General features: G+C 38.7%; 4 protein-coding genes and 1 long non-coding RNA gene across 5 annotated transcripts; 2 read left to right on the forward strand and 3 right to left on the reverse strand.

The window, feature by feature from the left end:
* Positions 1 to 1,742: 1,742 nt before the first annotated feature.
* LOC137945544 (protein NRT1/ PTR FAMILY 4.5-like) lies at positions 1,743 to 5,039 on the reverse strand. Its single transcript, XM_068791482.1, has 5 exons — positions 4,958 to 5,039; positions 4,617 to 4,834; positions 2,898 to 3,338; positions 2,668 to 2,789; positions 1,743 to 2,547 (listed from the first exon to the last, which is right to left on the reverse strand). Exons 1-5 carry the CDS (start codon positions 5,037 to 5,039, stop codon positions 1,743 to 1,745), a joined length of 1,668 nt encoding a protein of 555 aa, XP_068647583.1.
* A 16,771-nt stretch (positions 5,040 to 21,810) lies between these two features.
* On the forward strand, positions 21,811 to 22,389 carry LOC137945553 (B3 domain-containing protein At1g32030-like). Its single transcript, XM_068791491.1, has one exon. It carries the CDS (start codon positions 21,811 to 21,813, stop codon positions 22,387 to 22,389), a length of 579 nt encoding a protein of 192 aa, XP_068647592.1.
* Positions 22,390 to 48,257: 25,868 nt separating this feature from the next.
* Positions 48,258 to 48,803, reverse strand: LOC137945562 (B3 domain-containing protein At1g32030-like). The gene has a single exon (XM_068791499.1). It carries the CDS (start codon positions 48,801 to 48,803, stop codon positions 48,258 to 48,260), a length of 546 nt encoding a protein of 181 aa, XP_068647600.1.
* Positions 48,804 to 59,409: 10,606 nt separating this feature from the next.
* On the forward strand, positions 59,410 to 61,768 carry LOC137953253 (uncharacterized). The gene is made up of 3 exons (XR_011112356.1): positions 59,410 to 59,482; positions 61,251 to 61,369; positions 61,616 to 61,768. It is a non-coding gene; the product is annotated as an uncharacterized lncRNA (long non-coding RNA).
* Positions 61,769 to 66,202: 4,434 nt separating this feature from the next.
* On the reverse strand, positions 66,203 to 66,748 carry LOC137945578 (B3 domain-containing protein At1g32030-like). Its single transcript, XM_068791516.1, has one exon. It carries the CDS (start codon positions 66,746 to 66,748, stop codon positions 66,203 to 66,205), a length of 546 nt encoding a protein of 181 aa, XP_068647617.1.
* Positions 66,749 to 72,089: the final 5,341 nt, after the last annotated feature.

The raw sequence follows: 72,089 nt of genomic DNA on the forward strand, positions 1-72,089 counted from the left end.
TCGACGGTGACAAAGGTGGCCACAACAATGGATGGGAGGGGCTATGTGGTGACGAGGGGAGGAAGAATCCCCCCCCTCGCTCGCTCCCACTCCCGACTCTCGAGCCCGTTAACGAGCCAGCTTGTGAGCTTTATAACTGAACCATGGTTCGGTTGAGCTCGACTCGTTAACTCAAACGAGCCTTATCTGAATCTTGAACTCGGTTCGAGATCCAGATAAATCGAATCTAATCGAGCCAGAATTGAGCCGAGCTCGAGCTGCTCGCGAACCGGCTCAGTTCGATGCCACCCTACCCATTACCCTTCTGTTATTTGGCAGTCTTTCTCCTACCATCCTTTATTTGACTCTCACTTACCCTTTGGCCTACCCTTTTTTGGAGTGTTTCTTTGGTTGGTCTTCCTTATATATATGGGGGTTTTTAAGTCCTTTGAAACTTTTAGTTGGTACCTTTGGGTTTTTATCGTTGTCTTATGAATGACAAGCATTACCCACTTTAGTGATAATTATCACTATATTTGTTCGAAATCATTTTAGATTGGTTTTCACTTATGTTTTATCACGCATTTCTAGCCTTTGAGAGTCTGTGCCTGGTATCATACTTATCCTTGGAACACCGTGATGGAGGATATTATTACTACATCTATGTTATTTATTTCAAGCTGGAATCACTGCCATTACCTCCCAGCTTATGTTAGAAGATATGAGGCAATTAGGGTGTCATTGATGTAAATAGTTTATGTTTTTTGTCTCTTCTTCACTCTTACTAGGTTGAAGGGCATAATTATAGTCTTATACTTTTATTAGTTATAATAGAGTTTTAAGGGGGAAGGCTTGAAATAAGTCCATAACCTCATTCTTTCTTCCTTTTCTTCTCCAAAGTGTGTTCTTCTTCTTTCTCTATGATATAATCAATGGAGTATTGAAAATCAACAACAACCTTCAAGAACATGTCATCATCCAACCCTTGATGAATGATGGTGAGTGCTCATTGATCCTTCTTCCTCTTTTCCTCTAAAGCTTCCTTTTCATTTGTTGGTAAAGTCGCTTCATTTTCTGGTTCTTCAAAATCTTTCTCAATGAGCTCCCATAATTCTTGAGAATTAAGGATAACCTTTATTCGAATTGACCAGCTCTCATATATTTGTGGATATTGGAAACAAATATATACTCCTTTTGAATTCATTCTCTCAACCTCACTCTTGATACCACTTTGTTGGAAGCATAGGTTAGTAAGCAACTCAGGGAAAGAGAAAGGAAGAAGAAAAACAAAGGAGAGACAAAAGATAAAAGAAATTATTTGTTACAATTGCTTGCTTATTCAAAGCCTAAATACATGGGTATTTATACTACTCAAAAGACACTAATCAATAGATGCATTTTATCACACCAAAAGACACAAATCAATAGATGCATCTTATTACACCAAAAGACACTACTCAATGGATATATCTTATCACACCAAAAAACACTAATCAATAGATGCATATATTTTCGGCTTTGTTAAACCACCTGTAGTAAATTGGCAATATTTTTTTCTAGAGAATTTCAATTCATTACAGCTTAGAGAAATTCTGAGCATCAACGAAGTGGTAACACATAACTTCACTCATGTGTCACAGATGATGTATCTTATCACTTGTGAAGAACACATTTGAGTTGTTTGTTGATATGCAATGCAAAATGCATTAATGCTTTTTCTTTTTTTTGGCTCTTCACAATATATGGCAATTGTTTGAGAAAATCTAAGCAAGCAGCAAATGAGGGTTGTGACGATATACGTATCTCTTAGCAAAATACAGGTAACTCAAAAAAGCCACCGTTCCAATGAAAGCAAGTAACCAGTAATAGCGGTCAAGGTAATTCTTGTTCAAGTTGTTGCCCACCAACCACCCCGTCTGTCTATTCACTAACTGAACAAGAAGAGAACCCATGAAAGAAGCCAACCCGATCACGCACCAGAAAACGGCTGTACCCAGTGATTTCATCCCCCTTGAAACTTCACTGTTGAAGAACTCTAGCAATCCAACAAACATAAATGCATCCGTCGTGCCCAAAGCCAGAAATTGAATTCCCAGCCACATCACTGACATGGGCACTTTGCTCTCTGTTATCTCAACTATCCCATGCGCTTCTGCTATCTGCTTTCTCTTCCACTCCACAATGCCGGCCAGAAAAGCAGCCACCGAAGTTGCCACAAAACCCACTCCAACGCGTTGCAGGTGTGTGATTCCTGATCTGTAGCCCGTGATGTTTCTCGCGGATGGCACGAAGAACCGATCGTAGGCTATTAATAGGATCATCTGGAGGACCACCGGGATTAACAAGAGGCTCGCCGTCGGAATCTCGACGGGTCCGACCTTGGTGTCCATGGTGCTGCCTTGCTGGACGGTGAATGTGATGAGTTGGGGAATGGACATATAGCCGAACACTGCGCAGACAAAAATGGGAAGCATCCGGAGGACGATCTTCGTTTCCTCCACCTGGCTTAAGCTGCAGGACGACCATCTGCTTTGGTTTCCTTGAGAGAATGAAGCTTTATCGAGCCACCTTGGTTTAAGGTCACCATAGTATTTTTAACAATTAGAGTAACAAATTGAAAGCTCCATGACTTCATTAAGTGTAAGTTTTTAACTAATGACTGAAAAGATTCCTATAGTGGATACTTACTTGAGGCCCTTGGTGTGTGCTAGCATTTCCCCTTCCTCCTCTTTGTTGACAAGCTCCAGCAGCAATTCCTCCCCATTATCAGATAAAACCAGTTTTCTGTTTCGAAATGCAGCCACTAAAACCTAGAAAGTAAATCATCTTATCAGAGCAGTGGCTTTGTGATCAGACATGTATTAAGTTACGGAATATCGAGGAGTTTTTTTGCTATCGATCTAACACTCGCAATTCACCTGCAACATTCGAGTGAGAGGACTACCAATGGGGCGTTGATATCGATAGAAGGAGAACCCAGCTACGAGGGTCATCAATCCCAGCAACATTGCCCCTGCCGAGAGCGCAAAACCGTATTCCCAACCAACGTTGTTCGCGACCCACACTGTGAGGGTGAAGCCCACGAGCGGTCCAGCCAGACAGCAGAAACCGTACCAGTTGAAGAAGCTGGACTTGTGGTGTAATTCACCCAGGTCTTCGTCGTCGAATTGGTCGGCACCGAAGGACTCAAAGTTTGCACGTAAACAGCCCTCGCCAAGGGCTACAGTGTACATGGCTACGTACAGCAGGAGAGCTTTGTAGCCGTCAACGTGTTGGCAGCCTCCGAGTGGTGAAGAAATGTCGCAGCTGGGTGGCTGGAGTGACGGGAGATGGGCCTGTATGGCCAGCAAGCAGAACCCCTGCACACTGTGCCGTTCAGCACTTGTAACGAGCTCTCTGCCTCAGCTATTTGGTTAGGATTAACCATTGCATGGCCAGGGTTTTTCACGAGACCTATATAGGGTGTTATTGGTTGGTTCTTGAACAAACTATAAATTATGGTACCTACTTTATAATTTAAATGTTAGTTTAAAGTCTTAAAGGCTTCAATTTAAGCTGTTTTAATCCTATAATTTTTCCTTGTCCTATACATGGCCCTGTTAGTGCTTTTTCTAGGAAATGTTGGAAAAACATTTCTAATAGAAATATGTTTTTAAGGACTAATAGTGCCTCATGTTTCTGGGAAACACTTTTCTAGCTAGAAATTTTTATGAGGAAAATCATATAATTTTTCAGGTAAAATTTTCCAACCAATTTTGGCTAGAAAACTACATAAATTTTTTTTAATGTATTCGATAATTAATGTTGTACTACCTTCAGCACAAGGCAATTTTAAAGTAATTTTATATTTTAAATTTGATTTTATTAAAAAATTTATCGGTTAAGTATGGTAATGTATGAGTTTTTATTAATTTCCAGTTATTTTCCATGGAAAAAGGTACTAACATGTTCATTTAATTTTCTTTGAAAATTTCTAAAATTTTCCATGTAATATCTATTAAGACACTAATAAGATTTTATCTGAAGGTTTCTTAAAAATGTGTATCCTATAAAAAAATATTTTATGTTTTTTTCTGAGATATAAATCTCTAACTAGGGACACTAACTGAGATAATGACATTATTGTAAGCAAAAAGGAGTATGAAAACTTTCAATTTTTTTCAAAATCAAGTTTGGGTTAATGCAATTTGCAATCAGATGATGCCATGCCATTATGGATCCCAGACCCCCACAAATGGAATTTTTTATAACATCTATATATAATATCAGACGTGACATCCTCCCGCCTACATGTTAATGGACAATAATTGTTTTTCTTAACACAAAAATACAGTAAATAATGCTTAAAAAATAAACTGAATCATTAAATTAACCAGTCGTCCAATTCAAATTATGTCAGCTCTTACGAGGTCGTCCGATAGTTAGTGGAGACTTTGGGGCTCTATTCCGATGACCTCCGTAAGTATTAGCTTCACGTCCCCTTGTTTGTCACAGTTTTATACAAAATGATTTTTTAACCATTTATGAAGTCTTTACCCTTATATTTTCTGAGTCGATTCTAAGGAATCAGTGTTATCCATTGAAGAAGAGGACTTCGGCAATCAAGAGAAAAGAGGGAGAGGGGAGAGGAGACTTACCAGGAATTCGATGGGGCCGAAGATGAGTATAGTTGTGAATCTGTTGATATAAGAATCGGAAAGGCAGCCTCCCAGGAGGGCAGACAGGCAAGTACCACCGATGAACGTGGTGACGGTGGAGGAAGTGGCGGCCAAGTCCATGTGCATGGTCTCCCGAAGGTATCCTACCATGTCCGTAGTGGTCGGCACGAATGCCAGGTTCGACATCACAACTATGACTGCAAACAACGAATAATTTTTGGAGTTTCTTCAATCTCAGTTGCAGATTACAGTGATGACTGTAAGTATTTGAAGGAAGAAATGGAGAAACAGGAGACTCATGAAGGAAGATATTGACTTACCGTAGATAAAGGCTGCAGCTCTTCGCCCGCCATGTTTCCCTTTGTTGATTGGGTTGCCTCTCCAGTCAATGAAGCCTTCCATTGCTCCTCTTCTTCTCTTCCTCTAGCCTGTAAAGAGATTTAGATTTCTGTTGAGCCTTACATGCGTTTTATACTGCGCTTTCTCCAACTCCAAAAGGTCGCCTCTTCCATCGGGGAGCTTTCAGTTCAGAGTCGAAGCCTTGAATTTATGGAGTGGGAGTTTGCTTTCATAGTTGTTTTTGTTTTTTTATTCATATCGGTACGATGCATTAAGATTGATTAATGAACTCCTATTAATTGTCCATTGGACATGATTATGAGCATAATTAATACTATCAAAGAGATGCTATTCTGATTGCCGATGACCAATACGAATAGACAATGAGTGGATGACCATCTGTCGTATCTCCGCGAATATAGAAGGATTTCATCCTCCTCGAATGTGGTAAGTGTTCAGACCCATAAAGAAGGAATTTGAATTCGATGTTTCTACTTTGTACCAAGTCGGCCAGATTGGATCTTCATTCTGACTGGAATTACAACTCCGGTGAACCAGCGGATTGAACCACGTACCGATTGCCAAGTATTGATTTCCTTATTTAAATGTTAAATTATTCGCAGTGGGCAGTCCATGATCAACAGTTCCTGTATTTTATTTTATTAATAAATAGTTTGTGGCATTCCAGAAGGAAGTTTTCTTCAGCAGGATCTCTTCCATTCGTCGAACGCCAATGAATGTGGATTGTTCACGCATCAAGAAAGCAACCGCTTACAAGAAACAATGAGAAATCTACGAAGCGATTCAGATATTTCAGACTCAAAACTAATATTAAAACGGTTCATGACAAACACCGAAAATCAAATAGTGATCCTGTGACTCCTGGATAGCCTTCGCCGGAAGATGTATCAGGGAAAAGGAGCATATGAGAAATCTTAGCCGGCCCCCGCCTGTTCTTCAGCTTGGGGTTGATGTTCCTTTCCGAGATCTTCTTCTGAATTTGCCGGAGATTATCCCCACTCCGACGAGGCTCTCTGGCCCAAGTACACCTCGTCGGACATGTGAGTGAATATGATCTCAATTAACGCCACTCCCAGCTTGGCGGTTGGCCTCTCCGGAAACATCACCCGTAAGTACTTGTCTGGGGCGCGCACGTTCGGGAGTTCCCTCGACGGGGATGACTTGCTGGCACGTTGAGGAACGGTTGGAAGGGAAGCCCGCGTGTGCGTACTGGTCGAAGTTCACTGAGGCGTGCAAGGCTGAGGCTATCCGTGTAAGGGTCGTCAATGCGTTTATCAGATTGGAGATTGAATTCAATTGGTACCACCACGTCTCGCCGGACTTGTCGCCGTGGCCGATGAACCAAATCTCCGTCCTCCATGACTAAATTTCCGTGTCGGTCACAACGGCGGCGTCGTTGAGGTAGTACAGGGAGCAGTTGTCAGAGACCCAGGTCTGTATGGCATTTCATATCTCTAAACCATCGGCGGCGTAAGGTAATCCGTGAAGAGCAAACCGGACGCCGGAAGGTTTGCCGGTTTGCGAGGGTCTTCGACGGATATTCGCCTATTAATTGGGTACGGGAAGGTAATGGTGGAACTACAGAATGGAGAGGCGAAGAGTGGTACCTCTTGAGTAGATCAGAAGGAAGACCCTGCTCGTCGAATTTCCTATTGCGCTCCTCAGCAATCTTAGACCTGTGATCTCGGTTATACAGCACCAATCATTTGGGAAGTATTTCGTATCTCTGCTACCTTCCGAAGATAGATATCTTCTCTGCTGCAGGCGTCGGTTTCCCAAGAAGAGATACGGTTTATGGATAAGAGGACACTGTATTCCCGATTAATCTATGTTACAACGAAGACACAAATCCGAGCATAATAAAACGAGAATATCAACTACGAAGTATATATCAAATAGAGAAATCAAATATGAGCATAAAATCAAGGAAATCAACACAACATCACAAGAGGAAACGATCTTAGATGGTTCAACGACAACCTACATCCACGGGAGGAGACAAAAATCCACTAAAATCGGAAGGGGGTGAAGCTTTGCGGCTTGGAGTATACAAAATCGAGCTCTGATCTTCCCTCGACGAAACCCCTCTTTCTTCCCGATGAAAACCCCAAATTCTCGTTGTCTCAACCTCAAAACCCCAAATCAAAGAGCCCCCGATTTAATCTCTTAATCGGGTCCCGACGCGGATCCGAACCGGGTCGGGTCAGGTAATCGGATTCAAGACACCCGATTTACAAATCTCCACCTTGGCTTGAATTCGATTACTCCTCTCTGAAAAACTGAACCTATCTATTACCATCTCTACCTTGCCTCTTAGGGCATCTGAATTGAGCAGCATCACTACCCGTGACAGCTTCACGGTAGTTAGAGAGCTCTGGAAACTAAACGGTCTCTACCACAGGCAATGCACAAGCGACCATGTCGGCATAGCCGTACTTATCACCCTCAAACTCCACCTGCTCACTGATATACCCTAATCGAATATTCCACAGACGAGTCGTGTCAATATCAATCTGAAGATGAGGAAACTGTTGCAGTACCTATGACTGTATTGCCCTGAAGCACATAAAGGTTTCCAACCTTTTCCCTTTCATCACAATCAGTGTACCTATATAGACCTCTAAAAAACTCCACCTTCAGCTATATATATGCAACCAAGGGAAACAAGAGAACTTAGAGAAAACAAAATTTGGTACATGTCGAACTTCTTCAAAATCCTCACTATACCGCCATACATCTTGATCTGAACTGTTCTAATCCCAGACAGTTTTACAGGGCAAAAAATCCCCATCAAAATTGTACCACCATCTACCGACTGATATGTCGTAGAAAAGATCCTTGATAGGACACATGTGGTATGAGCGGCCCGAATCAAGTATCCACTCAACCTGTGAGTGTGCAGCACTCAACTGTGAGAACATATTCTGAACCATCAGAATGATCTTCAACAACGCCAACAACCTCTTCCTTTTCTTCTCTTTCCTCCTTCTCTTGGAATTTTGGACAGTCTCTAGCAAAATGACCCGGTTGATGACAATAATAGGACTTGCCCCATTTCCCTTTGACTTCAGCCTAGAACGGCTACTGCCTCCAGAATCACTTTCCTTCGTTCGCCCTCGAACAAACAAACCATCTTTTTACTCCTCGCTCCCACTGGTAGACATCTTCTTCCTCAATTCGTTAGAGTATAAAGATGCCTTAACATCCTCCATAGAGACGGTATCGTGCCCATGGAGTATAGTCGTAACTAAGTGCTCATAGGATGGGGGTAAAGAGCACAAAACAATCAGTGTTTAATCCTCATCTTCAATGGTAACATCTATATTTCTCAAATCCATAACAATCTTATTGAACTCATTAAGATGGTCTTTGAGAGATGTACCTTCTTTCATCCGAAGAGTGTAAAGGCGTTGCTTCAAATACAGCCTGTTCGTGAGAGATTTAGTCATATAAATGCTCTCCAACTTCAGCCACAAACTAGCTGTGGTCATCTCATCTGCAATTTCCCACAAAACCTCATATGTCAAACACAACTGAATGGAACTAAGAGCTTTGATGTTAAGATCCTCCTTGTCTTCTTCTGACATCGTAGCTGGAAACTTATCATTTCCATTAAATGCTCTGTGGAATCCTTATTGTACTAACAAGCCACGCATTTTCATGCGCGACAAACTGAAACTCATTTGCCCATCAAATTTCTCTATTGTATACTTCGCAACCATAATTACCAAAATACCCTCGATCACAAAAAAATACTTAGATGCTTAAATATTCTCTCTGGACCTCTCTGATAAACAAGGTCTCTCTCTTTTTTTTCACTTCCAGAATCCAACACCGAACAGTGCCCCCCAAAAAAAAAATTCTTCCCTTTCGGCACTACCAGAAAACCACCAAACGGAAGCTCGGGACAGAGAACTCTCTTCCCGTCAGCGGAAACAGAAAGAGACACCTGAAAATCCAAGTCGACGCTAGAAAACCCTGCTCTTATACAATTTTTTTACAACGAAGACACAAATCTGAGCATAATAAAACAAAAATATCAACTACAAAGTATATAATCGAAGTGAGAAATCAAATATGAGCATAAAATCAAGGAAATCAACACAACAGCACAAGAGGCAAACGATCTTACGTGGTTCGGCGACAACCTACATCCATGGGAGGAGACAAGAATCCACTAAAATCAAAAGGGGGTGAAGCTTTGCGGCTTCGAGCATACGAAATCGAGCTCTGATCTTCCCTCGACGAAACACCTCTTTCTTCCCGACGAAAACCCGAAATTCTCGTTGTCTCAACCTCAAAACCCCAAATCAGAGAGCTCCCGATTTAATCTCTTAATCGGGTCCCAACTCGGATCTGAACCGGGTCGGGTCGGGTAATCTGATTCAAGACACCCGATTAACAATCTCCATGATCCAACGTGCTCGTTGTTTTATTTCTGGAAAGTTTCTGCTCGAAGTTGGTTTGCGTCTTATTGTATCTTCTGAAGTTGTTGGTATCAAGCTTCACGGGATCTCTGTTTGATCCCAACCTGGTAATCAAAATCAGCCTATTTTCAGTGTAGTAATTCTATTATTTTTGGAAGTTCTTCTCTAGCAACCAGAGGTACATTCTGTCTATCCTCTCGGAAAACACTTTCTGGTTCTATCTCATCGCCGATGGGTTGCAGTTTTGGGGGGAGGAAGATGCCAGCCATATTAATTATTCCATCATATCTTCGCTGCTACTGTCCGCTGGTTTAGAGTTGAGGAAAATTTTAATCCGCTGGTTCTGCACGAGTCTCGGACCGGACCCACCAAAGTCAACCCAGCAAACCCATCTCGTTGTTTTCAAGCAACACCAGCATGACCGAGTCAACTCGACTGGGTCAACTCAGATCTAGGTCACGTGACTCGGCCCACTTGTTTTCTGCATCGGTTATATGGGTCCGGGTTCCAAGTTTTATACATATTTCTTCCGCGATTCGGCTATATTGGTCTTCTATTTGACTCGATTCCGTGTCTTCGGCCGAATTATTATTTTAAACATTAGCAGATTATTCCTTGGTTCAACATATTATTTGGGGCACAAACTCGTAGAGGATTATTTTATGGTTTTTTTGGAGATTTTCATTATTTGGTACGTGTTAATGGGCCCAGACCCATTTCAGCTACTGTTATTGTGTATTTTTGGATGAAACATTATTATTGAAGGACTTCTCAATTGCTGATTTTTTTTCAACATGGGCTATTTTGATGATTAAGAAAGCCTAGGTGTCCCCAAAATATTATCTTCTGGGTAATTACCCGTAACCCCCCTTAATTGGTATTTATTACTCTTACCATTTGAGAGTAAGTGTCTTGTGGAGGGACATGGTGGTGGAGGAGTTTGATTACACTTTTGAGCACGGTGTAAAGACCCACTACCGACAAAAGATAGAAGTGTGCCCTACATCTAGCATGAGTTATGACTACAGTATGGAGCAATTTCTTATGGCTTAGAGTGATTTTACTCTCACATATCTTAAGCCAGTTGGGCCTCATGGAAGAGACTACCAGTTAGGGATGACTTCAAACCGAGCCGGCTGGCGAGCGGCTCGAGCTCGGCTCGATTCGGTATACCCGAATCTCGAGCTAAGTTCGAGATCCGGGATCGACTCGTTTAAATTACCGAGTCGAGCTCGATCGAATCAAGGTTTGGCTCGAAAGCTCGCGAGTCGGCTCATTAATTTAATGAGCGGCGCAGATTCGAGGGAGTCGGGATCGGGGAGCGGGACCGGAGCCCCGAGCGGAGCGGGAGCGAGAGTGAGGGGGAAAAAATATTCCTCCTCTCGACACCGCCAAGCCCCTCCGGCCGCTGCAATGGCAGCCTCCTAGCCGGCCGCTTTTTGCCTTTCCGTCGCCGCCAATTTTGTGGCCGCCGCTCGATTTCTTCCCCCTCTTCTGGCTTCGCCTTTGTTTCTGTCGCCGCAGCTTCCGTCATCGCCGACGAAATTTTCCCTCGGCGTCGTTCCTCGTCTCGGCGGAAAACCGAACCCAACAGATTACCTAGGTTACCTAAGTTAAGGGGAGAAATAATTCCCCCTCCCAGCACGCAAAGATGATTTCGCACGTGCGAGATCATAAAGTGAAAAAAAGAAACTTTTTCTTAAACTCTCCTTCCTCATGGCTCTTGAAGAAATTAAAAGTACATTTTAGTAGAAATAAGTTTCTAGGGACTATTAGTGTCTCATGTTTTTTGTAAATATTTTTTTAACTGAAAATTATAATTAAAAAATCGTATAATTTTCTAAGTAAGATTTTCTTGCCAAGATGGGCTAGAAAATCGTATAGAAAATTTTTAAATAAGTATTTGATAGTTGATGATGTACTACTTTAAGCATGAGGCAATTTTCATAGAAATTTTGTGTTTGACATTTTATTTGATTAAAAATTTATCGATAAGTATAGTAATATATTAGATTGATTATTAATTTTCATTTATTTCCCTATAAGAGGCAATAAGAGGTCCATTTAACTTTCCTAAGAAAATTTTAAAATATTTCTTGTAATTTTCTAATAAGTCACTAATAGTAATAGGATTTTATTTAAAGGTTTTTTTGGAAATAGAACATTTCTAGTTTTTCCTAGAATATAAATTTTCAACTAGGGGCACTAAGGAAGCCATAGTAAATTTATGGCCAGATTCAAAAATTACAAAATAAGCTAGACAACATTTGGAGTAAAAAAATTAATATTGGTGCGTTCTAATCCATTATTGAAATTCAATCCTGAACCTCCCCCATCATTCTTTTTTAAAATGTATGCATAATTTTATATATAATTTAATTGACATATATTTTATATAGAGTATTAAATATAGGTTAAGCTCAAACTCAGCTAGAGCTCGGGTTCGAACTCGGTTAAAATTATTAGGCTTGAGTTCGATTGCAATTTTAGGTTGGAGAGGCAAGGGTAGGCCGAGCTCGAGTTCAAAATATTTAAATCACGCTCGGCTTGAACAAGGTTCGAACTCAGCTGGATTCGATGCTACCCTTATGCCCAATTTTAAGTAGAGCTCATTCCCAATTTTATGTAAAATGTAAGCATAATTTTATATACAATTTATTTGACATGTATTTTTTGAAAAGTTTTAAATGAATGTTGAAGCTCGAGCTCGGCTCGAACTCTGTTAAATTATTAGGCTCGAGCTCGATAACAATTTTAGGCTCGAGCCTAGTCTCGGCTCGAGCTCGAGTTCGAAATATTGAAATCAAGTTCGGCTCGAACATAGGTAAGTTCAGGCTCGGCTCGGCTCGATGCCACCCCTACTACCAGTGTGAGGGGGAGTGTTGAAAGATATAGAAGACTGCCATTTTATACGAGAATATCTTATACAGATTTTGCAGTAAGCGGGGAGTTCATAATGTTCTCTCACCCCCAGCTTGAGGGGGATTGTTGGAAGATGGGCCCATGCCCACACGACCAAAGAAGACCCACATATGTAACTGTGTTGGAAGATGGACCCAAACCCATAAGACCAAGGAAGGTCCACACATTCAAGAGATGTAGAAGATGGTCTCAAGGCCCATAGATCAAGGAGAAGGCCCATACAGTGATGCAAGGCCATTGATTTCACTCTTGTAAAGGGGTAGCCCTAGTGTTCTCTTTATAATTTGGGGGGGGGGGGGGGGGGGGGGGGGGGGGGGGGGGGTGGGGGGCTGTTGGGGTGTTATCATTAATCATCCGAGAAGATCATCAGTTGCAGTCGAGAGGGTTAGAGAAAAACCACTTGTAAGTGTGTGCAATTTTTCTTCTAAACTATTTCATCTTCATAGTGGATTACTACAACGGAGGAAAACAAGACGTATTTTCATCTTTAGGCAAACCTGTATAAATCTTCTTGTTATTTTCATTGCTTGCTTTTTTTTTCTGTGATTATTATTATTGCTCTCGTTTCTTTGGAATTAGGGTGTCTAATTCCTAACATCACCTTCTTCTATTTTTTTTTTTTTTTGTAGTTTTCTCTTGGCTTTCATGGGTGTCTTTGTATATTCCTTTTCTCGCTAAATTAAATTCTTGCTCTTTTTCAAAAAGTTGATATGGTGTTTGTAAAAAGTCCTTTATTAGTATTTTTCCAGCTTAACTTATGTTTTGAGTCATGTTCTAAATGAAAAAAAAATTACTTCTTGCTACGTCAAGCTTTCTTAAGACTTGGAAAAGAAAACAATATGTAGTAGAGGTAAGGCACCAAGCCTGTGAAACAAAGGCCTAGATAGATGAACCCGAATTATGTTGAGTTTGTATGTATAGAAGGGGACAAAGAGATTGAACAAAAGCTTATTAAATAAGAAATAAAACGAGGCGAGGGTATTTTGGTTTGTTGTTGCATTGATGGCCTCAATTTCTCTCTAATTTTTTGGAATTTGCAACTAATGATATTACATTGTTTATGTAAAAAGTAAAGAGAGAGGAGATGAGGTGAAGAGAGAACAAGAGACGAGAAAAGAGAGTGGAGAGAATGGCTCAAAACTAATCTACATGGGATGGTGTGCACCTCCCCAAACTTATTTATTAAGTGAAAAAGTAAAAATTATAACTATACCCCTCACTTAAGTGAAACCCTAATCTTCTTATATCTTATTTACATGAAATTTGGAATATAAGCATAATTCAACATGAGGAACAAGATTACATCAAGATATAAAAGTGAAGGTCATGTGAAACAACTAAATTGCCTTTGTAGTTGTTTTTCAATTATTTAATTTTTGGTGTAAACCTTGAGCAAAACTAGAGATAAAGCCAGATGTCTGAGCTTTATCTACAAGTGATTGAAACTTGTGGTTATGCCTTAGATTGGGACCATTTTTCAGGTATTTTGAGGAATGTTGTTGTACATCATTTGACTATGGCCCTATTTCTTGTTGTATTTTTCTATATTGATTTTCAGGACTCCAAGGATTTAGTTCATGGAAAAAAGGAGAGACGACATATTGGGAGAAAATAGGAAGAAGAAAGAGATTATGAACCTGTGTCTTAACTCTCCATTGAAGCTCAACTTATAGATGAATAAGATTACAATATTATAATAACACCCCTAAAACTAAACTAATTACATCAATGCCATCTTTATGAGATGACTCTTTATTTACCATCATGCCATGACTGTGTGGGCTTGTGGACCTTCTTCTTGGTCTATGGGCCTTGAGCCCATCTTCTACCTCTCTTGGATATGTGGGTCTTCCTTGGTATGTGGGCTTGAGCCCATCTTCCAACATTCCCCCTCAAGTTAGGGATAAAAGAACATCATGAACACCCCAACTTGCTGCAAATGGTATATAGGATTTTCCCGTATAAAATGGCAGTCCACCATATCTTCCAACAATCCCCCTCAAGCTGGAGGTCTCTTTTTTCCAAGAGACCCAGCTGGCATAATATAAGGGAGAGTAAAATCACTCCTAGCCGTAAGACATCGCTCCATACTCCAGACAAATAGTCATAGTAAAAAATATTTTCCACTCAATTTTATAGGAAGAAAAGTGGCCTTACTGTGGGGCATAGAATCTACCCACTTTCTCAGGGTAGCTAAAAAAACACCTCTTGGGTGAACAATAGACTTGACTCACGTTGGATGTTGGGAACACTCCTATCCTATGTAGGTAGTGGGTCTATAGGCATTGCTCAAAAGTGTAGTAATAAACTCCTCCATCATAGTGTCCCTCCATAGGGCACTGACTCTTAAATGGGAGGAGTAAAACTGCCAAATAAGGGGGTAAAAGGTAATCACCGAAAGATAATATTTTGGGGTCACCGTGGGCTTCTTCTTCATCAGAATAACCAATGGTGACAATAATCATCAACTGAGAAGTCCTTCAATAATAATGTCTCAATTAGAGAGACACAATAGCAACAATAATCAAGTAATAGACCAATATAGCTTAGTCGCGAAAGAAATAGGTTTAGCACTTGGGACCCGGACACGTATAACTGAAGCAAAAAAGAAGTGGACCGAGTCCTGTTAACCCAAACCGAGTTTGTCCAAGTTGACTCGGTCATGTTGGTGCAGCTTGACCCACCCGAGTTTACTCATAGAACGCTTAGTCCGAGTCGCTCGGCTCACTTGGTCATTGGTACGGGTCTCTTAGTAGATTAAATCAACTTACCTAACTTGCCATTTTAGTCTAGAAATAGTCATCGTCTTCTATGCTTGCTTTCAAATAGTGCGGGACAACAGGCAAAGAGACAACATCCGAAATAGAGATCTCAGAGAAGTAGTGGCGAAGAAACAGCAAAGGGAACTTTTTGAAATAGATCAATCCAGCAGTTGTCTTCGTCCTCTTGAAGCCGCAACCAACAGTGATAAAGACGAGCCAGAGGATTTTCCGAAATAAGAAACAACACCAGGAATCAAGTAGAAAACCGGAGAGAAAATCCCGAAGAAGCAGAAACAAAAAAAATCTTCTGAATATGGCAATTAGACATCAAAATCATCATAAACTCAAAATTATTTTCTAGATTGACAAGCCAGCGAAGATACTTGGATTGACATCAAGATAATGTTCGAAAAAAATGTCTTATGTTGAAGAGAAGATATGAAAGCCTCTTACATAACTCTCACAAAAAGCAGCCTCATAGAGCTAGAATTAATATGGTGGAGTCTTACAAGAGTCTCACAAAAGGTGGTTTCACAGGAGAGTCTTAGTTTAAAGGTGTTTTAGTTATGTTAGTCTTCTATTTATGTTGAGTTGTTTAATTATGTTAGGACTTATCTTTAAGTGTTAGAGTTTGGGTGTAAATGGGACAAGGGTAGTTTAATTGTAATTGGACTCTAATACTTTCCTCTATTATAAATAGGGGTTTATGTACTCTGATTACATCCAGTCAATAAAGTTTGTCTCTTTTCCAGAAACTCAACATCTTTGTTACTTGTTCCAAAGCCATCAGAAATCTACCTCTCATGGCGAAGTTGTAGTGGCAAACATTTCGCAATCTATACCTTTCCATTTTTCTAAAACAAATTCTCCTTTGGAATGCTTCCTCGACTTTCGTTGTTAGGAATTAGACGCTCTAGTTCCAAACCAGCGAGAGAAGTAATAATAATCACGGAAGAAAGGAAAGGCAAGCACGAAAAACAAAACAAGATTTATACAGGTTCACCTCAAGGTGAGGTTACGTCTTGTCTTCCGCCACTGCAGTAATCCACTATAGAGATGAAATAATTTACAAAATAAATTGCATACACTTACAAGTGTTTTTCTCTTACCTCTCTTGGTCGAAACTAATTATGCTGCTCGGATAATCGAACCTGAATAGCGGCGCCCCAAATATAAAGAGGAAACTTGGGCAACCGCGATACAAGAGTAAAATTCCGCATACCAACTCAGTGTACGGCGTTAATTAGGTTCCACAACTTAACAATCTCTTACTTGGAGACTAATCCATCATCAATATCTCCTCTAAAAAACTTCTCAATCCTCAGAGAGAAGTCCAACTGAAGTTGCAAACAACTTCAGTTTCTCAATCTTAACAGTCTTTGTCAACATATCAGCCGGATTCGAATTTCCTTGAATCTTCTCAAGTTCTAAGACTCTATCCTCTAGAGCCGATCTGATGAAGTGAAATGCCCCAATATGTGCTTGTTCTGGCATGATAATCAGGATTCTTTGCTAAATGAATAGCACTCTGATTGTCACAATACAACACATTCTTCCCATGCTTGGGACCTAATTCTTCCCAGAAAGACTACAACCATACCATCTCTTTGTTGGCTTCGGTCACGGTGACATATTCTGCCTCAGTAGTGGAAAGATCAATTATCTTATGCAACTTAGAGACCCAACTAATTTTTGTACTACCCAATGTGTATACATATCCAGTGGTACTCTTCCTGTCATCAATGCTTCCAGCCATGTCATCTACATAACCTTGTAATCCCAAGTCTGACTTTCTGAAACATAAAGTTGAGTTTGTTGTGCCTCTCAAATACCTGAGAATCCACTTCACTGCTTCCCAATGTTATTTATCTGGATTACTCATATATCTACTCACAACTCCCATTGCATGAGTTATATCTGGTTTAGTGCACGCCATGGCATACATGAGACTGCATATAGCAGAAGCATAAGGCACATTGGCCATGTAGGCTCTCTCCTCCTCTGTAGAAGGTCACAGCTCCTTAGATAGCCTAAAGTGACTAGCCAAAGGAGTACTCATTGGTTTTGCATCATTCATGTTGAATTTGCTCAGCACCTTCTTCACATATTATTCTTGTGATAGTTTCAAGACATCAACATCCCTAGTAATCCTCATCCAAATGATTTGTTTTGCAGCCCCAAATCCTTCATTGCAAACTTCTTAGACAACTCCCTTTTCAACAAGCTCTATTTCATGTTTGCAAACACCTATTATCAGAATGTTATCAACATATAGCAGTAGAATAATGTAGGAGTCATCAAGCTTCTTCACATAACAGCAATGATCCGCCTGGCACCTTAAGAAACCATTACTACTTATAAAGGTGTCAAAATTCTTATATCATTGTCTTGGAGCCTGTTTAAGACCAAACAAGCTCTTTTCAAGTTTGCACACCATTTTCTCCTTTCCCTGTGCTTTGAAACCCTATGACTGCATCATGTAAATTTCTTCCTCCAAATCATTATGAAGAAAGGTTGTCTTTACATCCAACTGCTCTAAATGCAAGTCTTCATTTGCCACGAGTCCAAGCACCGTTCTAATAGTAGACAATTTCACTACTGGAGAGAAAATCTCAGTGTAGTCAATGCCTTCTTTTTGTTGAAAGCCCTTTACCACCAGTCTTGCCTTGTACCGCTTGTTGCCATCATGTTCGTCTTTTTTTCAGTAGACCCATTTATTCTGCAAAACCTTCTTCCCTTTAGGTAAATCTCCTGAGTTCAGTCACATGAATGTTCAGATTTACTTCGAGGGGTATATTTTCCTGGTTTTCCTGAGCAATACTCTCCATTTAAATAACTGGAAATCTCTCAACTGAATCACTTCAAACTTCTTGGCTTCATCACTTGTGCTCTAAGACTCTTTTCTCAACTTTTCTTTATATAGGACACCTTCATTGAAGGTCACGTCCTTGCTCCTAATAACCTGACGACTTTGGTCATCCTAGAAGCAATAACCGAACTCGGTACCACAATAGCTAATAAAGAAATATATCTTAGATTTAGCATCAAGTTTACTTCTAATAGCATAATCAATATGAATATAAGAATCACAACCAAAAATTTTCAAGAAATAAAGGTTTTACCCCTTTGCCACTCCAGATCTCTTTTAGTATTTTGTAATCCAATGGTGTTGAGGGGCCTCTGTTGATCAAATAGGCAACGTTGCTAATATCCTCATACCAGAACATCTTTGGGAATCCCACATGTAATCTCATGCTCCTAGTATGCTCGTTCAAAGTTCTATTCATCCTCTCAGCCACACCATTCTGTTGGGGTTTTCAAGAATGGTCTTCTTCATCTTGATTCCATTATTAGCATAGTGTCGCTTGAAATCATCACCTATGTATTATCTCCCATTATCAGACTACAAACACTTTACCTTCAAATCTATCTCATTCTCAACCATTGCTCTCCATCTCTTGAATGTATCAAAGACATTAGATTTCTTTTTCAAGAAATAAACTCATACCTTTCTGCTTGCATCATCAATAAATGTCACATAGTAATTTGAACCACCAAGGGAGGTAATAGCTTAAAGCCCCCACACATCAATGTGAACCAACTCCAATGCTATTGTCTTTTGCCCCTCTCCAACCTTAGAAAATCTAACCCTTTTCTGCTTGATGAAAATACAACCTTCACACAAATTGTTGTTTATAGTTTTCAACCCTGGTAGCTTCCCTTTGGACTGAACTGCTTTCATTCCCTTCTCGCTCATGTGACCGAGCCTATAATGCAACAAGACAGAATTAGTAACAGCATCAACTACTGGAAGTGATGTAAAGAGTTCCAGTTTTAACTCCTCGTGCAACAGTTATAGCTCCCTTTGTGACTTTCCAAGTTGCACCATTAAAATTCACATTATCACCTTCATCAACAAGTTGCCCTATTGAGATCAGATTACGCATCAGTTTTGGTACGTGCCTTACCTTGTGAATATTCCACACTATCCCGTTTGACATCCTCAAACTGACATTACCAATACCAACAATATCCAAAGGTTCTCCATCAGCAAAATACACCTTCCCATGATCTCCAGCAACATAATTACCATGATATTGTTAAGCACCTAGCCAATAGTACCCAAAAGACCGGCCTGGTAGGTAGCGGAAAGCCAAAGATCATAACATCACACACCCCTTGGAGAAAGAGCTTGCCCTCAAGCTCTTACGATCCGACGCTCAACAAGCTCCTCTGTTATGAGCCGACGTCCACGACGGCCCACTCTAGTGATGACCCACTCTATAAACACCTCTAGGTCGCCCCCTCCAGGATTTGAACTCGCAACGTAAGTTGTGGCTCTGATACCAAATGTTAAACACCTAGCCAATATTACCCAAAAGGCCGGCCTGGTAGATAGCGGAAAGCCAATCACTAAACCCAGGATCATAACAGATCTCACATTCTGTTGTGGTGTGAAAAGAAACTCCTGGTTCTAACACCCAAGAGTCAATAGGGCTATAAACCAACCAGAGTAAAACATTTTTTACCTCTTCAATCACCACATTTGCAACATCATTTTTCTTTTCTTCCTTCTTCAGTGCTCTGCAATTCTTCTTTATGTGACTAAACTTACCACAATTCCAGCATTCCACATTCCTTTTGAATTTGGACTTACTTCTAGCATTCCTTGACTTCCCTTTACAATTGCCCTTGTTGGAATTCCTCTCGAAGTTCTTGCCCCTAGTATCGATATTTAGGCAAAATTAAATATCGACGATTATCTAGAGTCCTTGTTACGAACTTCTTCGGCAAGAATGGTATCCCGAACATCATTAAAGATCAACTTCCTATCGCCTACAAAGTTACTGACTGCAATCCTCATAGGCTCCCAACAGTTTGGTAGAGATGCCAAAAGAATTAAAGCACGAACCTCATCATCAAATTTAATTTGAACAAAGGTCGATTGGTTGGCAATCGTGCTAAACTTATTCAAATGTGATGCCACTGATGTTTTTTTGTCATATTTAAATTGAAGAGTTTTTTCATGAGATGTATCTTCTTATTTGCGGAATACTTCTCATACATGTCGGACAAAATTGTCATCATCCCCTCTATGGTTTTCTCTGATGCCACGTTGTGAGTGGTGTTCTTCGATAATGTTAACCGGACTACTCCTAACACCTGTCTATTGACGAGATTCCACTCATCATTTTTCATACCTTTTGGTTTCATATCCAGAAGTGGTGCGTGTAGCCTTTTACTGTACAAATAATCTTCCATCTGCAACCTCTAGAATGCAAAATCCATACCATCGAACTTATTGATTCTAAGTGTCGATCCTTCTCTATCAGTCATTGCTGTCAATCACAAACCAAAGCTCTGATACTACTTTTTTAGAATTAGACGCCCTAATTCCAAACCAACAAAAACAATAATAATAATCGCGGAAGAAAGGAAAATAAGCACAAAAAACACATCAAAATTTATACAGGTTCGACTCAAGGTGAGACTACGTTCTGTCTTCCACCGCTGCAGTAATCCATTATAAAAATGAAATAGTTTACAAGAGAAATTACACACACTTACAAGTATTTTTTTCTCTAACCTCTCTTGTCTGCAACTAATGATGCTCCTCGGATAATTGAACTAATAGCAACGCCTAAAATATAAAGAGTAAACTAGGGCACAGAAAAAAAAGATAGTTAGAGGGAAACAACTTGAACAGGAGCCACCTTGATCGCTTTTATTGGTTGCTCTCTGTGTTTGGGTTGGTGGGATTCTTGAATTATCTCTACTGGGCGAAGAGATATGTTTATAGGCAAAATCTTCTTGAAGCCAGGGATTGAAACTTGAAATTGCTCCTGCTGAAGCTTACATTATTGTACAAAGATTCTGCCAAGATTACATTTTGATCTCTTCCATCCATAGCTCTCACTCTTCGAGCACTTTTTTCGTTTCACCGGAGTCTCGCTCATAATTCATAATCTAACAAAATCTAAACACAATGTAAACTTAGAGAAAACAATGGGAAGATTCCTTCAATCACTTGGAACTCGAAATGAGCCTCAATTGCCTCCAATCACCCAAAATTGGCACATAACTAATGAGAGAAAAAATGGAAACTTTTTGACGTGGAGGTTGTCTCATTGCGTCTTTCCAATTGGCATTTTAAAAAATCGGAATAGTAGAAAAAAACACTGTGTCGCACTAGTTGTTTCTGTTTGGTAAACATCACTGTTGTGTAAGAAAAATCTGAGGAAGGATAGTCAGAGACATTATTAGCAAACCTAGAAAAAATATTGGCTAAAAACAAATAGTAGAGAGAAACTAATAAACCAAGAGAAATTCACAGCCACGAATCTTTTCTCAAAACGGAACTCCCATTGTTTTTTCTCTCTGCCGGATAATTATATTATTTCTATGATTTTTTGTGCGGTGTTATGGTAGATGATCTCCTTACTTCTTCTTTTCTGCGTTTTTGTTTTCTATTCTGACGATGTTTTGTTTTTTCAACAGTTCTCTACTCTTGCTGCATCAGCATATCGATTAGTGGCCAATAAACATCAACATCCCAGTGTAAGTCTAGTTCTCCAGACCCGTCAGGAGATCGACTTCGGCGATAATTTATTCGTTCCTCTCAGCAGTAATTTGTCGCGTTGCAAGATCAAAAGCTATAAATAACTTCCCCTTTCTCTCCGGTTTCCTTCATCGGAGACTGAGATGGCAGAGAGTGGGACAGGAAAGCGAGAGCTCGTTACAGACGAAGAAGCCGACTTACTGGCGTTTCTTGAGAAGAAGAGGCTGAAGCTAGAAGAGGAAGAGCGGCAGCCGAAGAGGAGAGCCGCACCGGAGTTGCTGCAATCACTTGCTATGCTGTACAGCGATTTCACTGAGCCCGTATGGCTCGGCCAAAAGAGGCTGACCAGGATAGACATTCACCCCCATTATCAGAGGTTTTTAATCCTTCGTTCCGTTGTGCAAAAGCTGAAGCCTCTCCTGACGTGTTGGGAGAGAGGTGAGATCGAACCCGACGATGGTCCGGGCATTTACGTCCCCGTGATGGATCCCTTAGGGTGGCGTAGGGAGCTGAAGTTGAAGCGGTGGCCGAGTCTGGCGCAGTGGGCTCTCATTCAAGGCTGGCAGGTGCTCGTTGATGTCAACGAGCTACGGGAAGGAGACCATATTCTCATCTGGGAGTACCGCCATGGCCCCAACAACCAGCTCGGCCTCATACTTCAACGAATCCCTCTGTTGCTTTTCAACAAGAAGGACGACATGCATCAAGATTCAAGTCGATAGTGCGTGCGTAATTTTCTTTCTGAGTCGCTGTAATTTCGTCAGGTCTGTTGTAAGTTCTGAGTCACTGAAAATTCATTATGTTGGTTGTAGGGGAAAAAAAGACAGCGATGTATCAATCCCAATAGGAAAGTATTTGATAATAAAGTAAGGTTTAATGTATGTCAAACATGTAGCAGATTCATAGCTTACATTTTCTTCAATAATCTTTTGGATTACCTTCTCTCAAAAGTGTTCAAACTCAAACAAAATAGTGAAAGAAGTCAGTCATGTCGTCTTCATTACTATTTTCTTCAATATTCTTATTCATAGAGTGCTAATCGTATTCAATCCATTGCTTCAACTTGCCTATTTTTGTCTGTGTTCATTTCAGAGTTGTTGTTGGACTTTGTTAGTGCACATGATCTTTCTGGGGACAAAAATATTTCTTGAAAAGATAAGATTCAAGTGGTGAAGTTTTCTTGGACGCCCCCAATGCCTTGTAAGAGCTCAACACCTCGATCCTCCCGTTCCTGCTCCAAGAACTTTTTTTACCAGAGTGGTTCTAGCCTTCAAGAAGAAAGAAGAGAAAGACTTTTTTTACCTGGACTTGTTACATATGTAGTTGTTTCGGTTGTCTCTTTTCTTCTTATTTTTTTTTGTTTTCTCCTTACTCTCTTTCATTTTACCGTTCGTTTCTGAGTACCCAGAAAGCGATCAAGGATTTAACCCAACCTCTTCTTTCTTCCTTTCTTTCTCTTTTTTCCTGAAACCATGCAAACGTTTAGTTTCTTTCCCTTCTTCTCCTCCTTGTTTCTTCTATGTTTTAATTTTGTTAGTTCTTCATTTTTATTTTTATTTTCTTTTTCTCCTTCTTTAAGATGGTAAACGCTGTTTTTAGGCGAAACAGACCAAGTTCAATCTCTCGCACCTTCCGTATTCTACAAAGGTTATAACTCTTCAGGCAAAATGCAGTTCTAGAGGTGGAATTGGTTGAGCATGAGGTGTTGAATGTTGAGTTCTTCCTGGCCGCACGAAAGGAGGCAATAATACTATCGGACTCCATATCTCGCTCTTCTTCTAGAAGGCTAGAACCACTATCGTAAAAAAATATTCTTGGAGCAGGAATGGGAGGATTGAGGTGTTGAGTGTAAGACAACGATATCTAAAATCCAAATCTAGAATTTACATCATGCTAGAATATCAAGATTAACGCTTTCGGAATAAATACCTGGATCCATTATGAACGATTGCCTATTATTGCAGAATTACTACGACAATCGATAGGAATGGATGAATGGCGTTCTGATCTTCCTCAACTAAATCTCCTATATTCGTTTTGGGATTGTCGTCTCTCTTCCGGATGGGGAGAAGGGAAACCGTGTTTCGATTTAGTCTCTCGGGGACCATAACCATAATGTCTATTTATATTACTTAATCAGGATTACCATAATTCCCTAATTAAAGGCAATATTGGTATCTACTCAATTGGCCCATATTCCAATTTTAGTAGTCTATGGATTTACCAAAATTAGACCACTTAATTTCTGCCCATTCCATTAAATAGTAAATATAATTTAATATGTTGACCAAATTAGAATAGGAAATGTGTGCTTCCTAACAATCTCCCACTTGGGTTACATATCATTCCTGAAACAATTATATCACAAATTCTTTAGGTGCGCATCTGTATACTATTAATAATGGAACCATCTTATATATTAATAATGGAACCACCACGACTTTCATCACAATACAGTCGTGACTAAACCACGATGATCACTATACTAATACACTCAATGACATAGATCAAATATGGATGATTAGCATGGAAATTACATGCAATGTGATATCAGCCTTGCCTATTTCCAACTGGTCCTTCTTTAGCCTTTAGTGAAATCTTTCCAAAGTCTTTAATGCAATGCGAACAATACACATAGAAAAACACAAGCAAGTTTAGAAATAAAATCATAAGCAACCAATATAAAATTTTAATAACTCAATGTCCAAAACAAACATATAGTACAAAAATGACTCCCACTAAACCAAGGTATCCTCAGAAATAACGGCCATATGAGCAGTGTGCTCATGAAAGACTTTAAGTGTTAAGCCCTAGGTTAATGGGTCTGCTAACATAGAACTGGTCCCTATATGTTCTATAGAAATTTGTCTATCTTGAACTCTCTCCTTAACAATTAGAAACATGATTTCGATAAACTTCGATTCGTCGAGCTCCTGTTGTTGTTGGAATAAAGTACTGTCGAGTTATTGTCACAATAAATTTTTAATGGTCTGTCAATGTCATCTACCACTCGTAGCCCAGTGACAAATTTACTCAACCATATCCCATGGTTGGACGCCTCATAACAACCAATGAACTCTGCAACCATGGTTGAAGAAGCTATGAGAGTCTGCATAGCAGACTTCCATGAGATAGCACCTTCACTCAACATAAAGATGTAACCTCATGTGGAGCGTTTGCTATCTTGGCATCTAGTAAAGTCGGAGTCAGATAACCCAATGATCTATAAATTGTCTGATCTCTGATAAGTAAGCATGTAGTCATTTGTTCTCCTCAAATAACGCATCAAGCTTTTGGCTGCCTTCCAATGTTGCATACTTGGATCACTCAAATATTTGCCCAATACTCCTACTATAAATGCTATGTCAGGATGACTACAAACTTGAATGTACATTAGACTCCCTACTACTGATGTATAGGGAATTTTTTGCAGCTCTTTTCTTTCATGATCATTATTAGGGCACTGTTTGAGACTAAACGTGTCCCATTTAGCGATGGGTGTGTTTCCAGGTTTACTATCTTTCATGCTAAATCTGCTTAATTATCGATATAACTCTTTTGTGACAACCTAAAGATACCTTGAGAACGATCTCTAAGTATCTGAATACCTAATACAACAGAGGCATCACCAATATTTTTCATCTCGAATTTCTTCGTCATAAATTTCTTGGTTTCGTGCAGTAAGCCTAGATCGCTACTAGCGAACAGAATGTCATCGACATATAATATCAAGAAGATGTATTTATTCCCACTGAACTTATGATATACACAGTCATCAACAACATTCACCTCAAAACCATACGAGGTGATGACTTGATGGAACTTGTGATACCATTGACGGGAAGCCTGTTTGAGACCATAGATGGATTTTTTGAATTTACAGACCATAGACTTTGGATCTCTATATACAAAGTTTTTTGGTTGTACCATATAAATCGTCTCATCAATGTCTCCATTGAGAAATGCAGTTTTGACATCCATCTAATATAGATCTAGATCTAAATGAGTCACTAGTGCCATTATTGTTCTAAAATAGTTTTTCAAAGATACCAGAAAGAAAGTTTCTTTATAGTATGCCTTCCTTTTGAGTAAAACCTTTAGCGAGTAGACGAGTCTTATATCTCTTGACATTGCCCTTTTGGATCCCTCTTAGTTTTAAATATCCATTTACAACCAATGGACTTTGCACCTTTAGGCAACTCGATGAGATCGCAAAAGTCATTGTCTTTCATAGACTTCATCTCATCCTTCATGGCATCAATCCACTATTGAGTGTTAGAACTGCGCAAGGCTTGACAAAAGTTGATCGGGTCATCTTCTGTCAATCTGATGCCATCCTCATATTCTTGGAAAAAGATGATATAATCATCTGGAATTACATTTCTCTTCTCCCTAGTGGATCTCCTTAATGACACTTCTTGAGGTTGTTGAGTTTGTTCTAAAGGTGGTGCTTGAGGGATCGTAAAACTTATAGCCCCAAGAGCGTTCAACGTAACTAACGAAATAATAGTTAACCATCCTTGAGTCCAGTTTTCTTTCATGTGGCCTATAAGGTCGTGCCTTAGCTGGACAACCCCAATTGTGTAAGTGCCCAATGCTAGGCTTCTTACCTGTCCAAAGCTCATAGGGGGTTTTGGCAACTGCTTTGCTTGGTACCCTGTTAAGGACTGTGGTCTTTAAAGCTTCTCCCCAAAGTGACTCTGGCAAGGAGGAATGATTGATCATACTCCTTACCATATCCTTAAGAGTTCGGTTTCGTCGCTTTGCAACACCGTTCATGCCAAGTTTGCCCGACATGGTGTATTGTTCAAGAATTTCATCCGACACAAGCCTCTGAATTCTATGTTTAGAGATGTGTCCTAAACGTTTTATGCCATAATGTGGCGGAACTCTAACTTAATTTTCTCTTCATCCACACAAACTTGTTTGCGGTATTTCTCTGTAGGAACTAACAAGACCAAGCATATACAAATTATCAATTAAGGGACAGAAACCAACAAAATTTGAATTTTGCTAGAGACTAACTTTATTATTTCTAAAAGAACAAGAAAAACCTGATTTGTTCAAAACAGAAATAGAAATTAAATCCCTCCTAAAAGACGGTGCAACAAATGTCTCAATAAATCAAAATACAACCCAGTGTTTAATTGTAATATGTTAGTCCCTATAGCCTCTACCACAACTTTATTGTCGTCACCCACAAACATGAACTTTTCAACATCACTTGGTGGTTGGCTCCACAGGAAACCCTACAAATACATACTTATGTGAGTGGTAGCACCAGAATCCACCTACCAAGTATTTTTAGGTACATAAGCTAAATTAATTTCAGAACAAACTAAAGTTAGAGGCTTACTGTTCCCTGTTTTCTTAGTGTGTAAGTCTAGTTTTGATTAGTTTCTTAGTTGGGATGCAGTTCTAATATGAGAAGGTTAGTTCTATTTCGAGTTTTTGTTTCTACTTGTGTTTTGAGTTCTATTGAGGATGATACTTTGTTGTTGTGGAAACTAGGATGATGCCGGAAATTTCAAAACGACAAGATGATACTCGCAACCGTCTATCAAATCTCTTTATTTTGCGTATCTCGTTTTTTTAAACGGAGAAAGAGATAAAGTTGGGGCAGACGGTGCACACGTTCTCACGAATGAAAAGCTACCGAAAACTTCTTATCACTTTCTCCCACTCCATCTCTATTTTAAACGAAGTTTTTATAAGTTGGAACTTATGAAAAATGTATTTGATGTTTTATAATTTGATATTTAATATTTAATATTTAATATATTTTAATGTTTTTTATGATTGTTATAAAATCCATACTTAACTTAATCGATTCTAATAAAATAAAAACCGAGGAATAGTCAAAACATGATTAATCTAATCAAATTTAGATCAATTACCAATTGACTTATATAAGTTAAAGTAGTAATTACATTACATTCTAACCTTGCTTGTGTCTTAGCAAGGGAGAATGTGTCTCCCTTGAAAGACGCGTATAGGGTTGAGGTAAAGTATAAATTAATATATTTTTTCTCTTGTGTCGAGTTATATTATTTCTTTTGGAAAGATAACATTAGAGAAAGGTTGTCATGGATTGAGTTTTTGCAAACCTAACCCCAACCGATCCAAATTTTCCTTTCATGAGTTCAGTTTTTTTTTTTAACAAAGACAATTTTTTAAAAGTTAGAAAGTCATATTTCCTCATTATAAATTTTAAATATTAATGTTGTAAATCTCCCTTATTTCAAATTTTCTTACTTGAATATTTTATTTCCAAATTGGTCAAGTTGTGTTAAAAAATAATTATCTTACAAGACGATTTTTGTTATATATTATTATATCCTATCTAAAACTTTCGTTATTAGTTTTTTTTTTTGTAAATTTTCTCAATCATGCATATTCGTAGATGAATTATTTTTTGTCTTCCTCTTGAATCAAACCTGGTTACTTTTTCTCCATTTAAAAACGCCTCATTTTAATTGAAGTATGAAAATTTCTATCTTTTTATTTACACCCATTTCCCCCTCCCCTTTTTCATCTTTTTTTCTTGTCAAGTGTATGTCTCAAGAGATTGTGACACATGGTAAAGTCAATAAATAAATAAATAATTTGTATTAGATAAAATTAATTAATTTTTTGCACCAAAAATTATTTTATATTTAGCATATGTGAGACCTCCATCCGATTGTTCATCTCAATGTATAGATGATGGTTAAAGAATGAGGAATAAAACCACACACATGTAATAGTTTGCGGGTCCTCCATCCGGTTTCACTACTGATCCGAGTTGGGTCCGATAAAGACGTCATCGTCCTCATCTTCCTTGAGGAGGAGACGGCGAAAACTGAGATGGGTCTTGCGAGATTGAAGAGAACCCAGTAGAACCAAGAGAAAGAAAAATGGAAATACTCATGAGATACCCAAAGGCCTCTCGTTGGATTTCTTGCGCCTCTCGTAGTCGCCGAGCATGGACCGATGCCCTTTCGCTGAGGTGGGACCTCTATCCAATTTCTCAATTGATCCGAGCTGGGACAAATAAAGTTGTCATCCTCCTCTTCTTCCCACTGGAGAAGCTCCCCTCCACGGTCCAACAAAATTTATGAGCTCGTATGGCAAGATTGGAGAAGAACGTTGCTGCATCGGAAAGCACTCGAGCGATAGAGCTGCTAGTGCCAAGATACACTATCATGAATTAAGGGGGGGTTAGTCAACATGGCTCAGGACATGATATTCATGGCCATTGTTAGTCAACATGACTCAGGACATGATCTTCATGCGCATTACTCAGTTCATGTCCTGAGGTCGTTAGGGAACGCCAAACTTCATGTCATGTACATGATCATCCATGACTCAAGAGATCATGTCCCAAGAGTAAACGGCGAAAAGTGCTTTTTGCCAAATTTTGAGAATCATGTACATGACTCACGCGTGGGGCTCTCTCTGCCGCACACCGTCTCGCTCATTTATGCTCATTTCGTTCCCGCACCCTTCTCTTGTTCCCGCAGCCCCTCTCTCGTCTCCACCGTCCCTCTCCGGTTTCCCTCTCTACGGCCTCTCCCTCTCGACCACCATTGTAGAGTACGGGAAACCGAGAGGCTCTGCAACAAAGATCAAGAGGGAGAGGAGAGGGAGGCAGGCCTTCCTCCCTCGGCGATGACTTCTCTTCTCTCTCGGCATTCCTCTCCTCCCCCCTCCCCCGTCGGCCATCCTCCCTCTCGACCTCCGTCGCAGAGCATGGGAGGTCGAGCATCTGTTGTAGAGCTTCTCGACCTCCCTCTCTTCTCTCTCTTGATGTACCGTCGGAGCGCCGCCTCTGTCAGCGTTGCTCGCCACCGTCGCCGTCGTCGTTGCCCGCTGGCTCGCCGCTGAGGAAGACGACGATGGTTTATTTTTTCCTAAGTTAGGAAAAATTAAACTATCGTCATGAAAATCATTAATTTATAAATTTTATTTATAAAAATAATTATTTTTTATTTAATATAATTATTTTATAATTACTATATTAAAATGGTGATTTAATAGTCATAATTAAAATATTGTTAAAATAAATATTTGATAAATTATTTTGGCATGATTATCCGATTGCTATAATTAATTAAACCAATGGTTTTAAATTTTGTGATAATATATTATTAATTAGTAATACATAAAATATATTATGTAAAAAGATATATTGTGTTAAAGTTATGATTAGATCAATTTTTTTCTCTTAAATCATTTATTTTTAGGTTAAAGTATATCATATGTTATTAATAAATTAATAACTCAACGTATTAATGTCGTTTTTATTATTTATAACGTTATTTATTTATTATTTTTAATTAATCATGTGCGTATTTCATTGGCTCATGTAATTACCATATTAATGCATAATAAAATATCTAATTCAATTAATAAATATATTAATATATTTAATTATACATTAAATAACTTATTCATGTAGTAATAATGGTTGTTTTACTTAATTTGGGGTTTAAAGATTATGTTGTAATTTAGTGTCCCGTAAGGGTTAGGGATTCTCTTGTTTTTTATGTTTTTCTCATGTTGGGGCACTAACACTGGAAACTGTTTTCCAGTGCACATCAAGTCGTCAACACTAACACCAAGTGCGAAGTTGATCTTCATGTACATGACTGACATGATCTTGAAATTCAAATATCTATTTGGGGGATTAACCCCCCCTAAGAAAGCCAACATGAACTTGAAATTCAAAGATCTATTTGGGGGACTAACCCCCCCTAAGAAAATATCTATTTACATTTATAATCACATGACGGGAAAAACTAATTGTTACTATTGTTTTAATTTATTATAGTAGATGTTTGTCGGAGGGGTTCATGTCTGTTGTGTGGGAGGATATGAGGATGGGTTAACGCCGCAAGTGCCAACAAAAAGAGCAGATCTATCGGACGTGAACAGAGACATGAAGGAGAGCTTCTTTCCCATCTACAATAAAAAAACAATAATAAAAAAAAAAAACAGAAGAAACAATGGAGAAAAGCCGAAAAGAAACAGAAACTGAAAAATACAGAAACGGAAGAAAAGAGAAGAAAGGGATTAAGTGAAGAGGGTAAATTTTATCGGACGCCTCCAATGCCTTGTAAGAGCTCAATGTTAGGAAACCCACGTTTCCTATTCTAATTTGGGTTACATATTCAATTATATTTACTATTTAATGGAATGGAGTAAAGATTGAAGACGACCTCCAATATGCACAGGAAAGAAATTTTTTTTAAAAAACTTAGGTTCGGTTTCATTTAAATAACGAGTCGACTCAGACCGGTTAGGAAGGATCGGGCTAGTTGAGACTAGTCGGACTGATTGACACAATTCAGATAATTAAGGGTGGAATCGGGCGGGTTGCGTTGGCTTGCCTGTTCAAATTCGTTGTGTCAACTCACCTAAGAGAGGATCGACCGGACTCAGTTCTCATAATTAAATTTTTGCGCTAGCAAGGATTCCAACCAGCACTCTCCCTTCAGTTCAGGTGCCAGTGACCATTAGCCCCACTAGCATTCTTGTGTAAATTCTTATTGTCATTTTGCTCAATTGGTCTAGTATTTTCAATCAAATTGATTGAAGCTACATATTGCCAAAGTAACCTCTGTAGTGTAAATTAATTTGACTAAAAATACATAGATGTTTGTGCAGAGTTATTAATGCAAACTGTGCTCGGCCCAAAGTAAGACAGTTTGGCCAAATCAACGACGTGCCTGTGATGATAAATGTGTGACAATTATACAGATTTTTCATGTGAACAATAGTCAGTCCTAAGAAAGGCTTGTTTGACAGAACTGATTGTCAGTATTTGATAATTGCACTAAGAGTACCACTTACAGTTAATTTCTCTGTCCAAAGACTATGAATTAATGTTGTAATAAGTATCTTGAGATGGGTCCCCAAATTTGGATTGTTTGAACATTACTTGTTTTTTTTTTTTATTTGACATGCTAGTTAATGTGAGCATACTTGTTTATTTTGTTCTATATACAATTTTTGTTGCTACTGCTACAAATGTTTCTACCCAAATCAGCAACATCCCAATGTTGAGCGGGTCGAACTTTACGGCCTGGAAAGATACAATGGAAATTGTCCTCAGTTGTATGGATTTGGATCTTGCACTTCAGGCAGAACAACCCACTTCTACTCCGAAAAACCCCATTGAGGTTAAAATTGAGAAGTGGGATCACTCTAACCGAATGTGCTTGATGATCATGAAATGCTCCATTTCGGAGGCGTTTCAGGGCTCTATTATTGAGAACAAGAGCTCTATGAAGTTCCTTGAGGAAATTGAGAAATTTTTTTCCAAGAATGAAAAGTCGAAGGCAAGTAGCTTTTTGGCTAAACTCATTTTGATGAAGTATAAGGACAAAGGGAACATAAGGGAGTACATCATGGAGATGTCTCATCTTGCATCAAAACTCAAGTCAATTAAGTTGGAGTTGTCTGAGGACCTGCTTGTGCACTTGGTTTTGATATCTCTTCCTGCACACTTTGGGCAATTCAAAGTGAGTTATAACACTCAGAAGGACAAATGGTCCCTCAATGAGCTTATATCTCACTGTGTACAAGAGGAAGAGAGGCAGTAGTGGGATAAGACTGAAAGTGCTTACTTGGCCTCGACCTCTTAGGACAAGAAGAAGAAGAGAGGTAAGGATGTTGTAGAAGGATCTTCTCAGATTAAGAAACAGAAGAAGCAGGATGAGGAGTTTTCCTGGTACTTCTGCAAGAAGTCGGGACACATGAAGAAGGAGTGTCCCAAGTATGCTGCCTGGTGTGTAAAGAAGGGTATGCCTCTAACTTTAGTTTGTTCTGAAATTAATTTAGCTTATGTACCTAAATATACTTGGTAGATGGATTCTGGTGCTACCACTCACATAAGTATGTCTTTGTAGGGTTGCCTGTGGAGCTGACCGACAAGTGATGCTGAAAAGTTTTTGCCCAAAGTGTGCAGGAAGTGATATCAAAACCAAGTGCACGAGCAAGTCCTCAGACAACTCCAACTTAATTGACTTGAGTTTTGACACGAGATGAGACATCTCCATGATGTACTCCCTTATGTTCCCTTTGACATTATACTTCATCGAAGCGAGTTGAGCCAAAAGGCTACTTGCCTCCGAATTTTCATTCTTAGCAAAATATTGCTCAATTTCCTCAAGGAACTTCTAGGCGCTCTTGCTCTCAACAATGGAACCCCAAAAAGCCTCAGAAAAGGAGCGTTTCATGTTCATTAAGCACATTCGGTTAGAGCGATCCCACTTCTCAATTTTAACCTCATTGAGGTTTTCCTGAGTAGAAGTGGGTTGTTCCGCCTGAAGTGCAAGATCCAAATCCATACAACTGAGGACAATTTCCACAATATTTTTCCAGGCCTTCAAGTTTGTCCCATTCAGCATTGGGATATTGCTGATTTGGGCAGAAACATTTGTAGCAGTAGCAACAAAAACTATATATAGAACAAAATAAACAAGTAAATTCACATTAACTAGCATGTCAAATAAAGAAAAATAAGACATGTTCCAACAATCCAAATTTTTGGACCCATCTCAAGATACCTATTACAACATTAATTCCTAGTATTTGGACAGAGAAATTAACTATAAGTGGCACTCTCAGTGCAATGATCAAATACTGATAATCACTTCTGTCAAACAATAGCCTTTCTTTGGACCGACTATTGTTCACATGAAAAGTCTTTATAATTATCACACATTTATCATCACAGGCATGTTGTTGATTTGGCCAAACTGTGTCTTCCTTTGGGCCGAGCACAGTTTGCATAAATAACTCCGTACAAACACCTATGTATTTTTAGTCAAATTAATTTACAATATAGAGGTTACTTTGGCAATATGTAGCTTCAATCAATTTGATTGAAAATACTAGACCAACTGAGCAAAATGACAATAGGAATTTTCACAATTGAAAAATCAACTTAAATATGCACATCATACAACTATATGCGCATGCATAAAAAATTCATATGAATGTAAATTGTATAAAAACAGATACTGCATTTTAATATATATGAAATGTTTTATGCAATGATAACACAAGAATGCCAGTGGGCCTAATGGTCACTGGCCCCTGAATTGAGGGAGTACACGGGTTGGAGTCCCCGCTAGCGCAAAAATTTGATTATGAGAACAGAGTCCGCTCAGTCCTCTCTCAGGTGAGTTGACACAGCGAATTTGAACGGGCGAGCCGACTTAGCCTGCCCGATTCGACCCTTAATGTCTGAATCGTGTCAATCCGTCTGACTAGTCTCAACTAGCTTGATCCTTCGCAACCGGTCCGAGTCGACTCATTTTTTAAATGAAACGAAACCTAAGTTTCAAAAAAAAAAAAAAACCATAATGTCTATTTATATTGCTTAATTAGGGTTCTCATAATTTCCTAATTAAGGGCAATATTGGTATCTACTAAATTGGCCCATATTCTAATTTTAGTAGTATATGGGATTACCAAAATTAGACCACTTAATGTTAGCCCATTCTATTAAATAGTAAATATAATTGAATATGTTGCCCAAATTAGAATAGGAAACGTGGGTTTCCTAACATTGAGCTCCTACAAGGCAATAGAGGCATCCAATAAAATTTACCCTCTTCACCTATTCTCTTCTCTTTTCTTCCGTTTTTGTATTTTTCAGTTTCTGTTTCTTTCCTGCTTTTCTCCCATTATTTCTTCTGTTTTGGTATTTTTAATCGTTCTTCATTGCAGATGGGTCGAGCTTGATTTAAATATTGAGCCGAACCGAGCCGAGCTTGATTTAAATATTGTTTCTAAATATTGTTTCTTCTATTCGAGCCGAGCCTCGTCTCGAGCCTAAAATTGTTATCGAGCTCGAGCCTAAAAATTTTAACCGAGCTCGAGCCGAGCTTCGAGCTGAACTCGAGCCTCAACATACATTTAAAAATTTTTAAAAAATATATATCAAATAAATTATATATAAAATTATACATACATTTTACATAAAATTGGACATGACCTCTACAAAAAATTAGGCATAACCTATATATATAATACATGTATAAGATTGAGGCATAACCTCTTCTTAAAATTGAGTATAATCTATGTATATAATACCTGTATAAAATTCGGCATGACCTCTACTTAAAATTGGGCATAATCAATATACATAATACCTGCACAAACACTCCATAAATACTCCATAAACACTCCATAAACACTCCATAAATACTCCATAAACACTCCATAAATACTCCATAAACATTCCATAAACACTCCATACATTCGATAAACACTCCATAAAATAGTCTAAACACTTTATACACTGCATAATATTATAAATAAACTTCATACAATAATCAAACACAACAAAATTAAATGAAATATCACTATCAATTTACAATCACCCAAATAAAAACTATAAATCCATTATAAAATTACAAACTATAATTGTTTCTCTTAATGCTAGAAAATAATATACGTCCCTACATGAGCAAAATCTCCACCTACGACAAAAACAAAAAAATAAAATTAGTTATTGTCAGATAAAAAAAATACTCTTCCATTACTAGTTACTTAATGTCGTTAAAAATATTAAAATTACCATGATGAGAGAAACATGAAAAATCATGTAGCTGGTAGCATTATCTCTACACTCTTCATCTCAGGCTGTAATCATAAAACAAAATTTTAATAAATAAAACTAAAAAATATACTAAAAAATATCATAATAAAGAATTGATCAAATAAATTCACCTTTTGATTTTTCTTTACACCGTGAAGAACCCGAATCCAATCACTGCCACAAATCAAAGCTTGAACTGTACTTGGTGCCAAGGAAGAACGATATGAGTCTATTACTCTACCACCAACACTAAATGTAGACTCTGAAGCTACTGTGGATATGGGAATTACAAGGATGTCTGCTGCCATCTTAGATAATACTCGAAATTTCATATGATTCACTTTCCACCATTCTAAAACATCAAAATCATATTGTGAAGTTTTCTCACAACTATATACACCTTCTTCAAGATAAATTTCCAATTCTGACCTTGGTGAATTAACTACATCCTTTTGTTTCATATAACTCATCAACTTTGACCAACCTAAACTTGATGAAGGCCTACGAGTTGTGGAAACACCCATAGAGCTACTAGTACTTGAAACAATCTCTTCATTTCTAATATCCACATTATATAAGGATACATATTCAACGTAGATCTCATATAAGGTGCATCGAACTAAATTTATATTCATTGTAGCTTCCACCATAGAATATATCACTGGAAAACACATTTCGATCAACTTTAATTTGACCCTTGGATCCAAAACTGAAGCAACAGCCATCAATAAATTGCATTCACCCTAATACTTCTCAAATTTCTCTTTCATTCTACTAACCATTGTCCTAATGAAAACATTTTCATTTGTAGAATGAAAATCCAGAACTTCTTTTACCCTATATACCTCACTAAGGTACAAATTAGAAGTAGGGTAGTCACTCCCAGAAATTATATTAGTAACTGCATTAAAAACTTCTAAAATCTCACACACCATGTCAACCTTTTCCCATTCATCAAAACTTGGCAAACAATCATATGTTGGTTCTCTAACTTTAAATCTAGAGAATGCATCTTTGAATTTTAATGCAGAAGACAACATGTCATAAGTGGAGTTCCAACGAGTTGGATAATCAATAACCAACCTCTTTTCACCAAGTTCTAATTGTTGTACAATTTCAGAAAAAGTGCGAAGTCTAGCCTCAGTCAGATTTATGAATTTGACACTTTCACGCACATTATCAATGATATCTTTAATCTGAACAAGACCATCTTGGACTAATAAGTTCAAAATATGAGCACAACAGCGCACATGAAACAACTTTCCACCACACACCAAATTTTTTTTTCCTTGAAAAATCTTGTTTCAAAACTCTGATACAAACATCATTATATGCAAACATCAACTGAAATACTAAAAACTTTATTTTCAATCTCCCACTCTTTCAAACACTTGTAAATAGCATCTGCTATATCAACGCCACGAGGAGGAGGAGGAACATGCACAAAAGTCAAGACTCGTTTTTGTAGCTTCCAATTACTGTCAATAAAATGCCCAGTAATAACCATGTATTCAATTTTTTGATTTTGAGACTTCCAAAGATCCGTGGTAAGACTAATCTTATTAATCTCTTTTAACAAAATTTTCAATTTCTTTTTCTGTGCCTCATACATCCATACACTCCTTCTTAATAGTCTTCCGAGATATTTTCTCATAATTCATATTTGCCATCTTCATTACAAAATTAAATCCCTCCTCTTCTACTATCATGAATGGATGCTCATGCATAAGAATCCAATGAGCAATGAGTACTCTCATTTTAGCTTGATCATAATTTCCTCCAAAATCCATAAAAGAAAGTCCAGATGGACTCTGATCAACATTAGACCCCGCTCCCACTGGTTGAAAGTTTAAGGTTTTTTGTTTTCTCATTGCCACTTTTCTACTAGTGTAACGTTTCAAATGTCGACTCATATGTGTGGTCACTCCACTACTAATTACACTCAAATTGATTTTACAATGAACACACTGAGCCTTTTTTGTACCATTAAGTGATACTTCTTTGAATTCCAACCACACATGAGACTTTTTTTGTCTTTTTGAAGTATGAGTAGAATCACCTTCATCCTCATTTATGGTAATTTCATCTGGGCCCACTTCTATGACAAAGGGTAGTGACTCTAGTGGAGTTGAGTCACTATTTATAGTCACAGTAGAACTAGTGTTAATTATTGATGTCAATTGAGGACGTGTTGACATTCTTACTTCTACAAAAAAATAAAATTACAAATTAAAAACATAAAGAAAAGAAAGTTATCCGAACAACAAAGATCCTACACATAATTTAAGATACTTGTTTATTCTTAGAGGAAGGTATGTGACATTGTGACAATCTGGAACGACCCTTGTCTTTCAATGCAGCGGGGTCTCTTTGAGCCAATAGCCCTGCACCCAATAGTTTCCAGTCCAATATACCGATCCTTTTTTTATATATAAATTTAAAAACTTCTAAGATAAAGAAATAAGCACACCAACATTCTCTTCTAATATTCTGATGAAATTCAACCTCAATATCAAGAAATTAATGATAAAAATGAAAAAAAAATCAACACTTACAGAACCCGAAAGTGTGTTCGCGGTTCAGGGATATCTCCAAAAGCCTTTCCAAGAATGAAGGAGCACTGCTGAAATGAAGCGAGAGTTAGAAATTTAGTAGGGTTAGGTCGGCGACAAAAAAAAAACATTAAATAAAAATCTTACCTCCCGTCGGACTGTCGCTTTCATCTCGTCAGCGAGGAAGAACTTCGGATGAAGAAATCGAAGAGGAAAGATAAAAATCGATTGTAAAAAAGAGATAATTTACATCTGTCTATATCTAACGTATCAATTCAATGAAATATGAACATTTGACAAGGTTTAGGCATCATATATCATCCAATGAGTAAATTTAAGACATCAAAGGTTCACACACAAGATCTCAATTTCCAAAAGATAGAAAAGGAACTATCAAATCACTTTTGCTAATACATCAAGCCATATAACATTTGAGAACAACAGTAGATATAAGTTCAATGAGAATTAAGAAAGAAGGACAAAAACTAACTTTTTTTATTCTTTTTTATAATAAAGAGAAGTTGGATGCAATTAAGAAAGCTCCTGATTCCATTAACTATAATAGAGTATTATTGAACAGAATATGTTATTAACAATCAAAATCATGAAATAAAATTCCATTGCTAAAATATATCAAGTAACAATTTGAATACCATTGTTGTTTATTGCTGAAATGTATGATAAACGTACAACATTTTATAAGAGGTCAGACACCTAAAAATAAGAAGGCAAAAAAGAAACAAGATCCCACAACATAAAAATATTTGAAAGTCTAGAAAATTAACTTCATTTATGAAGAACAATGGAATTTGAGCAAAAAAATCATTGACAACCAACCAACTATTTTCCAAACATTATAGCACTTGAGCTTAGTAAGTCATTCTGAGATATACAAAAACATAACAAATGACAAGGTGGGGGATTTTTCTCCCCCACCCTTCCTTTCCTTCTTGAATGTTAGCTCAGTATGAAGTTTCCTGGCTCTCAGCCAGCTAGAATGCAATTGATGGCACACTCAAGCAAAAAAAAAAATTAAGAGAATAAAATAGGTCAACCTTATACAATCTGTATAAAATGATCTTCTTACATTCTACCCTTAAATCAAGAACTCACTGTTTCAAAAAATCAAACAGTATCAACACTCAAAATCATGAAATAAAATTCATACCAGTTTTCTTCCAATGATTTCTTCCTGAGTGTACTTTGAACTGTCAAGTTGGAAATATCGAAAAAAAAAAGAAAAAACAGAGCTGAGTTTGCTTACAGAAACAGAGTGTGCCGTTCGGATATCCAAAAAGACTTTCCAATAATGAAGGAGCACTGCTGAGAAACGAAGCGAGAGTTAGAGATTTTTTAGGTTAGCTCGGCAACGAAAAAATAAAAATCTTACCTCCTTCCGTCGGACCGTCGTCTCGTCGGCGAGGAAAAACTTGGATGAAGAAATCGAAGAGGAAGAAGAGAAAGAAATCGTTGAGGAAGAAGAGACAGAAATCGTAGAGGAAGAAATCGAGGAATCGAAGAGGGAGAGGGAGAACGAGGGATTTGAAGACCAAATCCCCCATTTTCCCTGAATACCTGCCGACGGACAGGGATTTCCGCAAGAAATCACACTGAAACGGCATGGAAATGGCAGACGGAGGTATGGGTTTCGCAGATAGATTTCCCGAATCGAAGAGGTCTCCCGATCCCCGAATCACTCGTTATATTAACGAGTCGGCTCGTGAGCCGACGAGCCGAACCGGGCTCTGCTCGAGCTCGACTCGTTAATGTAAACGAGCCCATCCCTGAGTTCGAGCTCGGCTCGAACTCGAAATAAAATGTTTCGAACCGAGCCGAAACCGAGCCGAACTCGAGCTGCTTGAGAGCCGGCTCGGTTCGAAGCCACCCTTAGAAGAAACTCTCCGTCGCGTCTCTGTCACGTCCGATAGCTCTGCTCTGTTTGTTGGCACATGCGGCGTTAACCCATCCTCACATCCTCCCACACAACAGACTTGGACCCCTCCGACAAACATCTACTATAATAAATTAAAACAATAGTAACAATTAGTTTTTCCCGTCATGTGATTATAAATGTAAATAAATGCTTTCTTGATTCATGATAGTGTATCTTGGCATCAAGCAGCTCTATCGCTCGAGTGCTTTCCGACGCAACAATGTTCTTCTCCAATCTCGCCAGACGAGCTCATAAATTTTGTTGGACCACGAAGGGGAGCTTCTCCAGCGGGAAGAAGAGGAGGATGACAACTTTATTGGTCCTGGCTGGGATCAATTGAGAAATCGGATAGAGGTCCTGCCTCAGCGAAAGGGCATCAGTCCATGCTCGGCAACAACGAGAGGCGCAAGAAATCCAACGAGAGGCCTTTGGGTATCTCTTGACTATTTCCAGTTTTTCTTTCTCTTGGTTCTACTGTGTTCTCTTCAATCTCACCAGACCAGCAGAACAGCTCAGTTTTCGCCATCTCCTCCTGAAGGAAGATGAGTACGATGACGTCTTTATCGGACCCAAGTTGCATCAGTAGTGAAACCGGATGGAGGACCCGCAAACTATTACATGTGTGTGGTTTTATTCCTCTTCCTTTTACCATCATCCATACATTGAGATGAGCATAAATTATTTTTTCTTTTTCTATAAGAATACTAAGTTATTATATATAGTAAATATATACTAAGCAAATTAATATTTTGAAGTATATAATATTAAATATTTAAGTATTTACATAAATTTTTAGGTTTTCCTTCGTTGAGAAATTGTGTAGAGACATTGTTATCTTCTATCATTATTAAAATAAAAAATTAAAATAATAAGTGAAGCAAAAAATCTCTTAAATTCATATATACACATGCAACTGCTACCAGCATGACCTTTGATTTTTCTAAGATGAATATCTCTCTCTACAAAGATCAAAGTAAAAAAAAAAAAGTAGAAGAAAAGGACATGCCTATTAATGTGTAAATATAAAGATATAAAACAGTATAGTATAAAAATGGTAAATAACTTTAATGATAACGCATAAAATAAAATTATATAAGCTAAATATAAATTTATTTTTGGTGCAAAAAAATGATTAATTTTATCAAATAAAATTTATTTATTTATTTATTGACTTTACCATGTGTCACAATCTCTTGAGACATACACTTGCTAAAAAAAAAGATGAAAAGGGGGGAGGGACGGGATGGGTGTAAATAAAAATATAGAAATTTTCATACTTCAATTAAAATAAGGCACACAATGCACCTCTTCATACTTCCAAATAAATGAGGCATTTTTAGATGGATAAAAAGTAACGAGGTTTGATTCAAGAGTAAGACAAAAAAAAAAAAATTCATCTACGAACATGCATATTCGAGGAAACTTACAAAAAAAAACTAATAAAGAAAGTTTTAAATAGGATATAATAATATAGACTATCTAATAACAGAATTGTCATATAAGATAATTATTTTTTAACATAACTTGACCAATTTGGAAATAAAATATTCAAGTAAGAAAATTTAAAATAAGGAAGCTTTACAACACTAATATTTAATATTTATAATGAAATATGACTTTCTAACTTTTAAAAATTAGTCTTTCTAAAAAAAATCTAAACTCATGTAAGGAAAAACTTCTATTAAGGAACCTCATATAATGCAAGATCAAATAAAGGAAACTCTTAAGGAATGAAAGATATTCAAGTTAGTGAAAACTTGACAAGAGTTTGAAAAAAAAGGTAGTTGAACTAAGATTAGCAACTCAAAAAAGTGAAGCAAAAAATCTCTTAAATTCATATATACACATGCAACAGCTACCAGTAATACCTTTGATTTTTCTAATATGAATATCTCTCTCTAAAAAGATCAGATTGAGAAACGGTTTATTGAATTAGAAAAGAAACTCACAGGTCTTTCTTTTAACATATAATTTTTTTGTAAATTCTTGGTATTGTAAATTGAAGTTTTCTATTGTTGCTCGAAACCTTTATGTTGTTTGACATTTGTTGCTTTATGTTGTTTGACCTTTGACCTTTGCTCGAAACCTTTATGCTTGACCTTGACCTTTGCTACTTAAATGCTTGACCTTTTTTAATGTGAATATCTCTTTTCTCAACCTGTCTTTATACAGGTCACCTTCATTGAAGATCATGTCCTTGCTCTTGATAACCTTACGACTTTGGTCATCCCAGAAGCGATAACCAAACTCGATACCACCATAACCAATAAAGAAACATATCTTAGATTTAGCATCAAGTTTACTTCTAACAGTAGAATCAATATGAATATAAGAATCACAACCAAAAACTTTCAAGAAATAAAGGTTTGCGTCTTTGCCACTCCAGACCTCTTCTGGTATTTTACAATCCAATGGTGTTGAGGGACCTCTGTTCATCAAATAGGCAATGACGCCAATAGCCTTAGACCAAAACATCTTTGGAAATGTCGCATGTAATCTCATGCTCCCAGCACGCTTGTTCAAAGTTTTGTTCATCCTCTCAGCCATACCATTCTGTTGGGGTTTTCCAATAATGGTTTTCTTCATCTTGATTCCATTATCACTACGGTACCGTTTGAAATCATCATCTATGTATTATCCCCCATTATTTGACTGCAAGCACTTCACCTTCAAATTTGTCTCATTCTCAACCATTGCTCTCCATCTCTTGAAAGTATCAAAGACATCATATTTATTTTTCAGGAAATAAACCCATACCTTCCTGCTTGTATCATAAATAAATATCGCATAGTCGTTTGAACCACCAAGGGAGGTAACAGTTGAAGGCCCCCACACATCAGTGTGAACCAACTCAAATTTTGCTGTTTTTTGCTCTTTTCCAGCCTTAGAAAAGTTAACCCTTTTTTACTTGATGAAAATACAACCTTCACACAAACTGTTGTTCACAGTTTTCAACCCTGGTAGCTTCCCTTTGTACTGAAACACTTTCATTCCCCTTCTCACTCATGTGACCGAACCTATAATACCATAAGTCAGAATCAGTAACAACATCAGTAACTCAAAGTGATGTAAAGAGTTCCAACTTTAACTTCTAGTTCAATAACCATAGCTCCCTTGGTGACTTTCCAAGCACCACCATTAAAAGTCACATTATGATCTTCATCATCAAGTTGCCCTACTGAGATTGGATTACGCATCAGTTTTGGTACATGTCTCACCTTGTGAATTTTCCACACTATCCCATTTGACATCCTCAAACTGACATTACCAATACCGACAATATCCAAAGGTTCTCCATCAGTAAGATACATCTTCCCATGATCTCCATCAATATAATTTTCCATAATTTCACGATGTGTGGTAGTGTGAAAAGAAACTCCTAAATCTAAAACCCAAGAGTCAATAGGGCTATCAACCTACAAGAGTAAAACATCTTGTACCTCTTCAATCACCGCATTTGCAACATCATTTTTCTTTGTTAATGTGTCAATGCCCACCTCTCAGAAGTTGTTGTTAATGTAATGTATTCACTGGCCCCCAATTATGAGGAGCGCCAATGTCGATAGTGAGTAAATTAGTTAGCGGTTCTGGCTTAGACACTGATGAGGTCAAATTGTGACCGCAATGGTTATTTGTGAGAAACTGTAAAATGAAGACGGGGTCCAAGGGGGCTGGCTCCCTTGAATCACCCAAGAGTGAACGGGACTTAATGGACACAGCGAAAAATAGAGGCGCACTCAGTACTGACCGTCACAGCGGACAGAGGCCTCCATCGGCGTTGAAAGAGAAAGGAAGTTTCCTACCTTCATTTCCGTAGCTGTCTCCCAGTTGTCTTCCTCGATTGAGTGCTACAAAACACCTATAAATAGAGGTGTTCTTCAGCAACAATCGTAATCCAGAATCATACATCTTCCTTGTTCGTTTTATTTTTAGTTTCTTCTTCTGTAAGTCCAAAAGCTATTGAAGCTCTTCTAAGAGCGTGTGGTGGGACGAAATCAGTTTGTATTTCAATAAGGATCAGTGTTGACTTTCTTCTTGATTGTTGTTTAGATGTTCCTGGGTTGAGCGTACTCTGTTTTACATTCTTTTCATCTTTCTTCGGTGCTCTACAATTCTTCTTTATGTGACCAAACTTGCCACAATTCCAACGTTCCACATTCCTATCGAATTTGGACTTGCTTCTAGCATTCCTTGACATCCCTCTACCATTGCCCTTGTTGGAATTCCTCTAAAAGTTCATGCCCCTAGTATCAACATTTAGGACAGAATTAAAAGTTGACGATTCTCTGAAGTCTTTTTTACGAACTTCCTCAACGAGAATGGTATCCCGAACATCATTAAATATCAACTTCCCATTGCCTACAAAGTTATTGACCGCAGCCCTCATAGGCTCCCAACAATTTGGCAGAGATGCCAAAAGAATTAAAGCACGAATCTCATCATCAAATTTAATTTGAACAGAGGTCAATTGATTGACAATCGTGTTAAACTCATTCAAATGTGATGCCTAAAAATCAATGCTCTGATGTCATGTTGATTTTCAGAACTCCTTAGATTTAGCTCATGGAGTGGAGAAGAGGAGATACAACATATTGGGAGAAAACAGGAGGAAGAAAGAGGTTATGGACTTATGTCCTAACCCTCCCCTTGAGGCTCAATTTATAGATGAATAAACTTATAATATTATAATAATACCCAAAAACTTAAATTAATTACATCAATGTCATATTTATGAGATGACTCTTTATTTATTATCATGCCATCACTGTGTGGGTCTGTGAGCTTTAAGCCCATCTTCCACCTCTCTTGGATATGTGGGTATTCTTGGTATGTGGGCTTGAGCTCATCTTCCAACACTCTAATATGATGTTTCTTAGTTATGCAACTGCTTGAATCAACCCGCAACTCACCTAGATTGACTTTCTATTTGTGTTGTAGGTTCAGGTTGGGGGTTGGAATTCTGCAACCCAATTGACCTATCGTAGATTCTTTTTTTTTTATTTAAGAAAGACGGATTTTATTAAAAATCTCAAAGACAAAGAAGAACAAACAATAGCCACTAGGAAGGGTTTTTGTTACAATGAGGGATTGGAGGGAAACCCCTTACTTAGCTACAAAATCAATAAGATTGCTGATCTCAAAAAAATGACTCTAATTACAAATAAAATAATTAGAAATGCCCAATATCGAATAAAAAAAAATACCAAGGCCGCTAGGATCAGTTAGCTAAGAGCACCAACCAATAACTGAATATCCTTCGATCTGAATATCTGGACATCAAATGAAGTCTTGAAAATGAGTCCATGACTGAATTGCAACAATGGTAGAGTCCGCTACACTGAGGTAGCCAAAGCAAGAGGATAAGACTGTAGCTATGTGAGATTGAGACACACCTCCAAAGCTAGTAGGACCCAGGTTACCAAGGGTGTAGCCATCAAAGTTGAGCTTAATCAATCTGGCTACATATGGTTATTTGCGAGTTGTTTCTCTGATCCACCGCTGATTTCCCTCTTTCCTTTTCTTTCTTCTATTGTTTTTACCATATTTCAGCATTTTCTAACTATCTCTAGCATTGTACTTGTCTGTTGTTTACCGATCATCAAGAATGGGCGTGTGGAACGAATGACTGGGTTAAGACGATCTCACCAACCGACGGGACCAAGACGAAGGTGGGCAGTGGGCCCAGACGTCCTTCGCCGAAGATTGAGCGACGGAAAATCGTAAGACAGATCATAATCGAGGTCACGGACAAAAACGTTGATTTTGTTTGCGTCATGGTCAGAAATGGAGCGAAGAGATCTGAATTTCTGAACATCTCAATTTTGACTTTCTGCGGGGAAGGAGTTTCTCCGTCTCTTCGAGACGTTGTTGGGGACGGCGCATCAACACCACGTCTGTGGGAGATGATTGTTGGACCAATCTCCTTCTCCAACATACTAGTAGTATTATTTGAAGATCCACCCTAAGAAGATGTGCTTAAGATGCCGATGAAGATCAACCTTTTGATGTTCATCAATTATTTTGGTTTTATGTATTTATAGCAGTGAAAATGGTTTTTCCTGCTTTCTTTGTATATTTTCTCTTCAATGAAATTCTCATTAAAGGAAAAAAACGTAAGCATGTCGTCCTTGAATATCTGTGGTAAGATAAGTGTCCTAGAATTCCATCTCCTATCCTTGAATATATGCAGCCTCAAGATGCTTAACTGTGTCTTGCCTACCATGTCAAAAAGGAGCCGGGAGTGAGGGTCACTCTGACAAATACCCCCTGAGCTCGTATACTCAACATTGAGGACCTGGTCAAGATTCAAAACTCCCACTACGAAAGCAAATTATTTTCTCCATGAGTTAAGGGATAGGCGTGGCAAGATGATTGTCCCTTTTAAAGTCTGATGACCAACCTTGCAGTATGCAGTGTGAAGATGCTGAACAGTGCCTGCTTACCATGTTAAAATGGAGCTCTGAGTGAGAGTCACTCTGACCAATGCCCCATGAGCCCTTGAAATATCCTTGAGCTGCTCCCATAGTACCACAAATGAAGGATAAGAGATGGAATTTTTGGATCCGTCGCCTTTGTTGTCTATTCTCTTTTTTGTTCATGGTGTTGTTTGAAAAGCCATATGGACTCTATCAAATGCTTTTTCGAGATCAAGTTTGATGTTAATCTTAAGCTCAAGTGCATGTTGAAATATGAACTAAATTCATGAGTGGCAGGCTGACTCAACAATCTGCTTTTTGGGTCACTGAAAGAAGCAAATTTCAGAGATGGTGGGCAAGAGCTCTAAAGTGCCGGTTCTTTGGAGTACTATTATGATTATCAGGAAACGACTAACCCCCACACCCTCCCCACCCTTCTGACCTTGAACTTCCCTTGGTTTAGCCATGAAAATAAACTTTAATAGTTTCTAGGGGGTGGACTGGGTAACTGTAGTCAGAGAGTTTTGAGGGAAAAAACTTCTTGATGTTGTTGACAGGGCTAGCACGAGAGATGTGGTGGATTGCTTTCTCACTAGCTCAAGAGAGAGACATTGAGTGTTGGCTGAATAATGATTTGTTCTTGAACAGTCAAATGGACTTGGTCTCCTTGGTTAATCCAATAAAATCTGAACAGAATGGCTTTGCTTTGGAGAGAGATCAATAATCTGATACCATGTAAAAGTATAAGATTGAAGACTATAGAAAGAGGAATTGGGTGGGAGAGAAGGAGAGAGAGATAAGAGAAGAGAGAGTTCTGGAATGACGCTCGATCCCTATCCTCTTTATAATCTCCCACCCAGTTTCCCTTTTTTTTTCTCTTACAAATCACTTAAACTCTTATTTTTTAAAATGTGTTACCATAAAAGGGATAAGCTAAGGTTAAATAATAGTGCATAAAGAGAAAGCTCAGGTTATCTACAACTATTGATTTCATTTCCTGAGAAAACTCTTTCTTTTCTTATGTCATGATGAACTCAAAATCTGATGCACTCACAATTTCCTTCTGGTAATTATCCCATTTATGATACTGCTTGTATTTAGGTGGCTGTGTTGGTGACAGTTGGCATTTTGAGGGCTATTGCTTCGTCCTCCCCATCTAAGGAGCATGAGAAACTAATGCTTAAGTGTATTGCATTCTCACAGCCGCCAGTTGGTAATGAAAGTTTACAGACACTAAATGTGCTACAGTTTCTTCTTGCTGTCAACATTTGATTTATTTTGATTTTTTGAAAGATGCCAATGACAATTCCAGAGTTGCTGAAAGATACAGAAAGAATACAGAAAGCACAGGGGCTCAAGAAACTGGAAAGAAAGAGCCTGTACCACAAATGTTCTTGAATATCATGACTAGAAAAAGTGAATATTTTGCAAGGAAAGCACAGGCAAGTTTGTCTGTTTATGAATTTTATGAACAGTAGCAGCAATTACTTAAGTTGCAAACTAATTGCTGCTACTGTTCAACAACTTTTTAGCAGTTAAAAGATTACAAGATATTACTTTCAAAAGAATAAAAAGCCAATTCTGTTCTCAATTACAATTCGAGAGCTACTGAAAGATACAGAAAAAATCCAGAGAGAACAGGGTCTCAAGAAACTGGAAAGAAAAATTTTGTCCCCATAAAGATCATATGCACTAAGTCCACCAACAACTCTGAAATGAACAGGACAAAAATAGGCAAGTTGAAGTAACGGATTGAGTACGATTAGCACACTATGAATAAGAATATTGACGAAAATAGTAATGAAGACCACATAAGTGAGTTCTTGCACTGTTTCGCACACTTCTGAGAGAAGGTAATCCAAAAGATAATTGAAGAAAATGGTAATGAAGACCACATAAGCGAGTTAAGACTGTCTTTTGTTCCTCTACAGAAAGAATTACAACCAGAAATAGAAATAATGAATTTTTTATGACTCATAACTCGTATAAATTGATACTTACAACAGACCTGACGAAATTACAGTGACTGGGAAAGAAAATTACGCACGCACTGTCTTCTTGAATCATGATGTTCGTCGTCCTTCTCGTTGAAAAGCTACAGAGGGATTCGTTGAAGGATGAGGCCGAGCTGGTTGTTTGGACCATGGCGGTACGCCCAGATGACAATATGGTCTCCTTCCCGTAGCTCGTTGACGTCAACGAGCACCTGCCAGCCTTGAACGAGAGCCCACTGCTGCAGACTCGGCCACCGCTTCAACTTCAGCTCCCTTCGCCACCCTAAGGGATCCATCACGAAGACGTAAATGCCCGGACCATCGTGGGGTTCGATCTCACCTCTCTCCCAACACTTCAGGTGAGGCTTCAGCTTTTGGACAACGGAGCAAGGGATAAAGAACCTCTGGTGATGGGGATGAACGTCCGTCTTGGTCATCCTCTTCTGATCCAGCCATACGGGCTCAGTGAAATCTCTGTACAGCTTAGCAAGTGCTTCCAGCAACTCCGGTTCGGCTCTCCTCTTCGGCTGCCGCTCTTCCTCTTCTAGCTTCAGCCTCTTCTTCTCAAGAAACGCCAGTAAGTCAGCTTCTTCGTCTGTAACGACCTCTCGCTTGCGGCAACGCTTTCCTTTCCCACTCTCTGCCATCTCAGTCTCGCTGCAGTCTCCGGATGAAGGAAACCGAAGAGAATGGGGCAGATATTTATATGCTTGGGCATGCGCTTAATTCTTTCCTCCCAGATTTCAACGCGCCCACTTGCAAATACTCAATCTATTTGGATTTATGTAAGACCACGATGCTCCTTCGTTTCTTCTGAAAACGAAAGAAGGAAAGAAAGACCAAGATGCTCCTTCATTTCAGAAAGATGAAGGCGGCCTTTCTTTCTTCCCTTCTTTCGTTTTCAGAAAGATGGGACGAGTTAAATATTTTTATAAAAAAAATCAGAAAGAAGAAGGCTGTCTTTCTTTCTTCCCTCCTTTCGTTTCCCTTCTTTCTTTCTGTCCAATAATCTTGAGGCATAATGCTCCTGGGCAAACGTCGGCATAGCTTGGTTGGACCCATTGGTTCGGCAAAGTACGCTGCCAACTGATCAGACGAGTGCGTCGGAATTGGTCCACGACCAGGGTAAGTGGACCCGTGGGTGACCGGATGGCGGAAATCAAAACCAATGATCCTACGACAGAGATCTCACGCGAGGACTGTTTCTGTTTCTTCGTTTCTTCTGAAAACGATAGCAGGGAAGAAAGACGTCTTCAACAGAAGGCGAACTCGATGCTTCTCGCCTTCAGTTCGAGGGAGAAGCGAGAAACGGTGCGACTCATCGAGTTCTTCCCAACGGCGCTGCATGATGGGATAAGCGGCGTGATTTCTGTCTCTTCATCTTCGCTAACTCGGCCGGTTTTTTCATGGAGATTCGAACAACCAGAATGCAATCGACCAAAGAGGTAACCCGATTCGCCCTCCTTGATCTGTTTTTTTGCTTCTTCTTTCTTTCTCTCTTTCTTTACGTTTTCATTTTTTTCATTTTTCCTTCTTGGTTAATTGCAGAGGTTTTACATATGTGGTTGTTTCGGTTCTCTTTTCTTCTTTTTCTTTTCTGTTTTCTCCTTACTCTGTTTCATTTTACCGTTCGTTTCCGAGTACCCAGAAAGCGATCAAGGATTTAACCCAACCTCTTCTTTCTTCCCTTCTTTCTCTTTTTTCCTGAAACCATGCAAACGCTCAGTTTCTTTCCCTTCTTCTCCTCCTTGTTTCTTCTATGTTTTAATTTTGTTAGTTCTTCATTTTTTTTTTCCTTTTCTCCTTTCAGATGGTAAGAGCTATTTTTAGGCGAAACAGACCAAGTTCAATCTCTTGCGCCTTCCGTATCCTACAAGGGTTATAACTCTTAGGGCAAAAAGCAGTTCTAGAGTGGTTGGGGTGAGGTGTTGACTGTTGAGTTCTTCAAGGCCTCACGAAAGGATGCAAGAAGACGATCAGACTCCGATCTCGCTCTTTCTCTTCTTTCTCCTAGAAGGCTAGAACCACTCTGGTAAAAAAGTTCTTGGAGCAGGAATGGGAAGATCGAGGTGTTGAGCTCTTACAAGGCATTGGGGGCGTCCAAGAAAATTTGCCCACTTCACCTAATCCTTTTCTTCCGTTTCTGTATTTTCAGGTTCTGTTTCTAGGGTGTCTTGAATCCGATTACCCGACCCGGTTCGGATCCGCCTAGGGACGCAATTAAGAAGTTAAATCGGGAGCTCTGATTTGGGGTTTTTCTGAGGCGAGGTTGAGACGACAAGGGTTTTCGGGATTCTCTACGCAGAGAAAGAGGGGTTCGTCAAGGGAGAAATCGGACCTCGATTTTGTATGCTTGAAGCCGCAAATCTTCACCCCTTTCTGATTTTTAGTGGATTATCGTTTCCTCCCGTGGAATAGACTGTCACCTAACCACGTAAGATCGTTCCCTTTGTATTGTTTGAGTTGATTTACTTATTTTCTGCTCATATTTATTTTCTCTCTTAGATTATATATTTCGTAGTTAGTTATTCTCGGTTTATTATGTTCGGATTTGTGTCCTCGTTATAACAATTAGTATCAGAGCGAGGTTTTCCGGCGACGGCGCCGGATTTCCATTAGTCCCTCTCTGTTTCCGCTGATGGGAAGCTCTCTATCCCGAGCTTATGTTTGTTAGTTTTCTGGAAGTGCCAAGGGGGAAGAATTTTTTTTTTTTTTTGGCACTGGTTGGTGGTGTCTGTCAGTGCCGAGGGGGAAAAAAAAAATTTGGCACTGGCTGGTGGTTTCTGTCAATGCCGAGGGGAATTTTTTTTTTTTTTTTTGGGCACTGTTCGGTGTTGGATTCTGAAAGTGTCGAGAGAGAGTTTTTGTTTATCAGAGAGGTCAGAGAGAAGATTTAAGCATCTAAGCATTTTTCGTGATCGAGGGTATTTTGGTAATTATGACTGCGAAGTATACAGTAGAGAAATTTGATGGGCAAATGAGTTTCAGTTTGTGGTGCATGAAAATGCGTGCCTTGTTAGTACAACAAGGATTCTACAGAGCATTGAATGGAAAGGATAAGTTTCCAGCTACGATGTCAAAAGAAGCCAAGGAGGATCTTGACGTCAAAGCTATCAGTTCCATTCACTTGTGTTTGCCCGATGAGGTTTTGCGGGAAGTTGCAGATGAGATGACAGCTGGTTTGTGGCAGAAGTTGAAGAGTATTTATATGACTAAATCTCTCACGAACAGGTTGTATTTGAAGCAACGCCTTTTACACTTTTCAGATAAATAAAGGTACATCTCTCAAAGAACGTCTTAACGAGTTCAATAAGATTGTTATGGATTTGAGAAATATATATGTTACCATTGAAGATGAGGATCAAGCACTGATTGTGTTGTGCTCTTTACCCCCATCCTATGAGCACTTCGTTACAACTACACTCCATGGGCACGATACTATCTCTATGGAAGATGTCAAGACATCTTTATACTCTAACGAGTTGAGGAAGAAGGTGTCTACCAGTGGGAGCGAGGAGCAAGCAGATGGTCTGTTTGTTCGAGGGCGAACAAAGGAGAAGGATTCTAGAGGCAGTGGCCGTTCTAGGCCGAAGTCAAAGGAGAAATGGGGCAAGTGCTATTATTGTCATCAACCAGTTCATTTTGCAAAAGATTGTTCAAAACTCAAAGAGAAGGAGAAAATAGAAGAAAAGGAAGAGGTTGCTGGGGTTACTGAAGATCATTCTGATGGTTCAGAATATGTTCTCACAGTTGAGTGTTGCACACTCACAGGATGAGTGGATACTTGATTCGGGCCGCTCCTACCACATGTGTCCTATCAAGGATTTTTTCTGCGACATATCAGTCGGTAGATGGTGGTACAGTTTTGATGGGGATTTTTGCTCTGTAAAGCTGTTTGGGATTGGAACGGCTCAGATCAAGATGTATGGCGGTATAGTGAGAATTTTGTAAGAAGTACAGCATGTACCAGTTTTTTGTTTTTTATCTAGGTTCTCTTGTTTCCCTTGGCTGCAGATATACAGCTGAAGGTGGAGTTTTTTGGAGGTCTATATGGGTACACTGGTTGTGATGAAAGGGAAAAAGGTTGGTAACCTTTTATGTGCTTCGGGGCAGTACAGTCATAGGTACTGCAACAAGTTCCTTATCTTCAGATTCAGATATTGACACGACTCATCTGTGGAATATTCGGTTAGGGCATATCAGTGAGCAGGTGGAGTTTGAGGGTGATGAGTACGGCTACGCCGACATGGTCACTTATGCATTAGCTGTGGCAGAGATCGTTCGATTTCCAGAACCCTCTAACTACCGCGAAGCTATCACAGGTAGTGATGCTGCTCAATTCAAACGTTCAGGTTCTACACTCAAGTTCAAGCACGATTTGGACTTTCGTTTGGTGTTCGCAATACCTGAGGAGGATGCCCTAAGGGGCAAGGTGGAGATGGCGATAGGCAAGTTCAGTTTTTCAGAGAGGAGTAATCGAATTCAAGCCAAGGTGGAGATTTGTTAATCGGGGTGTTTGGAATCCGATTACCCGACCCGACCCGATTCGGATCCACGTCGGGACCCGATTAAGAAGTTAAATCGGGAGCTCTGATTTGGGGTTTTTATGAGGTGAGGACGAGACAACGAGGGTTTTGGGGATTCTCTACATAGAGAAAAGGGGTTAGTCGAGGGAGAAATCGGACCTCGATTTTGTATGCTTGAAGCCGCAAAGCTTCACCCCTTTCTAATTTTTAGTGGATTCTCGTTTCCTTCCGTGGAGTAAATTGTCGCCAAACCACTAAGATCGTTCCCTTTGTGTGATTTATTGATTTTTTGCTCATATTTACTTTCTCTCTTATATTTTATATTTCGTGGTTAGTTATTCTCGGTTTATTCTGTCCGTATTTGTATCTTCGTTGTAACAGTATCTTTCCGGCTTTTCTCCCGTTTGTATTTTTTTGTTTTGGCACTTTTTGTTTCGTTCTTCATTGCATATGGGGAAGAATCTCTCCTTCGCGTCTCTGTTCACGTCCGACGGCTCTGCTCTGTTTGTTGGCACATCCGGCGTTAACCCATCCTCATATCCTCCCACGCAACAGACCTGGACCCCTCCGACAAACATCTACTATAATAAATAAAAACATTAGTAACAATTAGTTTTTTCCGTCATGTGATTATAAATGTAAGTAGATGCTTTCTTGATTCATAATAGTGTATCTTGGCATCAGCAGCTCTATCGCTCGAGTGCTTTTCAAACGCAACAATGTTCTTCTCCAATCTCACCAGACGAGCTCATGAATTTTGTTGGACCGCGGAGGGGAGCTTCTCCAGCGAGGAGGTTGACAACTTTATTGATCAATTGAGAAATCGGATGGAGGTCCTGCCTCAGCGAAAGGGCATCGGTCCATGCTCGGCGACGACGAGAGGCGCAAGAAATCCAACGAGAGGCCTTTGGGTATCTGATGAGTATTTCCATTTTTCTTTCTCTTGGTTCTACTGGGTTCTCTTCAATCTCGCAAGACCCATCTCAGTTTTCGCCGTCTCCTCCTCAAGGAAGATGAGGACGATGACGTCTTTATCGGACCCATCTCGGATCAGTAGTGAAACCGGATGAAGGCCCCGCAAACTATTACATGTGTGTGGTTTTATTCCTCATCCTTTAACCATCATCTATAAATTATTTTTTATTTTATTTTTCTATAAGAATACTAAGTTATTATATATACTAAATATATACTAAGTAAATTAATATTTTGAAGTATATAATATTAAATGTTTAAGTGTTTACATAAATTCTTAGGTTTTACTTTTCTGAGATATTGTGTAGGGACATTGTTATCTTCTGTCATTATTAAAATAATGAGTGCTTAAGAAACTCTCACAAAAAAAAATAAAAAAAATGGAAGAAAAGGCCATGCCCATTAATGTGTAAATATAAAAATATAAAACAGTGTAATAATATAAATATGGTAAATAACTTTAATGTTAACAAATAAAATAAAATTACATAAGCTAAATATAAAATAATTTTTGGTGCAAAAATTTTATTAATTTTTTAGATTAATTTTATCAGATAAAAATTATTTATTTATGTATTGACATTACCATGTGTCACAATCTCTTGAGACATACACGTAACAAAAAAAAAAAGATGAAAAAGGGGGAGGGGGAAATGGGTGTAAATAAAAAGATAGAAATTTTCCCACTTGAAATAAAATGAGGCACACAATTCATCTCTTCATACTTCCAAATAAATGAGGCATTTTTAGATGGAGAAAAAGTAATCAGGTTCTAATGTGAATATCTCTATCTAGAAAGATCAGACTGAGAAACGATTTAATGAATTATAAAAGAAACTCACATATCTTTCTTTTAACATATAATTTTTTATGTAAATTCTTGGTATCGTAAATTGAAGTTTTCTATTGTTGCTCAAAACCTTTATGTTGCTTGACCTTTGCTCCTTTATACTACTTGACCTCTGACCTTTGCTCGAAACCTTTATGATTGACCTTGACCTTTGCTACTTTAAATGCTTGACCTTTTCTAATGTGAATATCTCTTTTCTCAACGTGTCTTTATACAGGGCACCTTCATTGAAGATCATGTCCTTACTCTTAATAACCTTACGACTTTGGTCTTCCCAGATGCGATAACCAAACTCGCTACCACCATAGCCAATAAAGAAACATATCTTAGATTTAACACCAAGTTTACTTAACACCAGAATCAATATGAATATAAGAATCACAACAAAAAATTTTCAAGAAATAAAGGTTTAGACCTCTTCTGGTATTTTACAATACAATGATGTTGAGGGACCTTTGTTGATGTTAAGCACCTAGCCAATACTACCCAAAAGACCGGCCTGTTAGGAGCGGAAGACATAGGTACATAACCCAGGACCATCACATCACACCCACCGTCGCGAGGCCGACGCCCACAACGGCCTACACTGGAGACGACCCACTCTGGCGACGGCCCTAAGGTGCGGGAACACACTCAGGTCGCCCCTTCCGCTTATAGCGATGGCCCATGGTGCGGGAACACACTCTAGTCGCCCCCTCCGCCCAAGGCTACACACCTCCACACGCCGCTTGCAGCACACGGGAATCGAACCCGCGACTTAGCGCTAGCTCTGATACCAAATGTTAAGCACCTAGCCAATACTACCCAAAAGACTGGCCTGTTAGGAGCGGAAGACATAGGTACATAACCCAGGACCATAACAGTTGATCAAATAAGCTAACGACTCTAATAACCTGAAACCAGAACATCTTCGGGAATCCCGTATGTAATCGCAAGCTCCTAGCACGCTTGTTCAAAGTTCTATTCATCCTCTCAATCACACCATTTTGTTGGGGTTTTCCAAGAATGGTCTTTTTCATCTTGATTCCATTATCAGCATGGTACCGCTTGAAATCATCATCTATGTATTATCTCCCATTATCTGATTGCAAGCACTTCACCTTCAAATTTGTCTCATTCTCAACCATTGTTCTCCATCTCTTAAAGGTATCAAAAACATCAGATTTCTTTTTCTGGAAATAAACCCATACCTTTCTGCTTGCATCATAAATAAATGTCACATAGTCGTTTGAACCACCAAGGGAGGTCACAACTGAAGGCCCCACACATCAGTGTGAACCAACTCAAATTTTGTTGTCTTTTGCTCCTTTCTAGCCATATAGTAAAGCTAACCCTTTTTTGCTTGATGAAAATACAGCCTTTACACAAACTGTTGTTTACAGTTTTCAACCCTGGTAACTTTCTTTTGGACTGAAGCACTTTCATTCCCTTCTCACTCATGTGACCAAACCTATTGCCTTAAGTCAGAATCAGTAACAACATCAACAACTGGAAGTAATGTAAAAAGTTCCAACTTTAACTCCTAATTCAACAACCATAGCTCCCTTGGTGACTTTCCAACCAGCACCATTAAAAGTCACATTGTGACATTCATCATCAAGTTGCCCTACTGAGGTCGGATTACACATAAGTTTTGGTACATGTCTCACCTTGTGAATTTTCCACTTTATCCTATTTGACATCCTCAAACTGACATTACCAGTACCGACAATATCTAAAGGTTCTCCATCAACAAAATATACCTTCTCATGATCTCCAACAATATAATTTAATATTATATCACAATGTGCAGTGGTATGAAAAGAAACTCCTGAATCTAACACCCAAGAGTCAATAGATCTATCAACTGACAAGAGTAAAACATCTTGTACCTCTTCAATCACCGCATTTGCAACATCATTTTTCTTTTCATCTTTCATCGGTGTGCTGCAACTCTTCTTTATGTGACCAAACTTGCCACAATTCCAACATTCCATATTCCTTCCAAATTTGGACTTGCTTCTAGCATTCCTTGACATCCCTCTACCATTGCACTTGTTAGAATTCCCTTAGAAGTTCCTACCCCTAGTATCGACATTTAGGGCAAAATTAGAAGTTGACAATTCTCTGGAGTCTTTTCTACGAACTTCCTCGGCGAGAATGGTGTCCCAAACATCTTTAAAGATCAACTTCACATTGCCTACAGAGTTATTGATCGCAACCCTCATAGGCTCCCAACAATTTAGCAGAGATGCCAAAAGAATTAAAGCACGAACGTCATCATCAAATTTAATTTGAACAGAGGTCAATTGATTGACAATCGTGCTAAACTCATTCAAATGTGATGTCACTGATGTTTTTTCTGTCATCTTTAAATTGAAGAGTTTTTTCATGAGATGTACCTTATTATTTGCAGAAGGCTTCACATAAATGTCAGACAGAATCTTCATCATCCCCACTGTGGTTTTTTACAATGCCACGTTGTGAGCCACGTTCTTCGATAGTGTTAACTGGACTACTCCTAACACATGTCTATCAAGGAAATTCCACTCATCATCTTTCATACCTTTTGGTTTCATATCCAGAAGTGGTGCATGCAACTTTTTACTGTACAGATAATCTTCGATTTGCATTCTCCAAAAATCAAAATCCATACCATCAAACTTGTTGATTCCAAGTGTCGATCCTTCTCCGCCAGCCATTGCTCTCAATCACTAATTCCAAACCAACAAGATCAATCATAATAATCATGGAATAAAGGAAAATAAGCACGAAAAACACAACAAGATTTATTAAGGGTCGCCTCAAGGTGAGACTATATCCTGTCTTCCGCCATTGTAGTAATCTACTATAAAGATGAAATATTTTACAAAAGAAATCACACACACTTACAAGTGTTTGTCTCTAACTTCTCTCGGCCACAACTAATGATGCTCCTTGGATAATCGAACCCTAATAGCGGCGCCTCAAATATAAAGAGGAAACCAAGGTAACCGCGATATAAAAGTAAAATTCCCAGACTGGCCTTAATAAAACAACAATCAATATATCATGGACCTAGTGGGGGTTCCGCCTCTACGACAACCTTACCGCAAAGGTCGATCAGTGTACTAACTTAACATTCGTCCCTTCCGATAATAACCTCATCAACTACGGATCCAAAGACACATTCACCGTTGAAAATCTCTTCTTCGTGCCAGATGCCCCAGTAGATTCATTCCATCTTTCAGCAGCCTCGTCTGTTTTTCTCAAGGATGGAAACCCAGTTGAAGATTCTCCTTTGTATCAGACCGACAAAATTTTCACTAAACTCTCTATGTACGAGTTTAGTGTCAAAATCAGAGGCCATCGTATGTAAACTCGTCGTTGGCAATCGTTAATGCAGTTGAAGTCTTTTCAGTGCAGGCGCATCTCATTCTGGATGTCGATCGAGTATCCTAAAGTTGAGGATGATTATGCTCTTCTCTAGTTCTTTGAGAATACTTACATCAACAAAAATATTTTCATTTTGCTCAAACAATGGTGCATCCACTAGCACAGTGCACCTTATTTGAACCCCGAAGAAGACGATGCCTTGCAAAAGCTAGTGCAGAATCATGGCCCAAGAAACTGGTAAATCAATTCCAAGCCGCTTGGGGAAGTCATGCAGGTTGTTTGAAGAATTCCATCTCTCCAACGAGAAGAAAAAAACAGCACCATGTAATGTTGGGCAGCAGGAGAAAACGAGCAACAAAAAAAAAAAAAAAAAGGAAGTTCCAACAACTATAACAAAAAGAACCATCAATATGAGAAAGAAAATAAATGGGTTTCTGCAATCCTAAAAACCATAGCTGTGAGTCCTGAAAATCAATGCTTTGATGTCATGTTGATTTTTAGGACTCCATGGATTTAGTTCATGGAGAAGAGGAGAGACGGCATATTGGGAGAAAATAGGAAGAAGAGAGGTTATGGAGTTAGATGTCCTAACCCTCCCCCCTAGGGCTCAATTTATAAATGAATAAGATTATAATATTATAATAATACCCCAAAAAACTTAAATTAATTACACCAATGTCATCTTTATGAGATGACTCTTTATTTACCATCATGCCATCATTGTGTGGGTCTGCGAGCTTTGAGCCCATCTTCCACCTCTCTTGGATATGTAGGCCTTCTTGGTATGTGAGCTTGAACCCAACTTCCAACATTCTAATATGATGTTTCTATCTTAGTTATGCAACTACTCGAATCAACCGACAACTCATCTAGATTGACTTTCTTTTTGTGTTGTATGTTCGGGTTGGGGGTTGGAATTCTGCAACCCAATTGACCTGTCGTAGGTTCTTTTTTTCATTTATTTTAAGAAAGGAGAATTTTATTAAAAAAACTCAAAGACCAACAAGAACAAACAATAGCCACTAGGAAGGGTTTTTGTTACAATGAGGGATTGGAGGGAAACCCTTGCTTAGCTAGAGAATCAATAAGATTGGTTGATCTCAAAAAAATGACTCTAATTACAAATAAAATAATTAGAAATGCTCAATATCTCATTATAAAATAATACCAAGGCTGCTAGAATCAGTTAGCTAAGAGCACCAACCAATAACTGAATATCCTTCGATCTGAATTTCTGAACATCAAATGAAGTCCTGAAAATGAGTCCATGACTGAATTGTAACAATGGTAGAGTCCGCTACACTGAGGTAGCCAAAGCAAGAGGAGAAGACGGTAGCTAAGTGAGATGGAGACACACCTCCAAAGTTAGTAGGTCCCAGATTACCAAGGTTGCAGCCATCAAAATTTGCGAGTTGTTTATCTGGTTCACCACTGATTTCCTTCTTTCCTTTTTTTTTTTTACCATATTTTAGCATTCTCTAGCATTGTACTTGTTGTTTACCAATCATCAAGAATGGACGTGTGGAACGAAGGACTGGGCTAAGACGATCGCACCAACCGACGGGACCAAGACGAAGATGGACCCAGACGCCCTTCGCCGAAGATTGAGCGACAGAAAATCGTAAGACGGATCATAATTGGAACCCTCTTATTTTCTGGCAATTGGAGACTCGAAACTTTTCCTCAAAGAGGTCACAGACAAAAACGTTGATTTTGTTTGCGTCTCGGTCAGAAATGGAACGAATGGATCTTTCATCTCAATTCTGATTTCTCCAACATACTAGTAGTATTATTTGAAGATCCACCCATGAGATCAATAAGACAAGCATGATAGTGGATTTCTATGAAGATGTGCCTACGATGCCAACGAGGATCAACATTGTTCTTTTCCTTTTGATGTTCATCAATTATTTTGGTTTTAGGTAATTATAGCAGTGAAAACGGTGTTTCCTGCTTTCTTTGTATATTTTCTCTTCCTTGAATATCTGTGGCAGGATGAGTGACCTCCTAGAATTGGATAACTGACCATATAGTGATATGCAGCCTCAAGATGCTTAACTGTGCCTTATCTACCATGTTAAAAAGGAGTTGGCAGTGAGGGTCACTCTTGACAAATACCCCCTGAGCTCGTATACTCAAGATTGAGGACCTTGTCAAGATTCAAAACTCCCACTACGAAAGAAAATAATTTTCTCCATGAGTTAAGGGATAGGTGTGACAAGATGATTGTCCCTATTGAAGTCTGATGACCAACCATGCAGTATGCAGTGTGAAGATGCTGAACAGTGCCTGCTTACCATGTTAAAATGGAGCTCTGAGTGAGAGTCACTCTGACCAATGCCCCCTGAGCTCTTGAAATATCCTTTAGCTGCTGCCTTAATACCACAAATGAAGGAAAAGAGATGGAATTTTTGGATCCGTTGCCATTGTTGCTATTCTCTTTTTTGTTCATGGTGTTGTTTGAAAAGCCATATGGACTCTATCAAATTGTTTTTCCAGATCAAGTTTGATGCTAATCTTAAGCTCAAGTGCATGATGAAATATGAACTAAGTTCATGAGTGGCAGGCTGACTCAAGAATCTGCTTTTTTGGTCACTGAAAGAAGCAAATTTCAGAGATGGTGGGCAAGAGCTCTAAAGTGCCGGTTCTTTGGAGTACCATTATGATTATCAGGAAACGACTGACCCCCACACCCTCCCCACCCTTCTGACCTTGAGCTTCCCTTGGTTTAGCCATGAAAATAAACCTTAATAGTTTCTAGGGGGTGGATTGGTAACTGTAGTCAGAGAGTTTTGAGGGGAAAAACTTCTTGATGTTGTTGACAGGGCTAACACGAGAGATTTGGTGGATTGCCTTCTCACTAGCCCAAGAGAGAAACATTGAATGTTGGCTGAATAATTTAGTCAGATTTGTTCTTGAACAGTCAAAATGACTTGGTCTCCCTGGTTACTTAATCCCATAAAATCTTAACAGAATGGCTTTGCTTGGAGAGAGATCAATAGTCTGATACCATGTAAAAGTATAAAATTGAAGACTATAGAAAGAGGAATTGAGACGGAGAGAAGGAGAGAGATATAAGAGAAGAGAGAGTTCTGGAATGACTCTCTTTGGGGGTCGTGCTCGATCCCTATCCTCTTTATAATCTTACAAATCACTTAAACTCTTGAATCTCCCAATCTGCTCAAATTACACCAATACTGAACAATATAATATCTACTCTATAGATTACAGTGAATGTAAAAGAAAAAAATGCCCTTCAACCGTTTCTCATACAATATAATTTATATTAGAGTAATGTGAAATAAAACTCAGCTGTTACCTTTGCTTTCCCATCCTGAATATGTTGTTAATTGTGTAATGACTATATATGAGTTTGAATTTCTTTTCAGGGGTTCATGGCACATGCTAAAGGTATACCGGCATTGGAATTGTACAGACTTGCACAGAAAAAAAACAGGAAAACTTGTCCCCTTTGTGGGCATTCCCTTGGTGGTGCAGTGAGTATCATGTATTCCCTTAGATAACTTAGCTACCTGTTGTAGTGGTTGCTCTATTTTTTTAAATGTGTTATCATAAAAGGGATAAGCTAAGATTACGTAATAGTGCATAAAGAGAAAGCTCAGGTTATCTACAACTATTGATTTCATTTCCTGAGAAAACTCTTTCTTTTCTTATGTCATGATGAACTCAAAATCTGATGCACTCACAATTTCCTTCTGGTAATTATCCCATTTATGATACTGCTTGTATTTAGGTGGCAGTGTTGGTGACAGTTGGCATTTTGAGGGCTATTGCTTCGTCCTCCCCATCTAAGGAGCATGAGAAACTAATGCTTAAGTATATTACATTCTCACAGCCGCCAGTTGGTAATGAAAGTTTACAGACACTAAATGTGCTACAGTTTCTGATTGTAAGCTCTTCTTGCTATTAACATTTGATTTATTTTGATTTTTTGAAAGATGTCATTGTTACTTACTTAAATGTGATCGCTTTCGGTTATGTCCATGACAAAGGAAACCAACATTAAGTTACTGCATTCCAGAAGATTTGGTACCTCGCTTCTTAATCTCAATTTTTTTTATCCACATATGCATTGATCATAGTATAATTAACCGTTTAGAAAGAAGTAAGATATATCTCAATTACCACACTTAAGTTGCAAACTAATGGCTGCTACTGTTCAACAACTTTTTATGCAGTTAAAAGATTACAAGAAATTACTTTCAAAAGAATAAAAAACAAATAACAATTCTGTTATCAATTACAATTCAAGAGCTACTGAAAGATACAGAAAGAATACAGAGAGCACAGGGGCTCAAGAAACTGGAAAGAAAGGCCCGTATTCCAGTTATCTGTACAGTAGAATAAGTACAAAATCCACTACTGCCAGTACCACAAATGTTCTTACAAACAAAGGATTATGCATTTATATTATTAGAAATTTCCAGCAACACAAATTTTATAAAGTCACCACTTTCAGTCTTTCTTTTAGGGCAACAGATTTGGGATTAATGGTATGGGAAGCTGATAGATAATAAAACTTGTGCAATATTAACAGATCATCTCAAACAATCACAACACAAGATTTAACGTGGAAAAACCCTTCAGTGTGAAGGGAAAAAACCACGGGGCAAATTTGAATAAACTTCCACTATTAAAAATGGACTTACAATATCAATTTCTCTCAAGTTTGCCCGAACTTGAGGTTTACACAATCATGAGAGAAAACAATTCATAATTCAAGCTCATTCACAAGGATTGTGAGATAACCAAATAAACAAAGGTTAGAGATCACCGGATATGGAAATTTCACCAAAATGAGAATATAGAGAAAGACCAACTTTGGAGAAGCTTTGGGGAACCTTCTTTTTCTTTTCTTCTTTTCTTCCTTTCTTTTCTTCTCTCTTCTTCTTTCTCTTCTTCTTCTCTTCTTTCTCCTCTCGGTCAAATTCTCACTTCCTGGGCGGAAGGGCGGACCCCACCTACTAAAAGCAACAATTAAGGCATCTGAGAGATTTGAACTGTAACTACCTAACGCACTGTGAAGAAAGAAATGGAGTGTGCAGCTGTGAAAAGCAACAGATCCAGGAGGAAAGTACAGACTTAGATATGACAGCAACACATCCAAAATTGTTCAAACACCTGCTATGTATTCAAGTTAGATAAATTTGATAACTCTGATTACTTTTCATGCCATTACTAGCAGCATTATGTGCACATTTTTGGAGGAAGAACAAACAAGGCAAAGCACTCTTTTTTTTTTTATATTCCAAAAGCCATGTAGTTCAATTGACGTTGTCAACCACAATGGAAGAAAATGAGTTCTGGAAAATATTTGTGCTGACAGGAAAGTCTGTAAAAATGACAGTCATGAAAAACCTAAGGAACATTCAATCAGACTACATAGGACTTGCAATCTTAGAAGAACAATAGTATCATCACCGACAAGTTATAATGCTCTGCCCAATAATATCAATCAGAAGAACATTCAAATGATAGTCATAATGCTCTGCCCAATAATATCATCACTGACAAATTAGAAGAACAAAGAGCAGATAGAAAGTTCATTGATAAATGACACAAAAGCAATCTGAAAATCATAAAAAGCACAAGATATTGAAACCAATGAAAGAAGATAATAAATGAAGAACAGTTTTATGTCCAACACAAAACCAAGTAAGAATAAAATAACAATATTGCCCTATTGGTTCTCCAACCATTAGTGATTGGAACCATGCAACCAAAAGAGAATTCTAATCACTAGACCTGGTGGAGTAAAGAAAAAAGAGAGAAAAAACCAGAGAGGGGGGAACTTTAACTACTCTGCCCAATAATATCCAAATGACAGTCATAATGCTCTGCTGAATAATATCATCACTGACAATTTAGAAGAACAGAGAGCAGATAGCAAGTTCATTGATAAATGACACCAAAGCAATCTGAAAACAGAAGTTAAAAATCTTGTTCTGATTCTGATGGTGGCATCTAATTGAATATAAGACATTGAAAAATAATTGTACCATCTTTTAGCCAGTACAGTTCAGAAGTAAATAAATGATATGACGAGATTCCCTTCAAGAAGCGAGAATAGAGACGGAGGCTCATAAAATTGAGGGACAAAACCATTGACCTATCCAAACACCAGAGAAAATAGTGATCAATGACTATTATACGAGTTGGATTATCGATTCTGGAAAAAAATAAAGGAGAAGGCAAAACTAAATACTCTGCCAAATAATATCATAAGAGGTTCTGGTACAAGTGAAGAGGATAAAAGAATATGGTTAGTTGATTGCTCTATCTTATATGCAACTTAAGTGTTGGAGAACAACTTACACAAATACCCTCCCTTATAAATAAAGCATGTAAAATCAAGTAAACTGACAAGAGGCCCCATGTATTTAAAAATTACTATACCTTCAGAATTTCTGAATATACCTCCGGACCCCAATGGAACAGGGCATCCCTTGTTGCTGCTATCAAAATTCAGCTTCATGGCGCTGGGGGTGGGGGGAACCAGGTGACCACCATCCTATGCTTGGGGCTCTTTAGAATGGTCCCATTCATTAGCCACTCAAATGGACCAACTTCACAGTTCACAAGTGCAAAGCAGAATGGTCAGAAATTTGCAGGACCTCATACTCAAACAATGCCCAAACTCATCTTTCTAATAAACAAATTATCATCAAGCAAAACTTAACTACCTCAAACACTAATGGTGAAGACGGATTCAGTGATAATACATAAAGTTTCATTCTCCTGGGGCATCAAATAATATTTTTTTCAGGCATTTTTTATGCAGATTTCGTAGGTGTAACCAAAGACAGGAGGATCCATTCCATCTGGTTTGCATTTCTTCTCTAGACTTTCCTATGCATTGCAGAAAAAGACTGGGAGCTGTATACCTAAATTATAACAAGAAACCACCCATGTAACCACAACTATTTATAAATCCAAAGCATATCAAAATCCACTTTCATGAGTGAGAAGAGTAGAGAAGACCAAAGTGTCTTCATTGCTACCATAGAGAATTGATGCTTCAACCAAAAGTTTGACAACAACACAATTGAAAACTTTGCTGGCAAGGGTCCATATCCATAGACTTTCAACTACGCTGGAGTGAAAGCATGAATCATCCCTGTTAGGCATATATTTAAATCATTAAAAATTTGGAATACTACAAACACAAAGCTGGAAAGAAAGGTCCAAATGTAAATAGATAAGTACAAACACTGTGCTACATTGATACCAGTATTCCAGTTATCTGTACACTACAATAAGTACAAAAACTCATACTGTCATTACGGTGGGTGGACAGAGGCTATCCAATGTTGTAAACTCAGGTTCTGCACATGGTATAGTTACCACTTGTTATCAAATAGCTCATGTATGGCAATACTACACCTTCATCTCTTGAAATACAAGAAGGCTCTGATGGAATATCCCTTTCTCCATGGCCCGATACATTATCTGATGGTATTTTCAAACATTGAAATCCACCTGTGTGAACTACTGAAAGATACAGAAAGAAAACAGAATTGTTTCTTAACAATTCTGTTCTCAATTACAATTCGAGAGCACAGATTTGATATGACCCCTCCCAAAAAAATACTCACTGGCATAAAGGATTTACAACAAAATAAGCAAGAAAAGGAATTGATTAAAAATTTACCCCATGAGCATTCCCAAAGACTAAGTTTAATCCTGTTATACATAATCCCAGAAGGGGTATTCCTGGCAGGAAGCAGCTTATCAGCAACATCTTTAGCCTTTTCAAGAAATATTTTGTGCCCTGAAAGATCATATGCACTAACAAGTCCACCAACAACTCTGAAATGAACAGAGACAAAAATAGGCAAGTTGAAGCAACGGATTGAACACGATTAGCACACTATGAATAAGAATATTAAAGAAAATAGTAATGAAAACCACATAACTGACTTCTTTCACTATTTTGTTTGAGTTTGCACACTTCTGAGAGAAGGTAATCCAAAAGATTATTGAAGAAAATGGTAATGAAGACCACATATGCGAGTTATTTCATGATTTTGTTTGCTCATAAGCGTTGAAGAAAATGTATGCAATGAATCTGCTACACGTTTGACATACATTTAACCTTACTTTATTATCAAATACTTTCTTATTGGAATTGATACATCCGCCGTCTTTTTTTTTCCCTTACAGAAAGAATTACAACCAGTAATAGAAATAATGAATTTTCTATGACTCAGAACTCGTATTACTTACAACAGAGCCGACGAAATTAGAGTGACTCAAAAAGAAAATTACGCGCGCACTGGCTTCTTGAATCTTGATGTATGTCGTCCTTCTCGTTGAAAAGCTAAAGAGAGATTCGTTGAAGGATGAGGCCGAGCTGGTTGTTGGGGCCATGGCGGTACGCCCAGATGACAATATGGTCTCCTTCCCGTAGCTCGTTGACGTCAACGAGCACCTGCCAGCCTTGAAGGAGAGCCCACTGCTGTAGACTTGGCCACCGCTTCAACTTCAGCTCCCTTCGCCACCCTAAGGGATCCATCACGGAGACGTAAATGCCCGGACCATCATGGGGTTCGATCTCACCTCTCTCCCAACATTTCAGGTGAGGCTTCAGCTTTTCGACAATGGAGCGAGGGATAAAAAGCCTCTGATGATGGGGATGTATGTCCGTCTTGGTGATCCTCTTCTGACCCAGCCATACGGGCTCAGTGAAATCGCTGTACAGCTTAGCAAGTGATACCAGCAACTCCGGTTCGGCTCTCCTCTTCGGCTGCCGCTCTTCCTCTTCTAGCTTCAGCCTCTTCTTCTCAAGAAACGCCAGTAAGTCAGCTTCTTCGTCTGTAACGACCTCTCGCTTGCGGCAACGCTTTCTTTTCCCACTCTCTGCCATCTCAGTCTCACTGCAGTCTCCGGATGAAGGAAACCGAAGAGAATGGGGCAGATATTTATAGGCTTGGGCACGCGCTTAATTCTTTCCTCCAGGCTTACTACGCGGCAAACTACTTCCGAGTTAGATCCTGATTCTGATTCAAATTCACATAGAAATCCAAATAGAAATCCGATGAGGAAGGAAAGTTGCCTGAATTGGCTCAGTTCGAAACAGCCGTCACTCTCGTATTCTACTGATGCGAGGAAGTAAGTTAAACTGTTTCGGCTTCTAAATGCGCGGGGTGAGTTTGAATTAATCAGAGGACTGTTCCCGGTTTCTTCGGAACCGAGAAAAGAAATTTCCTCAGTCGATACCTCTGTTTCCCGTTTCCTTGGAGAGATGCTTTCCCGAACATAGGCGAAGAGATGAAACTAACATGGAGATAAAATGGTTAATTGTATGAAACCTGGGAGGTGGGACCAGGTTAAACCATGATCAACACCGGGTCTAGTCCGGAGTACGATAACATTACCTCGTTACCTAAGGGTAATTGCCCAATAATGAAATATCGTAGAAAGGATATTTTAATATCTAATGTGTTGTCAAAAAATACGATACTAAGAGGTTATGTGTCACGTAATGTTTAACATAACTATGCAAAAAATGTGATAGCATTGTAATGTGATGATACAGAAAATAAGAAAATATTACAGAAAATGGGAACAATTCGTCATGCAAACTTATTACATGCACATACAAAAATTACGAAAAAAGTGTCCTTGTAATAGTTTTGGGTGAGCCCCTTTTCTTTCATGGTTGTTTCTTCTGATATCTAGAGTTTCTTGTTGTGGCCTCCCTTTCCCTTTTCCCTCTCGCTGCAAACGTCCTCTCGGCCTCCCACTCTCTCTCTCTTTCTTGCACTCACTCTCCCTCTAGGCCTCCCGCTCACTTCTCCCTCTCTCTTATTCCTCTTTGCCTCCCTCTCTTCACCCTCTTGGCCTCCCACTTCCTTCTCCTTGTCACTATTCTCTTTTCCCTCAAAATACCTCCCAATTTTGTTCGATTTCCCTTATTTCGTTATCGATTTTCTTCGATTTTTAACATTTTGGCGTCAATTTCTTCAATTCAGCTTCGATTTCCCCATTTGACTTCGATTTCACCCCTTGTCTATGGGTTTCCCCAATTTAAGAAGGTATGCCTAAATTTTTTGATTAATTTAGTGTTGTATTTGATTTAATTTTAATTTTTATGCATAATTTATATTGATTGTTGCATAATTGTGGGATATAGGGTTAGGGTTTATGGTATTTATGGTTCAATTTCGTCTTTATAGGGTTTAATTTCGGGATTAGGGTTAGGGTTTAGTGTATTTAGGGTTTGGTGCTTGGTATTTCAGTGTTTAGTTTTTTAAACAAAAATTCAGGTTCTTCTCCCCAAAGGTTACTTGTGTCCAGGGATGTAAGTTTTTTTTAAGACTCTTCATACTACTCTAACAATGCCCCTCCAGGTCTCTCTTCTGTACCAATCTCTCCTCGACTGGTTGTGCCCCTTGCTACTGAAATTATTCAACCCTCTAAAGCATTGGCTAACACTACACCTACGGAGTTTGCGGATCCCGTCAAGGTAAGTTCATCTTCTCTTGTTCCTTTTGGACCACAATATGATACTTGACCCATCACCTTAAGAAAAAAACCCAGAACTTGCACTATGCCCTCTATTTCCTCTTCAATCGGGAAAAAAACTAATCGACTATAAGTGAGTCTATACAGTTAATCACAATCCGAATGGGTCAGTTGCTCGCCTTAAGGTCCACCTCGTTACCTAAGGCTATATGCATGTTACAGGATCGATTATGAGGAAACATTCTCTTTGGTGGCCAAAATGAACTCGGTACATATTTTATTATCTCTTGCTGCTAATTCTTCTTAGCCGGTCTATTAGCTTGATGTGAAAAATGTTTTCTTCAATGGGGATAAAAAGGAAGAAATTTATATGCAACAACCACCTGGGTTTGTGGTTGAGGGGGAGTTGGTATGTCTATTGAAGAAATCCTTTTATGGTCTGAAACGGTCTCCTCGTGCATGGTATGATAAATTTGGCCAAGCACTGATATGGGTTGGATTTCATAGATGTTCTATAGATTACTCTGTGTTTCTTAAAGACAGACACACCTAAAGGGAAAGTGATTTTTGACATATATGTTGATGATATTGTCTTAACCGGAGTGATCTCAAGGGCATTCAGGAAATCAAGGAAAAGATATGTGAAGAATTCAAGATAATGGATCTTGGACTACTTAAATACTTTATGGGTATTGAAGTACTACAATCCAAACGTGGGATTATACTATTTCAAATGAAGTATTTCCTTGATTTACTAGAGGAGACCAGCAGAAACCCTTATGGATTCAAATAAAAAATTATCTACAAGCACTAGAGAAGATGTGGATATTGGAAAATGTCAAAGACTTGCAGAGAAATTCATTTACCTCTACTTAACAAGTGTGGTGAGTCAATACATATATAAACCACAACTTACTCATTAGCAATTACTAGAAAGAATACTGTGATATTTGCAAGGAGTTCCAGAAGATGGTTTCTCTATAAGAACCATGGTCACTTCAACATAGAAGGGTTCTCAAATGTATACTGGGCCGAATCCCTGAATGATAGAAAATCTATTTCGGGATATTGTACAATGGTTGGAGGGAACTTGGTTACATGGAGAAGCAAGAAGCAGAATGTAGTTGCAAGGTCCAGTGCAGAAGCAGATTACAGGGCCATGGCACACACAGTTAGTGAGCTTCTATGGATCAGATCCCTTCTCACTGAATTGGGCTTCTATAAAAAAGCTCCTAGGGATCTACATTGAGATAATTAGGCGACGATACATATCACCTCAAATCCAGTATTTCATGAGAGAACAAAGCATATTGAGGTAGATTGTCATTTTATACAAGAGAAATTCCAAGAAGACATATTATCACTCAAACAGATCTCCTCACAAGGGCAAGTTGCAGACATTCTCACCAAACCAGTCACTCATAAAATCTTGTCCACCATTTGCAGCAAGCTATACATTATTTATGATATTTTCTCACCCCCAGCTTGACGGGGAGTGTTACAAGGTGGGACCGAACCCACCATGACAACATGAGGTGGCATGATGAGTCACCACATGAGGTGGCATGATGAGTCATCACACGAGCTGGAATCCTCATCATATGAGTTGGAAGATTTGACAATCTTTCTTGATTAATGTAATTGATTTATCTTTCCTTGACTGATGTAATTAGGGATGTTAGAGATCCTAATTGGTTGAGGAGTTTTCCTAAATATGTAATGGAAATAGTATAAATAGGGGTCTTGGTTTAAGGATTCAATCAAGCTCTCCTCTTCTCAACTCATGGAAGAATCTCTCTCTAGCCTAAAGTCTATTTTCTCTCTTTTCTCTTCTCTCCTCTCTACTCTCTTTCTCTCTCTCTCTCTCTCTCTCTAGCCTAAAGTCTATTTACTCTCTTTTCTCTTCTCTCCCTTCTCTTTTCCCTCTCTTATCAGAGTGTACATTGCAATCAATGGTTTCTACAAGTGGAGAAAATGCTTCAAGAGGCAAAGAACAAGTAAGTGATGTTAACTTTCGTTTTTCAACTCTTGAGCATCGTTTGGACAGTGTTGAAAACCTTTGTACGAACTGGGAGGAGTTCGTTCAAAGGACGATTGAGGAGCATCAACCAACTCCGAATTGGCTGAGAGGATTTGAGGAAGACGTCCATTCAGCCATGGCAGTCATGAGGGTGGAGATAGAACAATTGGGGAAGGACGTCAAAGACCTCTCCAGAGAGTTGCGTGCAAGACTCTCTTTGTGCGAACAAGCCTTGGCAAATGGAGGGGTTGTTCACACACAAGCAAAGATAAAGGTGCCTGAGCCAAAGTCTTTCAACGGAAAGAGAGACGCGAAGGTCATAGATAATTTGCTATGGCAAGTGAAGCAATACTTCCATGCTAGCAAGCTCACCAACGAGCAAGCTAAGGTTAGTACGGCTGCCATGTTCTTATCTGATGATGTTATTCTCTGGTGGAGAAGATGCATGGGAGATGAGCAAGAGGGAGAGGACCCCGTCCACACTTGGGAAGATTTCAAGAGGGAGTTGTGGAGGCAGTTCTTTCCAGAAGATGTTGAGTACCAAGCAAGGAAGGAACTTCGTGCATTGACGTAGAAAGGCACTATTAGAGAGTATGTACAATCCTTCACTTCCCTTATGTTTTGTATCTCCAACATAACAGATGAGGATCGTCTATTTTCCTTTCTTGCTGGCTTACCTCCATGGGCTGAGCAAGAATTGAGAAGATGGGAGGTAAAAATACTAGTTTTAGCTTTATCTACGACTGAAAAGTTAACCGAATATGAGAGAAGGAATGATTCGGTTAACAAAGAGTCTAAGGAAAATAACAATGGTAAAACAAATTTTAAGAAGAAGGAGAAATAGGAGAAGAAGCCATGGGTAAAGGACACCAAGGCTAGGTCGGAAGAGAAGAAGAGAGGGGAGAAACAGAGAAAGAAGGTCCATTGTTTCATATGTGAGGGATTGTCCTAAAAAGAGACTCATCAATGCTGCTCAAACTGTGACGGACAATGGAGGAATTGAGCCTAAGATGGGATCTCTAACCCTTCTCAATGTTGTTGTCTGTTCCAAGGAGGAAAAGGCTGCTCCACTTCCGATAAGACCCTCAAGAGAACTTCTTTGTATCTCTCTAACACTTACTGGACATACTGTTAAAGCAATGGTGGACACTGGCGCCACCCACAACTTCCTTTCGGAGGAGGAATGTAGGCGCCTAAGGATATGAGGAGAGAAAGATACTTAACTTATTAATCAAAAAGTTAAATAAATTTGTTAGTATTTTATTAATAAATTTCTTATGTACTTTCCACTATACTTTTTACTAAACGCTACCACAAAAAATTACTTTCCATTATTTTCTTTTATTGTGTACACTAACATAAAAAAATAATTCACTTTCACTTTCACTGGGTAATTCATTTTCATTTTCACTTTAAGTAGGTAATTCATTTTCACTTACACTTTCAGTAGGTAATTCACTTGCAAAGTAAACTAACCCCCCTATCTCATTTCTTAAGTACCTACTCCTTTCTTTGGTTTCTAGCTTTTGTGATGGAAAACCAATGGGGGGTTGGTTCATCTCTTGACGTCGTTAGTGGTGCACAAGTACCTGATTCATGTTGAGGAATCAGATGAACCCAAAAATCATCTCCACGGTTTAATTTCTGGAATCCAGATTCCGTAGTATATTGTGAATCATCCGAAGGAAGCGGGCAGGATGTCTCGAACCCTCATCGAAAT

Source organism: Aristolochia californica, unplaced genomic scaffold (assembly GCF_029961685.1).
Source record: "Aristolochia californica isolate CCGP_79_NKW_82.1479 unplaced genomic scaffold, dmAriCali1.0.hap1 SCAF_1, whole genome shotgun sequence".
Taxonomy (NCBI): Eukaryota; Viridiplantae; Streptophyta; class Magnoliopsida; order Piperales; family Aristolochiaceae; genus Aristolochia; species Aristolochia californica.

What these genes read in the sequence shown, in the direction of transcription:
- LOC137945544 (XM_068791482.1), bottom strand. Translation starts at nt 5,039, where the DNA reads ATGGAAGGCTTCATTGACTGGAGAGGCAACCCAATCAACAAAGGGAAA. An exon ending in AGCTGCAGCCTTTATCTACG is followed by an intron (nt 4,835 to 4,957) that starts GTAAGTCAATAT and finishes CGTTGTTTGCAG; the next exon opens with TCATAGTTGTGATGTCGAAC. An exon ending in CTCTCACTCGAATGTTGCAG is followed by an intron (nt 2,790 to 2,897) that starts GTGAATTGCGAG and finishes TTTACTTTCTAG; the next exon opens with GTTTTAGTGGCTGCATTTCG.
- LOC137945578 (XM_068791516.1), bottom strand. Translation starts at nt 66,748, where the DNA reads ATGGCAGAGAGTGGGAAAAGAAAGCGTTGCCGCAAGCGAGAGGTCGTT.
- LOC137945553 (XM_068791491.1), top strand. Translation starts at nt 21,811, where the DNA reads ATGGCAGAGAGTGGGACAGGAAAGCGAGAGCTCGTTACAGACGAAGAA.
- LOC137945562 (XM_068791499.1), bottom strand. Translation starts at nt 48,803, where the DNA reads ATGGCAGAGAGTGGGAAAGGAAAGCGTTGCCGCAAGCGAGAGGTCGTT.